This window comes from Nicotiana tomentosiformis, chromosome 10 (genome assembly GCF_000390325.3).
Source record: "Nicotiana tomentosiformis chromosome 10, ASM39032v3, whole genome shotgun sequence".
Classification (NCBI taxonomy): Eukaryota; Viridiplantae; Streptophyta; class Magnoliopsida; order Solanales; family Solanaceae; genus Nicotiana; species Nicotiana tomentosiformis.
This window is the reverse complement of record NC_090821.1, coordinates 70092568-70164656: the sequence shown is the minus strand read 5'-3', so window position 1 is coordinate 70164656 and position 72089 is coordinate 70092568. Positions and strand designations below refer to the sequence as shown.

The following is a 72089-nucleotide window of genomic DNA, read 5'->3' as shown; positions in this document are numbered from 1 at the left end:
TCGAGCAGGTGGTGGTGCTGTAAATGGGGGGTCTGCTGGACTGCCCCCTCACGAACTGACCTCTACCCCCAGACGGAGCACCTCTGAACTCTCCAGAGTTCCTGAACAGCTTATCTCTCATAATCTGCTCTCGGCTCCACTGACGCACACCCTCAATCCACCGGGCTATCTCCACAACTCGCTCATAAGAAGTATCCATCTCAACCTCTCGAACCATAGTGGCCTGAATACCAGTATGTAAATCGGCTACAAACCTCCGCACTCTCTCCGCCTCAGTAGGGAGTATCATAAGTGCATGGCGAGATAATTCAGAAAACCTCGCCTCATAATCAGTCACTGACATCTGACCCTGCTGGAGCTGCTCAAACTGAAACTGTAACTCTTCCCTCTGGGAGGGTGGAATATACCTGTCTAGGAAGATACGGGTAAACCTGTCCCAAGTCATGGGAGGAGAATCTGCTGGTCTGCCAAGAGCATAAGACTGCCACCATTTACGGGCTCTGCCCTCTAGCTGAAAAGTAGCAAAGTCTACCCCATGAAACTCCAATATCCTCATGTTGTGCAGTCTGTCCCTACAACGATCAATGAAATCCCGGGGATCCTCATGTCGCTCACCCCTAAAGACAGGAGGATGTAGTCTAGTGATGTTTGGCATATTTCGATATGTGTTGATGTTACTTTACCCATGTTTTAACCACTTCTTGATGTTATTTAATCTTTAAAACTCCCAACATGGTGTAATTATTGGTTTGATGACTAATTAAGTTATGTGTGACGATTTAAGGTGTTCGGAGTGCAAAATATGAAGAAAAGGTGGTTTAGCCAGAGGAAGAAGGGTTGGATGCGTCGCATCCAACCTAGGAAAACATCATCCTGCGTGCAACCTTAGCAGTGAAGTTGGGCCATAGCGTTCGCCATCGCGTGCGAAACTGGGAAGTAGAAGAGAAGGCTGGATGCGTCGCGTCTACCCTCACATGCAAAGTTAAGAAATGGAGGACGAGGTGGATGCGTCGCAGCCGCCTTAGCATCAACCCCTGAAGCCGATTTGGACTAGAGTTAGGAGAACTCTAGATTACAACTTTTGGACGCAATATATAAGCTTTAAAACGCCTCTTGTAGAGGGAGAGACGGGGGAAGAGAAGAAAAAAGGCTATAACCAAGTTCAAAGACCACGGAATTCGTCTGGAGTTTTATCCTTTCTTTCTTTTATTGATTTTTATGCAATCTTATGAAATTTGGGATGATTGCCTGAATATGAGTGGCTAAGAACCCTATTATTCTAGGGTCATGGGTATACATGAATGTTGATGTTTGAAGTTTAATTTGACGACGTTGGGTTTATCATATTGGGTTATTTATTTAATTCTGTTTCTAATTATTTTGCTGAGTAATTAACAGTGAAATACTATCTACGAATCTAGAGTTGAACTCGAAAGTGGGAACCCTAGATTGCATATAGAAGTAAATAGAGTAAGTTTTCAAAACCCGGGCATCGGGGAAAGGATTCGCGATTAGGATAGACATATACCTAATTGCCTTACTCGGTTAAAATACAGGAATTGTAAATGAGTTCTTGTTAAACTTAATTCCATAGACATATAGGTATTAAGTTAACTTGAGCATGCGAGTAAGAACTCGACAGATTCTTACGAGTGAAATTAACCCTGTGAATCAACAATTCAGATAAATCAATTAGCTATTTTAAAATACGAATGCAACATGAATGTTAGATGACCCGTGACCCTGGAATATTATATCCTATTGATTGTTGAACAAAACTATTTAAGTGTTGTGTTGAATTCTTAGCGATTCATTATTTGATCGTCCGTAGGTAGTAAGTTAGAAAATTATATATTTTGTTAGAAATATCTTGAATCAATAAGCTATTCGAGTTTGAATTAGTCAAAGTTAATCATAAGTCTTCGTGGGAACGATACTTTATTCACTACTTTATTACTTGACGACCACGTATACTTGCGTGAGTGTGTTTGGCCGTAACAAGTTTTTGGCGCCGTTGCCGGGGACTTAGAAATTAGCTACGTGACTAAGTTAAGCTTTTATTAGATATTTGTTTTCAAGTTTTAATTTTCAGTTTGCCTGGTTTGTGTCAACGCAGGGTCTTCTCTCGAATGCAGAGGAGTAGAAGTGCAAACAACCTCATTCCTCTTGATCCAGAAATCGAACGAACACTACATAGAGTGAGAAGGGAACACGAAGCTAGAACGAGAATAGAAAGAGAGTTGGACATCGCAGTCCAACCACAGCCAATAGATATGGCAGGCAATGAAGAGCGTCCGGTAATTGAAGCCGCAAGGCCCAATCTTGCGAATATGACTCAGGCTATTGTGAAGCCTGATATCACTGGGCATTTTGAACTCAAACAGTACATGGTACAGCTGATTCAGTCCACAGGACAATATGTGGGTCTATCTCATGAGGACCCGCAGAGGCATATTCAGAACTTCTTGGAAATCACGGACACTTATAATTATCCGAACGTCTCCAAGGACTATGTCAGGCTGACACTATTCCCTTTTTCACTGTTGGGGGAAGCTAAAGAATGGTTGCAAAAGGAGCCCGCGAACTCTATCCACACTTGGGATGATCTAGCAAGGAAATTCCTGATCAAGTTTTTCCCAACTAAGAAGACAAAGTCGCTGAGGAGCCAAATTCTTGGGTTCCAACAACGGGATGGCGAGACACTTCGTCAAGCTTGGGAAAGATACAAGAAGCTACTCAGAGACTGCCCGCATCATTGTCAAACTGATGAGGTATTGGGTCACACTTTTGTTGATGGGTTAGATGAAGCATCAAAGATGAATCTTGACTCAGCTTGTGGGGGTAGTTGCATGGCAAGACCGTATAGTGAAATACAACTCTTGCTAAATAATTTCACTGCTAATGACCATAATTGGCAAGGAGAGGGGGATTCACGAAGGGGAATTAAACAGAAGGCCGCCGGTTTGATTGAGCTTGATGACTTTTCCGCCATGAGAGCCGATATAGCAAAATTGGCAAATCAGATGAATAGAATGACAACACAACAAATGCAACATGTACAGCAGATGTCTATTTGTTGCGAACTATGCGGAGACAGTCATATGATTGACATGTGCCCCACGAATCCTGAATCTATATACTATGTGGGGCAACAAAACAGAGGTCCTATGAATCAACATGCGCAATATGGGAACACTTACAACCCAAACTGGAGGAATCATCCTAACTTCTCATGGGGCGGAAGTCAACAGAATCAGTATAGGCCTCAAGGGAATTTTACTCAACCTCAGAAGCCACCCCAACAAATGGAAGAAAGTACGAATGACTTGCTGAAAAAGTTGTTGCTAGACAATCAACAGCTCAGGACCGATTTCAGAAATCTTGAGAGGCAAATGGGGCAGTTAGCAGCAAACCAAAATACTAGACCTACAGGCTCACTTCCCAGTGATACAGAGAAGAACCCTCAAGTTAATGCAGTTACACTTAGAAACGGGAGGGAACTAGAGGAAGTGCCAAGGAAGATAAAAGAAAAACCTATACCTGGGGGGGAGTTGACACCTAAGGCAACACAAGAGTCAAAGGAAGATGATGCAAGTTCAGAGCGAATGGAGGTTACAAGACCACCACCACCTTTCCCCCAAAGATTGCAGAAAAGGAATGACGATCGCATGTTTAACAAATTTCTCTCTATGTTGAGTCAGGTTCAATTAAATATTCCATTAGTGGATGTACTTCGTGAAATTCCAAAGTACGCTAAGTACATAAAAGACATAGTGGCTCATAAGAGGAAATTGACTGAGTTCGAGACGGTTGCACTTACTGAGGAGTGCACATCAAGGGTCCAAAACAAGCTTCCCCAAAAGCTTAAGGATCCTGGCAGCTTCACCATTCCAGTACAAATCGGTAATATTGACGTGGGACGTGCTCTGTGTGATTTGGGTGCAAGCATAAATCTGATGCCTTTATCCTTGTTTAAGCAATTAGGTCTGGGAGCTCCGAGACCAACCACCGTGATGTTGCAATTAGCTGATAGGTCCATAGCCTACCCCGAAGGAGTGATTGAAGATGTGCTGCTGCAAATTGGAAAATTCATCTTCCCAGCTGACTTCATTATTCTAGACTTCGAGGCTGATGAACAAGTTCCAATCATATTGGGACGACCTCTCTTGGCTACTGGCGATGCAATAATTAAAGTGAGAGAAAGGGAAAATGATTATGAGAGTGGACAACGAGGAAGCAGTCTTCAATGTCTACAAAGCAATCCAACTTCCCCGCCACTATGAGGAGCTCTCTATGATATCTGTGGTGGAGGTGGATGAGAAACTTCTTGACACGAGTGTATATCTAGACGACTGTTTAGAAAAAGCAATCATGATGTTTGATAGCTTGGAGATGGATGATGAGGTTGAGGAGATGATGCATATCCTAGATACATCATGTGGTTACATGCAAGGAATAATCCCGTTTGAGCCCCTGAATAGGCCAAGTGGCCCCCCACCAAAGCCGTCAATTGAAAAAGCTCCAAATTTGGAACTTAAACCCCTACCCCCTCACCTTCAATATGCTTATTTGGGAAGTTCTGACACTTTACCTGTTATTATTTCTGCTCACTTGTCTAAATTACAGGAAGAAAAGCTATTAAGGGTGCTACGTGAGCACAAGCGAGCAATTGGGTGGACAATGTCTGACATTAAAGGCATTAGTCCAGCTTTCTGCATGCACAAAATCCTCATGGAGGACGGACACAAGCCAAGTGTAGAACACCAATGCCGACTAAATCCAATCATGAAAGAAGTGGTAAGAAAAGAAGTGATTAAGTGGCTTGATGCAGGTATTGTATTTCCAATCTCTGATAGTAAATGGGTAAGCCCCGTTCAATGTGTGCCGAAGAAAGGGGGATAACCGTAGTAGTTAATGAAAATAATGACTTAATTCCTACAAGAACTGTCACTGGATGGAGAATTTGCATAGATTACAGAAAACTGAACAATGCCACCCGGAAAGACCACTTTCCCCTTCCTTTTATTGACCAAATGCTTGATAGATTAGCTGGCCAGGAATACTACTGTTTCCTGGACGGTTATTCGGGGTATAATCAGATTGCTATAGCCCCAGAAGACCAAGAGAAAACTACATTTACATGTCCTTATGGCACGTATGCGTTCAAGAGAATGCCCTTCGGTCTTTGTAATGCACCTGCGACTTTTCAAAGGTGTATGATGGCTATTTTCACTGACATGGTTGAAAGATTTGTAGAAGTATTCATGGACGATTTTTCTGTGTTTGGATGTTCTTTTGATAGTTGTTTGATGAACCTTGATAAAGTGCTAGCTAGGTGTGAAGAGACGAACTTGGTGCTAAACTGGGAAAAGTGCCATTTCATGGTACGTGAAGGTATAGTTTTGGGGCACAAGGTTTCAAAAGATGGTCTACAGGTGGATAAAGCAAAGGTGGAGACGATTGAAAAATTGCCCCCGCCGACATCCATCAAAGGCATTCGCAGTTTCTTGGGTCATGCAGGTTTTTATCGTCGTTTCATTAAAGATTTTTCGAAAATTTCTTCCCCTTTGTGCAGGCTTCTAGAGAAAGATGTTACCTTCAAGTTTGATAATGCATGTCTGAAAGCATTTGAGGAGCTGAAGGGAAGATTGGTGACTGCACCAATTATCATTGGCCCCGATTGGGCACAACCATTTGAGTTGATGTGCGATGCAAGTGACATAGCAATTGGAGCGGTGTTGGGGCAAAGGAGGGATAAAATCTTTCACTCCATTTATTATGCAAGCAAAACTATGAATCCAGCTCAGATGAATTATACAGTGACTGAAAAGGAGTTGCTTGCAGTGGTGTGGGCGTTTGACAAGTTCAGATCCTATCTAGTGGGAACCAAAGTCATCGTCTACACAGATCATTCAGCTATCAGATACTTATTTGAAAAGAAAGACGCCAAGCCGAGGCTGATTCGTTGGGTCCTCCTCTTGCAAGAATTTGACTTAGAGATCCGAGATCGAAAAGGGACAGAAAATCAAGTGGCCGATCATTTGTCCAGATTAGAAAGTCGGGACCATGTAGCTGAAGGAGGGTCAATTAAAGAAACATTTCCGGATGAGCAAATATTAGCAGTCACCTCAGGTGAAGCCCCATGGTATGCAGATTATGTGAATTTTATCGCAAGTGGGGTGACGCCACTAGAATGGACAGCTGACAATAGAAGAAGATTCCTACATGATGTAAGGTTCTACGTGTGGGATGAGCCATTCCTATATAGGCAGTGTGCAGATCAGTTGGTGAGAAGGTGTGTTCCTGAGGAAGAGATGAAGGCTATACTACATGACTGCCATGCGTCACCATATGGAGGTCATCACGGCGGGGATAGAACCGCCCAAAAAGTGCTACAATCAGGTTTTTATTGGCCAAAATTGTTTAAGGATGCACATGCCTTCGTTAAAAATTGTGATAGATGCCAAAGAACTGGAACTATCACGAGGAAGCACGAGATGCCCTTGCAAAATATTCTGGCGGTAGAACTTTTTGATGTTTGGGGGATTGATTTTATGGGACCATTCCCATATTCTAACGGGCACAGATACATCTTGGTGGCGGTCGACTATGTTTCTAAGTGGGTAGAGGCCATTGCTCTTCCTACTAACGACGCAAAGGTTGTGGTAGGCTTTGTAAAGAAGCACATCTTCACACGTTTTGGGACTCCAAGAGTGTTGATAAGCGACGGGGGAACTCACTTTTGTAACAAACTGCTGAATAATATTCTTGCAAAATACGGAGTCAAGCACAAAGTTTCCACTGCCTATCATCCCCAAACGAGTGGTCAAGTAGAAGTTTCCAACAGAGAGGTCAAGCAGATTTTGGAAAAGACAGTAAGTATGAATAGAAAGGACTGGGCCGGGAAGCTGGATGACGCATTATGGGCATATCGCACTGCGTACAAGACCCCAATAGGCACTTCTCCGTACAGGTTGGTTTATGGGAAGGCCTGCCATCTGCCCGTCGAGCTTGAACACAAAGCATATTGGGCGATTAAAAAGCTAAATATGGAGATGGACTTGGCCGGTGAGAAGAGATTGCTACAACTCAACGAGCTTGATGAGTTTCGATTGCATGCGTATGAAAATGCCAAATTGTATAAAGAGAAGACCAAAAGATGGCATGATAAGCATATCCAACATCGTGAGTTTGAACCAGGTCAAGAAATTCTACTGTTTAATTCAAGGCTAAAGCTTTTTCCAGGAAAGCTTAAATCTCGATGGTCGGGTCCGTTTGAAGTGGTTAGTGTGAAACCTCATGGTGCGATAGAATTGTGTGATAAGGGGTCCAATACGACATTCTTGGTAAATGGCCAAAGAGTAAAACACTATTGGGGTGGTGACATTGCACGTCACAAGACCACAATGGATTTAGTGGAGGCATGAAGAACATGTTGCGTCGTGCCGCGACGTTAAATCAGGCGCTTCTTGGGAGGCCACCCAAGTTAGTTAGTTTATTTATTTATTTTTTTTTTTGTAGGACGTAGAAAGTAAAAAAAAAATAATAAAAAATAAAAATAAAAAAATAATAAATTAAAAAAAAAAAAAAAAAGTTCCCCAGATATGAGAAAACGAGGCGGATGCGTCGCATCCCCCTCAGCAAAAAAAAAATTTTTGACGGGCCAATTGCTCAAGGCAGTGAAGTCTGCCTATCGCGTCCGTGTCGCGTCCGAAATTTTTTTTGAAGGAAGACAAGGGGATGCGTCACGTCAAAGCTCGCACGCACAGGTAAGTACTATATATTTTAACACATCTTAAGATAACGAATTCGTTAAAAACTCTTCTTGCGACGCATCCACTCGTCTCTTTTTGCGACGCCTACGAACGCAGAATGGATTTCTTTAATCGAAATTGCAACGCATACAAACGCGACAGGTACGCATCATCCTCTTCGTTCTTCCGTTGGCTTCTCTCCTAATTCTTCTCTCTTCCCTCCCTCAATAGTAGCAACAAGTAGGTTTTGCAATTTCAAAATTTTTTAGGGCTGTCGTTTTTGGTCGTTGTAATGGTTGCGAGATGATAAACTATAATTCCCTTCATCTCGTCAAACTTTGGGAGGGTAGTTGCATTGCTCAACTGATAGAATGAACTAGGCACACTTGTTGCATACCACATGTTCGACGAATTGTCCCTGAGGAAAATTTAGGCGTCGGTGAAGTCTGAGTAACCGAGCAACATTGGTGTATGCTTGAGAATAAGTGTGGGGTCGAGTGAGGGGCTATGTGAAATTGAATTTTTGAAGAGAGTTATCACATACTTGCTGAAAGTCATGAGCTACAATTCCATGAAGTAGTGAATGGCATGACTTTACGAATAATTGGAAGGGCAAGCTGTTGCAATTGCTTTCAAGCTGAACTTCGCTGTTTCATCTGCTAATTGTTGAATTCTTTGCATTGCAGGTACTTAGATTCGTAAAATGACAGCAGTGAGTAAACCATCCAAGCAACAAGACAAAGATGGTAACAAGCAACCGCCCAAAAAGCCTACCGGAAGGGCAGCGGGCGGTCCAAATCCACAGAAAAAAAGGAAGCGGACGGAGAAGGAAATGGAACTGCTGCCTAGGCAGTTAAGTGATGATTCAGAGCAAGAGGAGGAGGAAACATTAGTCAGGAGGACAGTGAAGAAGGGTATTACACCAAGCAAAGGAATAGAGATAAGAGAGCCTGTGACATACCAAAGAAAAGCTTCGAAAATGAGTGATCCGACTGATAAAGGGAAGGAGAAGATTACTACAGAATCTGAATCCGATTCCGATTCGGACAATGACCACCTACATGTCAACATGAGTGATGAAGACGAGGGTGAACCCATAGATCGAGTTGATTGGGAGAAAAACTTTGTTAATGAGAAGGCATTCCGAGCCTATAAGAAGATACTGGTTTCAAAGAAGTATATTCCGGAAAAGCCGATAAACATCGGACCACTTAAGACAAAGTACTCAGAGTTTCTAAAGTCAATTCGAGAGGTGCAAAAATGGGGACCCATCTTGAAAGGTCACGGCAAAGCCAACCTCACCATTGTTAGAGAGCTCTACGCCAATTGGCGTCACGCCAGGGGAAACATTGTGCGAGTAAGAGGGGTAGATATTAATGTGTCAGCTGAAGCTCTGAATAACTTCTTAAGGGTGCCACACACACTTACAGATAGGTTTGACTCCATATGCAAAACACCAGATTATGCACACATTAAGTCTGTCCTATGCCCTACCAGGAAGGATGCAGAATGGAAGCATGGGAGTATGGAGTACCACTCTATAGCCAAGGAATTCATGAGTGCGTTAGCACGTGTGGCTCTAAATTTCATATGTAACCGCCTGATGCCATGCCAACATAAAACTGATGTCCCTCGTTACCGCGCACTCGTATTATATGCTTTATTAGAGGGGATACCACTCAACTTAGGAGCCATCATGCATGATCAAATGCAGCGAACCAGGATGAATTACAAGTGGAGGCTTGTTCTTTGCTAATACCCTAACGGCTTTTTTGACAGAGATGGGAGTACTATGGGACAAGGAGAATGACGACATTGAGGCTAAAGCTCCAGGACCATATGATGTCACTCATGTTCTAGAGCCGAACAAGGGAAGGTCTTCTAAGCTCACCATTCAACAATTATTTGAGCAAATGCAAGCAGATATGCAAGAGAACAGGGCTTGAGCTGATAGCGACTCGTGTCGAGTTGAGTGCCACCAGGGATGAGTTGAGACAGACTCGTGCGGATCTAAGCCGAGTTCAGACCGAGCAGGCCATGATGATGAAGGAGATATCATTACTCCTCAGAGCTCTGGTTCAATGTGCAGGTACAGACATCTCCCGGCTGATTGCATCATCCACTGCCGGACCATCCACTCCTGTTCCTCCCATAGTCACTGAGGCTCCACTCAACAGGCCTACTGAGGTCGCTGTAACACCTGCTACAGAATCAGCACCAGTTGTTGATGATAGGAATGCTATGGATGCAGATGCTCCTCCACAGACTGCGGATGAGCCCTCCACCTTGACTTGAGGGAGTTCTTCTCACCCTACTTTACCTTGTTTGTGTGCGTTGGGGACAACGCACAGTCCTAAGTGTGGGGTGGGGGGGTGATTCATGTTTTGATGTATGGATGAATGTACTAAAATATTCACTGGATTAATGGCATAAAATAGCAGTAAATTCATCTATATGGAGTAACTATCAGTTTATCATTATTAAAAAAAAAAAAATAAATATATATATATATATATATATATATATATATATATATATATATATATATAGTATCTTTGTAGATAGTAATAATCCCCTGTGGTTTTTCTTTGTGCCTCGGTTCTTTTTCATGGGATGTAGTTTGAACCGGGTAATTTTGTTTTCTTTTTAGAGTAGAGTAGGAATGTAGGGAATAAAAGGAGGAAGAATGATGAACCTAGGTGACCTTGACTTGGTTGATAATGGCATATTTAGGCTTTTACATATGTAATATCTTCCCTTCTCACTCTGAAATTATTGATGATGCCTTGTTAAAATGGATAGCATGTTTTGTGGCGCCTATTTCTCATTTTCTTGACTTGTGTTCACTTTGCGCTTAATGCTTAATATCTCGTTGCTCCGTGAATACTTGCATTGTTTGAGAGTCGGAATGTGACCGTCCTTAATGAGTCATGTGCCATGTGTGGTAAGGTTTTTGTGTAGTCCATGTAGTGTACTTGTGTCTAGAACTTGCCCGGTATGTGAGTTGAAGCGAAATTTGAGGTGATGCTCAGTTTGAAAAATGATTTTAGGCTTTCTTTGAATTTTTTTTTTTTTTGAGCTTAATTGCTTATCCCAAATAAAATTGATCCTTAGTTAACCCTTTTGAGCCTATTGACTTTTGTTTGGTACCCGCATTACAAGCCTACACCCTTTTTATTCTTAATTGACATTGTTTTGATCCTTTTACCTCTTAAAGCACTTTAATTGTTAGATGAGCGCTAAAAGAAGTAAGAAGGGACTAAGTGTGGGGTGACTTTTGAGTGGAACCAATGAAAGAAAAAAAAAAGGGTGCACTTATTTTGTAAAATAATATGCCACTAGCGAAAATTGAAAGAAAAAAAAAAAAAAGAGAAAAGAAAAATATAGATGAATAAATTGTTGTCTTGTTCTTGCTAGTGGGTATGAATTAAAGTAGTGCTTAAAGAAAGAGAAAATATTGTTTGGAGTGATATTATAGGTGAAATTGAAAGGGTGTTGAAGAATTCGCGCTTAAGTTATTTGATGATGTGTTAAAGTGCTTAGGAGGGTGAGTCACTATTCCTTAAATATATCCTACCCGTCCCTTAGCCCACATTACAACCATGAAAAAGTCCTAATTGATTTTAGATCGAGCGAGCTTACATTAGTAGAGATTTACATTAAGGGCAAGCCTATGGTACCAATTACATGCATGTGACTTCTTTTGTGAGAGTGAGCAATTTTCTTTGTGAGCATGAGATTCGAATGTGTGGATTGATTTTACTCTCTCTGCTTTTGTTGTGAGGGCACATGGTTTCACGAGGGATAGGTAACGTTATTAGACTTCTCTATGATGTTGGTTGTTCAAGCCATGAGTGCATTGTGACATTGAGTCGGTTTTTGAGGTTAGGATTGTTGTGAGCATGTTGTCTTTGTTCGAATATGTTTAAAGAAGGGCATAAGAAAAGGGAAGTGTGTTGATGCATAGTCTAGAGCCTAATTGTAGCAAATAACCATGGTCATAGATGTAGTGTGCTTTGAATGATAAGAGCTTAATTTTATTTTGTTTACTATAGTGATGGTTTGTTCGAGGACGAACAAAGGTTTAAGTGTGGGGTAGTGATGTTTGGCATATTTCGATATGTGTTGATGTTACTTTACCCATGTTTTAACCACTTCTTGATGTTATTTAATCTTTAAAACTCCCAACATGGTGTAATTATTGGTTTGATGACTAATTAAGTTATGTGTGACGATTTAAGGTGTTCGGAGTGCAAAATATGAAGAAAAGGTGGTTTAGCCAGAGGAAGAAGGGTTGGATGCGTCGCATCCAACCTAGGAAAACATCATCCTGCGTGCAACCTTAGCAGTGAAGTTGGGCCATAGCGTTCGCCATCGCGTGCGAAACTGGGAAGTAGAAGAGAAGGCTGGATGCGTCGCGTCTACCCTCACATGCAAAGTTAAGAAATGGAGGACGAGGTGGATGCGTCGCATCCGCCTTAGCATCAACCCCTGAAGCCGATTTGGACTAGAGTTAGGAGAACTCTAGATTACAACTTTTGGACGCAATATATAAGCTTTAAAACGCCTCTTGTAGAGGGGAGAGACGGGGGAAGAGAAGAAAAAAGGCTATAACCAAGTTCAAAGACCACGGAATTCGTCTGGAGTTTTATCCTTTCTTTCTTTTATTGATTTTTATGCAATCTTATGAAATTTGGGATGATTGCCTGAATATGAGTGGCTAAGAACCCTATTATTCTAGGGTCATGGGTATACATGAATGTTGATGTTTGAAGTTTAATTTGACGACGTTGGGTTTATCATATTGGGTTGTTTATTTAATTCTGTTTCTAATTATTTTGCTGAGTAATTAACAGTGAAATACTATCTACGAATCTAGAGTTGAACTCGAAAGTGGGAACCCTAGATTGCATATAGAAGTAAATAGAGTAAGTTTTCAAAACCCGGGCATCGGGGAAAGGATTCGCGATTAGGATAGACATATACCTAATTGCCTTACTCGGTTAAAATACAGGAATTGTAAATGAGTTCTTGTTAAACTTAATTCCATAGACATATAGGTATTAAGTTAACTTGAGCATGCGAGTAAGAACTCGACAGATTCTTACGAGTGAAATTAACCCTGTGAATCAACAATTCAGATAAATCAATTAGCTATTTTAAAATACGAATGCAACATGAATGTTAGATGACCCGTGACCCTGGAATATTATATCCTATTGATTGTTGAACAAAACTATTTAAGTGTTGTGTTGAATTCTTAGCGATTCATTATTTGATCGTCCGTAGGTAGTAAGTTAGAAAATTATATATTTTGTTAGAAATATCTTGAATCAATAAGCTATTCGAGTTTGAATTAGTCAAAGTTAATCATAAGTCTTCGTGGGAACGATACTTTATTCACTACTTTATTACTTGACGACCATGTATACTTGCGTGAGTGTGTTTGGCCGTAACATCTAGTCCATCTGTCCAATAGTTTCTGAGGATCGGCGGTTATAGCTGACCTGGGCTCAGGTGTAGCTGCTGCCACTGGCTGGGCTCCACCCACGGGTAGTGCACCCTGGATCTGATATATAGCAGTTGCATGTCCATGAGCCTGCGCGGTAAGGGTCTGTGCTTCCCCGCTCGCCTGAGATGTGGCTCGGTCTGTCGGAAATAAACGGACCTGAGTCATATTTTCCATGAACCGCAGCATACGACCCATGACATCCTGAAATCCCGGTGCATATGTGAAATCCACCGGAGCTGGCTCTGCAACAGGCACCTCACCCTGCTCCTCAATAATGGGATTCTTTGCTGGACCCACTGGCGGCATAACTAGAACAGTCATGGGACGTCCTCTCCCTCTACCACGGGCTGGAGCCCTCCCTCGGCCTCGGCCTCTAGCAACTGGGGGAGTAGCTCTTCCCTGGTCTGGAACTTCATTCGAGCACGTTCTCACCATCTGTGAGAGAATAAGAGAAGGATATTTAGTAATACATTAATTGCACGATGGAATATGAAGAAAGGTAATTTCCTAACACCCTATATACTCTTTAAGATAAGTACAGACGTCTCTGTACCGATCCGCAAGACTCTATTAGGCTTGCTCATAACTTTTGAGACCTAAGTGAACCTAGTGCTCTGATACCATGTTGTCACTACCCAATTTTACCTATAAGTTGTGATGGCGCCCAATACTACAGTTAGGCAAGCCAACCAATAAATTAAGCATACATTGATAAAATTTAAAATCAAGAAAATATAATAAAACCCAAACTCTACCAATGTGTGTGCCAAGACCTGATGTCACAAGTGTATGAGCATCTAGTAGATTATACAAAACCTCAAATGTTGTCCGAAATAAAAATAGACAGAATTAAAATACAAAGAGAGACATTAGTAGCTGCAGAATGGATCAGAGAAATAGCTCACCACTATATCCCTGGATAACGTGAGTGTAAGACGATAGGTCCTCCACTAGTACTTGCCTCAGTTCTTGCACAAAAAGTGCAGCAAGTGTAGTGTGAGTATGTAAACAACGTGTACCCAGTAAGTATAAAGCCTAATCTCGAAGTGGTAGAGACGAGATGGCCGACTTTGACACTCTCTATGGGGCAATAATAATAATTAAAATACAACTAGGACATATAAATCAACATGATTTACAGAATTTACAATAATTTATTTAATCAACGGAAATAATCAAGATTCTTCAAATGAAACAATTCTCAATATATTAATTAAATTCCTTAAATTCGAATAATTTCTAATTTATCAATTAAATATCATTTTTAGAAATAACAATTAATTATTTAACAAGCAAGAGTAATTATTCATTAAATTCCAAGGATTTTTTAATTTATCAATTAACTTCGCAAGCTGAAATAAGCTATTAAAGTATCGTGTAATTATTACTATTAAGCACGATTTCTGCCGAGAACGTACAGCCCAATCTAGAGTGTCGTGTACACTGCCGAGGGACGTGCGGCACGATCCATAGATCCATCTATCCTGCCGAGGCGTTCGGCCCGCTCCACAAGAAAGGAGGACATTTTCTTATGTACCTCCGGAAGGAGAGTATATTTATTATGAGATAAATTCGAGAGGAAGAATAATTTCTTTTAATAATTAATTAATTTAAACAGAAAATCAAACATATAAATTTTTTCATCCTTTAATATTTTGATCTAACAATTCACAATATATATATATAAATATATCAAATAATATTAATTAAATAATATATATATATATAAATATATCAAATAATATTAATTAAACAAGGAATATAATTTTCACAAGTAATTCATGCTTTGAGTCCTAAACTACCCAGACTTTAGCATTAATAGTAGCTACACACGGATTCTCATCACCTCGTGCGTACGTATCCCCCGCAATTATCAATAATTATTCAATTTAATCCTTATGGGGTAACTTTCCCCTCACAAGATTAGACAAGAGACTTACCTCGTCTCAAAGTCCACTTTTCAATTATCGCATCGCGTAAAATTCTCGATTCAAAGCCGAAAAATTCGAAACTATCTAAAAGTTATATAAAATAATCAATATATGTTCAATAATTTGAGATTCATCTATTAATTAAATTACTCTATCCAAAATGATAAAATTTCTAAAATTCACCCCGGGCCCACATGCCCTGATTCCGGAAATTTCCGGATGAAAACGTTATCCATAATCTCAAGAACTCAAATATATAATTTCTATCCAATTCCATAACCATTTTCGTGGTTAAAATCTCATTTTTATAAAAATCTAGGTTTTTCATCTAAACCTTTGATTTCTAAGATTTACTAGTTATAATCTACTTACAATCTATGTATTTAACTCAAGGGGTATAGAATTAACTTACCTTCAAGTTGTTAATTGAACTCCCTTTTCAAAAGCTCTGAAATCGCCCGAAAATGGAGGAAAAATGGGCAAAAATAGTGAATTCCTGTTCTTTTAAGCTTTCTGCCAAACAGGTCTTTCGCACCTGTGGAAGTTGGAACGCACCTGCGGAAAAATTCTCGTAGGTGCGAGTTTCACTTGCCTGGCCAATTTTCGCATTTGCGCACAAAGTTTCGCACCTGCCGTTCGCAGGTGCGCAAATCGTCCGCATCTGCAGTGGATTGCCCCTTCCCATTTTCGCTTCTGCGCTCAAAATCTCGCATATGCGAGTGCCGCGCCTGCGAGCTTATGTCACATCTGCGAATGTCGCACTTGCAACTGGCCAAGCGCAGGTGCGATTCTGACAGTAGTTGGGAGCTTCAGTTTTGGCTCCCAACTTCCAACTTGGTCCGAGCCTCGTCCGTTTGACACTCCGGGTCCCCTGGACCCCGCCCGAACATACCAATAGGTTTGAAATCATAAAACGAACTCGCTCGAACTCTCGGAACGTGTAAAACATCATCAAATCTAAGAATCATACCCTAAACCAAATTTATTCAAACTTAAAAATTTCAAATTCTTCAATTTACTTCCAATGCGCCGAAATATACTTAAACTATTCGAAATGACACGAAATTTTGCGTGCAAGACTTAAATCACTATACGGAACTATTCCCAAACTCGGAATTCCAAACGGACTTCAATTTCTCAAAAACCTACTCCAAACCAAATTTAAAGAAGTTTAAACCTTCAAATAGTTAATTTTTACTATTAAGCGTCAAAACGCTCCCGAGTTATCCAAAACCCGATTCGAACATACGCCCAAGTCTGAAATCATCATACGAACCTAGTGGAACCGTCAAATCCCGATTCCGGGATCGTTTTCTCAAAATGTTGACCGAAGTCAAACTTGGCCTTTTAAGGCTAACTTAAGGAACTAAGTGTTCCGATTTCAACCCACACACTTTCAAATCCCGAACCAACCATCCCCGAAAGTCATAAATTAATAAAAGCATTCTAGGGGAGTTTTATTTTAGAAAACGAATTTCTAAAAGTTAAAATGACCGGTTGGATTATTACAGAACTGAATTAGATTCATAGACGAATAGTTTTTCATTGACTAATCTTCTTTTCAAATATTCCTGGCTAATTTCAGATAGTATAAAAGAACATCCTTTGGTTGCTACTAATCTTCAAATACAAGTATTTATAAAAAGGCATCAGTGACAGTAATATTGCTAATTTTCAACTATAAACACGCTAGCTTGTTCTTTTTCCATTTAAAATTGAAAAGAAAAATAACAGATTTTTTTCCCTTTTCTTTTCAAAAAAGAAATTAGACAAAATAAGTGTGAAAACAAATGGCAATATCAACCTCAACAATCTCAATACTGTAGAGAATGATATGTCCTTTAGTTTTTCCTCATCCACACTCTAGAAGATTATGATTCTTAATGCATTAATTCAAGAATCAGAACTTTAATAACTAGAAAAAGATACCATAGTACTACAATAAGATGAAATATCCTTCGACATTAGAGCATTAATTTATTCCAAACCATTGGATAGTACTACTCCAATCTATTACTACTAATTTATTTTTTGTAACATTTTTTTAGGGTTTAATTTCATATATGCATGAACATTGTAAAAAGTATTTATATAATCATGTCACTTAATTACATGTAAAAATATAGCATCATTTGGTATCATGATAAAAATGGTAACTTGCCTGTTATAATATGTTCAACTACGTACACTAATAATCAATAAAGGCTGTGGTGGAGTGGTAACTAGTAAGTACTCAAAAAATAAAAGACAGCTCGGTGCATAAAATATTCCACATTCACACAGATCCGGAGAAGTGCCGCATCTCAAGAGATATAATGTAGGCAGCCTACCTTGACGCAAATATCAATAACTACTCCTCTAGGCTTAACTAACTAAAGGTTTTAGGTTCGAGTCTTGGATATTAAATCGCTTTTGTTAGGGAACAGTGTACTCCCTAATGTGATACTTTCCATCGTGAATCTTAATTTAGTTGGACCCCAGACATCGAGTAAAAAAACTACGTACATCAATAATGTAAAAAAACTTTTTACAGAGCCAATGTATATAACTTAAAGTCACTTTTTCTTCCCATGCAGCTGCTAGGCACCGAGTTAAAGATGTGGTTCTTAATACACGTGTTCAAGAATCTAATCCATACCTCCCACGTTCAAATTTATGGGTTAGGCATACCTGAAATATGCAAAGAGAAAGCATATACTTAATAAAATTCATGGTAGCAATGGATTATGCTACTAAAGAAGAATTAAATCTATCGTGGAAGTACTTGAAAAAAGCATATGCCATAAGTGAATCATCTAATCCATATCCAAGAATCGAGGGTAAAGAAAAGATGTATTGTTAATTCATTTAATTTATATTTAAAAAAAAATATACTACTAAATTAACGATGGATAAATTTTGTAGTTAAACAGTAAAATTTATCGCTAATTCTACTTAGCGACATATTAGCAATATATTATAAAAAATATTATGTTAGCTACGAGCAATATAGTAATATTAACAACGAATTTTGTTGCTAATTTTATTTTTTTTTATTAGTGAAATGTACTTTAAGTCAAGGGACATATAATTAGGGATATTCTTCATTGAGATATACATGTACCATTTGTTTTTCAAGGACATACATGAATGGCATGTAATCACAAATCCAAGAATCGTATGCTTATTGAATCGTATTTTTCTGTTGCTTTTTGAAGCTTAACTAATACATTATTGTGAATTTGTGATGTGATATGATCCATATTATGTTTGGCCAAGAAGCTAGCTTCTGAATGAAAGAATAGAATATAAATTGTCACGGTCACAGCTAGTCCAATGCCACATATTATAATTTGCCTTGACCTAACAAATTTACAAATTTGTCTCTTGAAATATACGTGTATATTATGTGATCTTGAACTTTGTCTTATATAGCGTTTTTACTCTTCTATTCCTTTTCGATGTGAAATTTTACCTAAGGTGTTGTATATATTCATTATGCATCGCTTTTTCAAAAGTTTATCAGCCTAAAAGTTTGTCAATTCTTCTGCTAGACCCGCCAACACCCGTACTCCCTCTTCTAATATGGGCGTCCTAGAAATATGGATTTTTTTTCAAAATTCATGTGCGTTGGTGCTCGAGAAGCAAGACTATTTAAAATGCTCAGTTAATTAAGCCCGGAAAGCCAACGTAAAACATTCAAAAAAGTTATTACTCTTATCGAGGGGCGGAGCTAACCTATTTGATACTGTTTCACCGAACTCATTGACTTTTGCTTAAATTTTATATTTGTATTATGAAATCCATTAAATATATATAAATACTTAATAAATTTTTATTCCAGAGCGACTTGCACCAACTATAATTGCACAACACCCCATTAAAGCCAAGAAAGCAAGTGGTATGATCCTTGTACTCTAAATCCCTTCAGATAAGTTGAGACAAATGGAGTTTTATTTTTTCTTTTATAATTTTAGTGCACTAAATTTAATTATACAGTAAACTTTATCAAGTGAGAAACGTAATTATTACGTGTGATATTGACAAGATAGAATACGTACCAAGTGTATATAGCCAAACTAAAAAAGAGTAGGGTAGCCTAAGAGGGCCTAACGAAAGACCAAATAAAGAAATGCAATCCGACTCAGGACCATGATTCTCATACTTTGCTCAGAAAAAGCCTAAGATAACGTATAGCCTCGTGCCTACCATTTTCTCCCTTTTTTACGTCTAATTAATTTCTTACTTTGCAAGTGATTTTTCACCAAACTAAATGTTCCTCCATTAGAAACCCTTCACTTCGAATAGTATATTTTATAGAACTGTTTGTGCTAAAGTCACAACATTTTGGTACCTCAACGTCAGCCTATTTTCCTAGAATGTCATACATCTAAGTTTTTTATAAGGGATGATCAATTGACGAGGTTCGAAATTTGACGAATAATGAGTTTGTCCCTTTATCTTTTCCACTTAAATGTTACAATAGTTTTTTGGTTGCAACATGATTTGAACACGCGTTATACTTTTACTACTACATCAAAGCTCTAGGAGCCGAATGTCGTGCCATCTTGTGGTTATCGTAATTAAATGTTGAAGTCATATGATATGCCGATATGAAAATTTTATAAGATCTTGATGAGAATTTCTAAGCAGAAATTAATTAGTAATCATCACTGAACTTAGGAAAGAAAAAGTGTATCCATGTGCTATAAATGGATATATTGCAAAAGGAAAGGCTGGCTATGATTTCACGTGTTCGATATATACATTCTATAGATTGGGATTGTAGTTAGGTCTTTGTTTTTCCTTCCTTCTTCTTCTTCTTCTCCCAATATATAAGAGGCCAACCTCTCCTAAGGAAGAAACGTTTAAAGAAAACTAAGTATAAAAGTTACAAATCGCATAGGATTCTTTCCTCTCAAATCGAATTACATATTTTTGAATATGTCATTACATTATATATATTGTTATTTTGTGACTTGAATTATTTTATTATATTTTTAGGAAACTCATAATCCCTATAGGTTTAGGAAAACCCATTGTCCTAATAGATTTGGGAAAGAAAAACCCATAGACCTTGTCAAATTGAAAAACCTTTCTCTTATAGGTTTGGGACTATTTGGGATCAATATATAGGGGTTGTAGTTGGGGATTCTATAGATTGTAGTGTGTTTTTCTTCTCATTCATAGTGGAAAACTCTCGCTGTTTCTGCCCCGAGGAATAGGCTTAGCCAAACCTCGTTAAATCCTTGTGTTAATTTTTCTTCTCTATTTGCTTTGTGTGTAATTGTTTGCTAGTTAACCCATGATCTTCCGCAACAATTGGTATCAGAGCAAGGTTCGGGTTTCTACATATAATCTAGGGTTAAGATGTCTTCATCATCTTCAACAAAGTATGAAGTAGAGACATTTGACGGAGGTTCTAGTTTCAGTCTATGAAAGATTAGGATGAAATCGTCCCTGATGTTACAAGGGTTATGGAAGGCAATTGATGAGGATTTTCTTGAAGGGATGACAGAGACAAAGAAGGTAGACCTGAAGGAGAGGGCTTTGAGTGCGATTTTCATGAGCGTTACAGATAGCGTTCTTCGAAAAATTGCTGAAGAAACTTCAGCAGCAACAACATGGAAGAAGCTGGAATATCTGTATTCTAAAAAATCGCTAACAAACTGTCTCTACTTGAAAAAGAGATAATACAATCTCCGTATGAACGAAAGTACACCTGTTAAAACTCACCTTGATGAGTTTAATTCAATTATAATGGACCTGAAGAACATGGATATCAAAATTGAGAGTGGGGATCAGGGCTTGATTGTGTTATGTTCTTTACCGCCGTCTTATGATACTTTTTGCCGATACACTGATATATGAGAAAGACAGCATTTCACTAGAAGATGTTAGTAATGTACCAAAATCTAAAGAGTTGAAAAAGAGCTTTCCAGACAGCAGAATTGAGTGCGAGGGTCTTGTGATTAGAGAAAGAACACAATAAAAGGACTTTAACAGAAAAAAGTCAACCGCCAGATCAAACTTTAGAGCAAGAAAGAAAAATTGTTATGAGTGCGGGGAGCAAGGTCACTACAAGAGAGATTGTACTAAGTTGAAAGAGAAAAGAGGGAAGCAGATAATAGATAATTCGGCAAATATTATTGACACTTTCAATAATTCTGATGATAGTGACTCTGTAGGGGAAGTATGTGCTGTGAGTTCTAGTTATGGGCAGAATTCTTGGGTTCTTGATTCTGGTGCTACTTTTCACATGTGTCCACACAAGAATTGGTTTGCAACTTACAAGCAAATGAGTGGGACTGTCTACATGGGAGATGATAACCATTACCAGTAGAGGGAATTGGCAACATCAAATTGAGAATGTTCAATGGAATTATCAGAAATATTGAGTGCTGGCATGTTCCTCGGATAAAGAGAGATTTGATTTCTCTTTCGACTTTGGATGGTCAAGGGTATAAATTTCACTCCGAAAATGGAATACTTAAAGTGTGTAAAGGCTCTATGGTACTTATGAAGAGTAAACTACATTCTAAATTGTATCATTTTCAAGCCAGTGTAGTTGAAGGGGAAGCTGCTGTAGCTTCTGGGAAAAGTGATCTAAATCAGTCTCAGTTATGACACTTGCGACTTGGTCATATGAGTGATAAGGGATTATCTTTGCTGAGTAAGAAGAATTTGCTGAATGGGGTACAAAAATCAAGTTTTGAATCTTTGTGAGCATTGTGTGTTTGGTAAACAGACAAGGGTAAAGTTCAGCAAGAAGGCCGAGCACAAGACCTGAGACAAGTTAGATTATATACATTTAGACTTGTAGGGTCCAAACAGAGTCCCCTCCAAGAGTGGTGTTAGGTATTTATGACTTTGATTGATGATTACTCAAGGATGGTATGGGTGTATTTTCTGAAAACAAAAGATGAGGCATTTCCGATATTTGTTAAATGGAAGACGGCGGTTGAGAAGCAGACGGAAAGAAAAGTTAAGCGTCTTCGAACTGACAATGGGTTGGAATTTTGCAATTCTGTCTTCGATAATTTCTGCAGCAGAGAGGGCATAGTGAGACACCGCACTTGTGTCGGAACACCACAATAAAATGGTATTGCAGAATGTATGAACAGAACGCTTTGTGATAGGGAACGGAGCATGCTTTCACACTCATGTGTTAGCAAGAATTTTTGGGCTGAAGCAATCAATACAACTTGTTATTTGGTCAACAGATCTTCATCCACAACTATTGAGTTCAAAACTCCTTTTGAGTATGGTCTGGTTCGCCTGCTGATTATTAAAATTTAAGGATATTTGGTTGTCCTGCTTATGCTCATGTGAGGGATGGAAAGCTTGAGTCGAGGGAAAAGAAGTGCATATTTCCAGGGTATACAACTGGAGTGAAAGGTTATAGGTTATGGTGCACAGATCAAAAGACTCCAGGGCTAATTATCAGTAGGGATGTAACATTCAATGAATTTGCCTCACTGGACAGTCAGAGGGAGAAGGCAATAGCAGAAACAGATCGTGGTATTAGTGACCGTATAGAGCTAGAAATTGAATCTCCACTAGCTCAGCCCAGTAGTTCTAAAGTAGAAGAAGTGGAGGAGGTGTAAAATATTGATCAAGATGATAATTTTGATGCACATGCACAACAACAACCATATAGTATTGCAACAGGCAGAGAGAAGAGAGTGATCAACCGACCACAAAGGTTTGCAAACATAGTTGATGGGAAACTTCTTAGATATACGAATCCTGTGGGATTTGCTTTGGCAGTTGCAAAGACCGTTAATGCGTTTGAATGTTATAGTTATCCAGAAGTTATTACAGGTACAGAACCAAATCGACGGATTAGTATTATGGCTGAAGAGATTGAATCTCTTGACAAGTTTAGACGTTGCCTAGACTTGGTTGATGTGTGCGGCAATGGATAGAGCCCTCGTGAGGGCTGAGGGCAAGGTAGAGAGACATTGTTCCTGTTAATGAAGAGAATTCAAGCCAAGGGGAAGATTTATTATTTTGTGGCTTGAATTATATTCTTGTATTTTTAGAAAACCCACAATCCCTATAGGTTTAGAAAAAATACATTGTCTTAATAAATTTGGGAAAGGAAAACCTATAATCCTTGTCAAATTGAGAAACCTTTCTGTTATAGGTTTGGGACCATTTGGGATCTATCTATAGGGGTTGTGTTTGGGGATTCTATAGATTGTAGTGTGCTTTTCTTCTCATTCATAGTGAAAAACTCTCTATGCTTCTGCCTCGAGTATTAGGCTTAGCCGAACCTCATTAAATCCTTATGTTGATTTTTCTTTTCTATTTGCTTTGTGTGTGATTGTGTGTTAGTTAACCCACGATCTTCCGCAACATATATGTATTTAGTTTTTTTATGTTCCTGCTCGTATCCGGATAGAGAATGGGCACGTCTGCCCCTTTCCTTATTCTACCGTACAAACAGGCCGGTCGTTCTAAGTTCCGGGTTGGGACAGGATATGACCAGATCCAATCGGATCTAATCGTACTTTGCAAACCCAAAAGGTTAATGGTTAGGCAGTAGCGTCGCTAAGGGTGATCAATTAAATACCCTTCATCATAAAATTATATTGTGTATATAAAAAATTATATTGTTTATATAGGTCAAAAAATTTATATATATATATATATATATATATATATATATATATATATATATATATATATATATATATATATATATATAACTTGAACATCCTTAGCATAATTCTTGATTTCGCCTTAAATGGAATTACTATTTATTCTAGACCTTCTATAAGTTTAAGTTTAAGTAAACACATAGTTTCGTGAATGAAATGATGTGTATTAACATTTGCATGAACATCACGTTTGGCCTAGAATACTTTTGCTTTTAAAAGTTTTATATCTTTGTAATAAATTAAGTTAGGTCATTTCCCCTTAAGCGTGACAATCCTCTACAAGCTAAGCTACCAGTATATATTCCACATTAGATAAGCAATAATTTCTTGGATAGAATATAATTAATTAAGCTGTATAATCCTTAATTACTTGGCAATGCAAATCTTAGCTACTTTTTTTCTTTTCATTTCTTTCAAATTGTACATGTATGAACATAAAGAACAACATGAAACATATTCCTTTTCAACCATGCAATAGTATATTCTACACATTATCTACGTATTCAAATAGTTATTCTATACTCAACAACAACAACAACAACTCAGTATAATCTCACTAGTGGGGTCTGAGGAGGGTAGTGTGTACGCAGACCTGGGGAGGGTAGTGTGTACGCAGACATTACCCATACCCTGGGGTAGAGAGGCTGTTTCCGATAGACCCTCGGCTCCCTCCCTCCAAGAACTCCCCACCTTACTTTTGGAGTGACTCGAACTCACAACCTCTTGGTTGGAAGTGAAGGGTACTCACTACTAGAGCAACTCACTCTCTAAGTTATACTCAGAAGAGGAATTAAATAACTGTCCCTAACTACTTGCAGCAACAACTTGACAAATAAGTGTCTTAATAATTGGTTCAATGTTGTATGCATACCAACCTCAAAATTTCCAAGACACAAATTTGACTCGGTTTGATCAATGTTGAAAACTACAACTCATCGTCGATGATATCAGTATATGTACTCTATCTGCAGATGCGAATCTAGTATATTGTATATCAATGTGTATGAAGTATCACTATATTTTTTTTTAAAAAGGTGTGAACTTAATATAAATATTTTATTTAATAACTTACTAAACGTAAAATTATTACTATTAATTAAAAATGAACCTTGTATTGAAAAAATGTACGAGAGTATACGTAAGATTTGCACGCAAATATTCACGTTGGCCTAAAGTTACTTTTGCTTTTTAATGGTTTTGAACTTTTGATATTTAGTACTCCTAATGAGTTTAGTTACAATCAAGTGTGACAATCCAGAAAGCTATCTGTATAACTGTATTCCATATTTGTAAGCAACGATTTTTGGAGAGAATGGAGCTTATCCTCCATAGCTAAGCCTTCCCTCTCTCACTTAGAAAAGATTTTTCAGTATTTTCTAATAATGATCGATGTGGCAGAGAGAAGAGTGCGATATATAGTTGTAAAAGATTTTTTTTCCTGTGAGCTTAGTATATAATGAAATTTTGAAACAAATTTGTGAAAAGACTGATAAATAAAATACGAAAAGAGGTACCTAGACGGCTAGACCGAACAGGAATTCGAATCTATCTCTTCGATAGGATTGAATGTTGTGAAGTCCACCACCCTTTTAGGCTATAGGAAATTTTAAGCAATTTTGTGATGAAATAAGGGATAATGCAAATCTCAGCCACTTCCTTTCTTCTTCTTTTTTTAAAGAAAAAAAATCAGATTTCACCAAGTGCTACATTAAGAAATCCACATAAAACCATATTCCTTTTCAATCATCCAATGAAATATGCTAATACGTATTCGAATAGTACTTATTCTGCGGTACTTGCTCCCTGATTTCAACATGACTGACTTATTTGGAGTCATGACATATTATCCAAAATGTGCAATTTTTGGCTGAAAATTTTCACTAATTTTAAAAATATGCAAAACGCAAATGGGAAAATGCGATTTACATGTGTTCTATATTAACTGAGATAACAGACGGTTTGAGAGATATGGTTAGTTTAACTGGCAATTTTATTATTATTACACTATGGTATATATAACCTGCTATAATAAATATTTAACACTCTCATGTGTGAATATATATATATATATAACTGATTTTATATAGGAAAAAGGTTAAATTTGCCCCTACACAGCTGACTTATATTACCATAATACATACCATCAGTTGACAAATGGACATAAATGAGTACACGTGTAATTAACCGTACGTACTACATCTGTCAATGTGTATGTGGGGTACTAATGTTTTTTCATTGGGTGAATGAAAACAAACAAAAGCAGCGTATCTATGAGTCAGCCCACCTGAGAGATGGAGCTTTCAATTTTCCACAATCGTAACATCATATAATATAATAGATGTTCCTATCCTGATAATTTCTGAAGTAAAATAATGAAAGAGAGACAGCAGCAACACGGCTACGGATCTCGAATTTCTTTTGTTCTAAGCTAGTGGCATGGGTATATTATATCATGCTGACAACTTGGTGGGAATTTCGTGGCATGTAATCCCACTACTTCTTCCTCCAATTAAAGTTGTAAAAGTAGATCGTGGGTTAATTAGCACACAATAACACATAAAATAAATAGAGAAGAAAAAAAATAACGTAAGGATTTAATGAGGTTCGGCCAAGTCTAGTCCTCGGGCAGAAACAGAGCGATGAAAAAATTGAGAGCCTACATATAAGGTGTAGAGATCTCTTAATGGTGTGAGATTTTTTTAGAAAAATCGTGCAGGCTTGGATCGAAGCTGACAATATCATACTTGTAACAGTATTTTTGGGCTAGATTAGCCCAACAACTGGTATCATAGCTCAGGTTCGGCGGGACGAATACTGTGAAAAAAAGCTAGTGGTTGCTATAAGTACACGATGATTTTCGAAAATTGATTTGTGGATTGTAATAATAGGCCTCACGGAACATAGATCGAGGGGGAGACCCGTGAAACATAGTGATGGGTCACGTGAACTTAGTTCGAGAGGAAGATTGTTGGATGTACGAACAACGTCCCACATTGGTAGCTGCAAAGATTGAAATCCTACATATAAAGTGTATGCATCTCTTAATCGTGTGATACTTTTTGGGGAAAACTGTGTGGGTTTAGCCCAAAGCAAACAATATCACACCATATAAGAGTATTTTTGAGCTGGTTCCAACAATAATGATAATCTTCGAATTACTTTGCGCGCAATTCAACTATTTTACAGTATGTAGGGGTGTACAAAGGAAACCGACAAACCGTACTAAACAGATAATCCGAGTCAAATCGAGAAAAAAATTCGACCATGGTTCGGTTTGATTTGGTTTAGTGTTGGAAACAAAAAACCAACCATAATTGGTTTGGTTTGATTTTAACTAAAAAGGTCAAACCGAAACCAAACCAACCCGACATTACATGTATATATAGAAGTTTTTAATATATTTAATACATAAAAATATTTATTGTAGCATAGTTTATAAATATTGCTTAAAATTTTTTATAGTTTTATCTTTTGACGTATTATTTCAAGTTTGGACTTATAATTTTTGAATGCTCCAATAAGTTTTATTGTCCATAAATGTTAGTAACTCAAATAAATCTCAAACCAAAAATAAATCAATACTAGAGTCCTTTTGAATTCGCTTTAAAAAGTGGGTTTTTAGCAGAAATAGCTTTTAAGCCAAAAAGCAAGAAGTAGGGGTTGCCTAGCTTATTACTTTTGGCTTGTTTTAAGCAGTTTTTAACTTATTTTAAGTACTTTTTAACTTGACGAATACTCGAAAAAGCTAAAAATAGCTAAAAAGCTAATTTGGCCCGCTTAAAAGCCAACCCAAACACCCTCCTAATGCTAACAAAAGACATTCAATTTAATTGTACTAGGAATGACAATTGTGTTGGATATCTATTTTTTTAGTTTTTCCATGGTTTAAATAAAATGCATAACTTATTTTTTTAGTGTTTAGTCATGTAAATAATAGTACTTATTATGTTCATTTGCAATATGGCTTATTAATAGTAATATTTATTTTATGTGATTTTATTAACTTTATTATTGAATATCTTAGTACAACGCCATGACTAATCTCATAGTTTATGCTATTTTCTTGAAGAATACCTTATTTAGTTCTATCTTACTATAATTACACAAATATTTGGAGCACAAATTCTATATTTTGTGTTATGAAGATTTTATGAAGAAGAAAAAACCCGAAAAAGCGAAAAATCGAGATTAAAAAACCCTACTTTTATTGGTTTGATTTGGTCTTTAGATTTAATAACCCGACATAATTGATTTGATTTGTTAATTGAAAAACTCTTACCAACCCCACCTATGTACACCCCTAATTGTTTGTTTGGTGATATCTTCTGCCACCAACATAAAATCGAATTATTCTGTCCAATAAGATTTAAGAAAATGAACAGAAATTAACCACTTAGCGTGTATTATCTCTGCTAGATAATCGTCCTATTACATCACAAAGAACTGTTTGTTTGTTTTTGGTAAATACTAATTACTAGTAATAGTAGAAGTTCCACTGTAAACAATAACTTGTTTCAATTATTTGATGCTCATCCATACTTTTATCCATCAAGATTTTATTCCCAAATAAATCACTTATATATCTACCAGTTAATTACCCTTTTTAAATTTGTGTATAGCGGCTGATTAATTATAACTCTCCTTACTAGCAATTAGCAAATCTTCATTAACAACTTCAACTTTATCATTATCATTTTCCATCAAATAAGTATTACTATATACTGCAGAGAAATATGTCTCAATCGTTCTAACTAAATTTATTTCGAACCATTTAACATTTTAGAAAAATAAGAAATATTTATTACTCTTTTTTTGTTTGCTTGTTGCAAAATCATCTTTACTATTCAATTAATGATGTGTTACTAAGTGAGACATTTAAAACAGGGATAAAAAGTACTCCATCCGGTCCATATTAGTTGTCTTGGTTGCTAAATATATCTGGTCCAAAATAATTGTCATTTAAGAAAATAAAGTTATAATTTATTACTTTTATCATTTTGTCTTTAACATTAACTGTCCTTGAAAGTAAAAATATATTGATTAATATAGAGAACATTATTTATTATGAGAGCTTAGTATATTGGATGATTAAGGAATAAATAATGGTGTTGTAGTAAAAAAAAAAAAAAGTCTTTTTTATTAATTGTTTCTTAAGAGACGTGAAGAAGAAAAACGGGACAACTAAAATGGACCGTCGAGAATAACTTAATTAAATAGTACACAAAAAATTTAAAGAACATATACTCTTACTTAAGAGGTAACACCAATTCATTACTCACAAGTTACAAATATCAACTCAAAACCGTGTCGATATGATTACAAGAGCTAGAAATCAACTATCCCAAATGACTAAAAAACCTTGGACTTGATACCAAATATTGCCGCACGTACCTTACATTTACGTACGCCAACCATTGATTCAAAACTTGACGGTCAAAACTATGGCTGTTCAACGGGATGGGCCATTCCATCCCGGCCAACTTAATTCTAAATGGGATGGGCTCATGATTAACGGTACACGAGATGGGACGGGTGTTGAAATTGGCAAAAGTACCACATCGGTGGATGACAATTTTGAATGGGAATTTCACCCTATAAAAGGAGGCCTAATGTTTAGGATTTAAAGACACCTCTCATTTGCCTTTTATCTTCTTAAGGCATTTGTATCTTCTCTCTTTAGTATTATTTCACTTGTAATTTTGGAGTGGAATAAAATATTATTTGTGTCCGAGGAAGTAGGCAAAATTGACCGAACCTCGTAAATTCTGGTGTTCTTTTATTGTTGTCTTATTGTCTTGTTTATTATTTAGTGGTTGTCATAATTTTTGGTATAGTAGTTGTGACTCATTCACACTATATACATTTGGCTTCCGCAACAACGGGCCTAACATTTCGTCTCGTTTATCACATTCCGTCTGTCCCGCTTGTTTTTTTAATTTTTTTTTTTAAATATAGTCGTTGGGCAACGGCCACAACTGTAAATATAACCGTTCCCAACGGCCATATTTGCCCCTCCCCCCCCCCCCCAAACATCCCCACCCCCAAACTTTTAATATAACCCCTAAGTTTATTAAATTACACTTTGGCTCTATTTTTTACTATAAATACCCCATCCTTCTTCATTTTTTCCCACAAAAAATCAACATTCTCTCTTAAATCTCTTACCTTCTATCTTTATTATTCTCTCAATTTTCTCACAATCAAGTGATCAACTAAGTTTTCACTTTCAAGTATTTGGGCAAATATTTGGAGCAACTTTCAAGCTTCAAATTAATTCGTCAACTTTCAAGAAACTTATAATTCTGTTTTTCAAGGTTTTCCTAAGACCACAGTTAGAAATGATGTTTTTAAATTTCAAACCGAATATTTTCAGTATATTCGTTGTGTATTTTTTCACTTAGATTGTAAAGTGTCTATCACATTTGATATAGATCGTAGTCTTGATGGTTGTGATTATTTAACTGTTACATGTCATTAGGTTGATCATCACTGGAACATGCAAAAACGTATTATTGGTTATAAATTTGTTGATTCAAAACATACTTGAGCATATATTACAACTATTGTTCTATAAATACTTGATTTTTATGGACTCATTGATAAAGTTTTAACTATCACCTTAGATAATGCTTCTGCTAACATAACCACAGCAACTAGCTTAAGAACTAGACTTTATCCAATTAATCTAGTAATTTTTCATGTTAGATGTGCATGCCATATTTTTAACTTGGTTGTAAAAGATGATATTAATTTATTTTCTGATACATGTAGTAAAGTACAACATGCTTGCGGCTATATTTTTCGTGCTAATAAAGCGAGTAGACTTCGTGAATTTGCTCAACAATCTGCTAGTGCTAACCTTCCATATAGAAAAGTTCCAAAAGATGTTTGTACGGGCTGGAATTCTACTTATGTAATACTTAAAGTTGCTTATGATTATCGGGTGCCTATACAAAAGGTATTTAATATGCATAACGGTATCCCCGCTGATCAAATTGTTGATTCTGATTGGGATGAGATCAAAGAGCTTACTAATTTTTTAGAAAAAAATTATTATGCTACAAAATTATTTTTTGGTATATATTATCCTACTGTTACACAAGTATTATGGTTAAGTCAAAAAACTAGCCGTTGCAAACTTTAAAAACTTAGTCATTGTCAAAAAATTAGTCGTTGCCAAACTTAATGCTTAAATAATTATTATTTTTTAAAACAAATGGCCCACTTAAGGCCCGCGAAATCATCCCGTTTAGTTCCATCCCGTCCCATCCCGTTTGTTAGCGGGATGGGATGGACCTACCGTTTCGTCCCGTTTATTCCGTCCCGTTACCGTTCCGACTAAATATCATCCCGGCCCGTTGGACAGCCATAGTCAAAACTGTGATGTAAAACGGTAACGGGCCAGCCATAGTCAAAACTGTGATGTAAAACGGTACTTTTTTGTTTACTAACTTTGACCGTTTGACGGGGCTCAACATTTAAGAGAATTAGTTGTCACAGAAATGGAGCTTTATAGCCGAGACACTTGATCTATAATTTGTTGTTGCATGTGAAAAAGCCGAAAGAACGATCAAAGATGCTCAAAAATACACGACACATATCCGACAAAGGAGTCAACACGTGGCAAACATTGGTTTAATTCAATTGTTTCTGGCTAAAAGTATAAATTCAATCGTTAATCTTATTAAACAATTTTAGGTTAAATGATAGTACTATATCTTAGTTGTAACATTCTATTACGTGCAATTTACGAATTACAACGCAAAACCCGTTTATGTGATTACAAGATGCTAGAAATTAACCATCCCAAATGACTAGAAAGTTCTTGCACTTGATAACAAATATTGTTGTACGTATAATACGTCACCCAGTCAAATGGTAGTATTTTGTTTACTTACTTTGACGGGTCTCAACATTTAAGAAAATTAATTGACACAGAAATGGAGCTTTATAGCCTAGACACTTGATCTGTAATTTGTTGCTGCATGTGAAAATGCCGAAAGAACGATCAAAGATGCCCAACGGAACGAGGATTCGACACAAATACGACAATATTATCGTATTGCTCGGACTAGCAGTAAAAGTTTCAGCATAACGATAACTTCTTTCAATCGATAATGCACAGACTTTTTGAAAATGTTAATTAGTCGGGTTGCATGTCAAATCCTTAAAAATTGATGCATTTTTACAGTATCCGACACAGATTCAATAATATTTTTGGAGAATCCGAACAACAAATATTTTAAATATTTGATGCTCATCTATACTTATAATATTTCATCAAGATTTTAGTCCCAAATAATATAATCACTTAATATATCTACCAATTCCCCTTTTTAAATTTCAGTAGTGGGCTGATTATGGTTACTCTCTATATATATATATATATATGCTTATTTAAGCTCGTTTTGGGTTATTTTTACTTAGGTTTTATCTTAATTAAATAGAAAGCTTGCGCTAGATCTGGAAATGTATATATATGTAGATAGGTGCATATGCTGAGTTTATACTACCTTTTGCAGATCCATCATCCATTAGACGTAAGTTGTCATTATAAATTGTCTATTGATAAGTTAAACTTTAAAAAGGGATTTTATTATCATTAAATAATTAAGATTTTATAATCACTTAGCTCCATTTGGATTATATTCCCCAAAACCATTACTCATTCTCAATCCAGTGATCCCTTAATTTTCTCATATCATTAGTCGGCTGGCTAATTAAGTTTATCATATGCTTGATAAAACTATCATTAGATTATACGTCCTTTATTTGATTAGTTATTGCCAGAAATGAACTTTCTTTTTTTCAAGATCAAAGACGTATATATGCCTAGTGCAGCTTTTAATTGTTCTAGATAAGATTATTACAGATCCATTTGACATAACTTAATGTAGCAGTAAATTATTGTTAGAACTCACGTGCACTTAATTACATTTACTCCATGCCTTTGCATATAATTTTATTACATTATGCCGTTATCATAAAGTAAAGTGAAATGGAGCTATTTTGTTTTATGTTGAAACTTTATGTCATAAGGTAAGGCACAAGCTCCATGAATATTTTTTTAAAAATTGCTAAGAAAAATTAGAAAAATTATGAAACTAGCACAAAGCAAAAACAAAGTGCTAATATTATTTTACATGTGTAGACATAATAATATATGGACATAACACTCATCAAATTCTAGTGTAAAATAAACATTTTACACAAGTTTTATATATACATTATAATTAAATTAAATGTTCTAGACTATGACTACCCCATGAGCAATGTATTTTTTTTAATACACCACACCATATACTGGATAAGAAATAATCTCTGTATAACTAATGTTTGCATTACTAACTTATGCATTACTAATCCATGCATTACAAATACATCTTATTCAACATTATTTTTATACACCCTACCAAACGACCCCTTAGAGCATGTGTCACAACAAGGCAAACAAATTGTATAAAGTAGACGATACATTTTTGTATTTTTACGAGAAGTTCGATGGAATTTCACAGCGTAGCAAGTCGCAAATACCAAACTTGACCATTTGAAATATTGATGCAAACATCCATTTAGAATTATACAGTACTGTACGGCCATCATTGAGAGCTCAAAATTTGGTTAAACATTTGGGAGAAACTAAGAGCCAAAAAAGAAGTCTCTTTTTATTACAGCCCCCCTACTGGGGGTCAGCAAGCGACCGTTGGGCACATGCGTCGCTTCTAGTTCAAATTCTGACTTAAAGATGTTCAATCATAATCCAGTACGGCACTGGCTTTTCAACCAAGCGCGGTATAAATGAGGTTTTTCAAGTATATAAGATAAAATAGTAGTCCTACCTATATTGGCAAATTTCACTTAGGAACTTCTTTTCCAATTAGATACCTAATTAATGTTCAAATTTACTTATCATGATCAACATTGGTAAGTAGTAATAAATTTTGATGAGCCATTATTCTTATCAAAAAAAAGATAGAGGTCAATAAAGAGGCTGTCAAAAAAGCACTTATTGGAAAAATGGCCTTTAAAGTCTTAAACATTGAATGCCAACCCCAACTTTTATACAACAAAACAAAATCTTTTTTGTTAGTGAAAGTGGGGAAGAGGGGTAACATTACTGAAAATATTAAAGTAACTATTTTTGTTATCTTCAATTTAGTGGATATCAGGCTGGTCTAATTAGAATTAAGCTATGTGTTTATGTAAATTATTGGGCCAATAAGCAACATTTTCAATGAAGAATTGTTGACTAATTAACAGAAACTTCATGATCTTAATCAAGTTTTCCTTCCTCATCGCATGATAAAAAGAGAAGGCCTTAGATTAGTAAATTAATAATTTAATGAGGAAAAATTGTTCCGATTTAATTTCCTCTTAATGACATAAGCACGTGCTTTTTGCTAGTGTAATTTCACTTGTTTTTAATTAAACGTCTAATTTCATTTCGTTAGGATTATTGAAAATGAAAACAAGACATGCACACAATAAACATAATTTAAGTATGAGGACCAATATATAATATTAGATCAGTTTTAAGAAAATACGTACACAAAATATCTAATTTGGCAGAAAGACCATGAGTTCATATGCACTACAACATGGGCCTAAATCCGCCCATGGATTTACACTGACGACACATCAACATTGAGATTTGTAATCTTGTAAATAAGGTAGGTTACTAGTTACATCATATAAAGGTGACCCGATAATGTAAAAATTCTTTACACCGACAGTGAATATTAGTTAATCTTCAACTATTTGATAGATTTTTTCATAACTTCTCTTTCAGTGAATATTAGCATCGTTCAGTTTCTATTAAAAGAAAAATTGCTTTCTATCGTGATATCTTTCATTCCCTAAACTCGAACTCAAGATCTTTTTTTAAGAGTGGAAGGATCCCATACATTTTCTCACATCCCATTGTGGTGGATTTCTTCATGACTAGTTATGTGTGAATTACGTGATGTACTTCTAACGTTATGAAAAGTTATAAAAAAACATAACGGAAATTACAAAAAGAAAAAGGAAAGAAAAATAAAGAAAGAAAGAAAGGAGAAAAAGGTGGTACATATTTGGTTTGTAGCTTAAAAATGGACTTAGGACCCACACTTTTTCTCTCATATGATCTCAAGGATTTTTATTTTTTTTTTAAAAATTTCCACCTTTTTCAAAGAAATTTCATAACAACATATTTTAGCCAAGAAGTCATATATACATAATATTACATCCAGCAACATTTTTGTTCATTTTTCTGGCGAATCTAAACACTTATATCAAATGTAATATCACAAGTGGAAAGAGCATAGGATAACCATTGGATATTATTTGAATTGTGCCTGTTCAGAATCTTGTACCAATAAAAAAATTCCCTTTTCCCTCTCCTTAAATATTTCAATCTTTCCCCTCATTCCAAACACACTTCACTAACTCATCACATTTGCATTTGCCATTTTCTTTGCACTTGTGCAAAATATTGTTGCAAAAAAAATGGTTAAGTTTTCTAAGCAATTTGAAGGGCAGTTAGTTCCTGAATGGAAAGAAGCTTTTGTTGATTATTGGCAACTCAAAAAAGACCTCAAGAAAATCCCTCTTCTCAACACTGACAATAATGCAACTAACAAAAACAAGAACAAAGATAGTTCTTTTTCCAGTACTCTCATTTCCTCTATTAGGAAATTGCCTTTGTTTGGACCTCAACGTCGCGAACATGGGGTCATTCAAGTACTCACCTTTTCTTTCCTTTTAGTACATTTGATTGGTTTTTCTATGTGTTTTCTTGATTTTAACGTGGAACATGTTGGATTTTGATCGTGATTAGGTTCATACGAAGATTGCACAGACGTTGAGTAAGGGCGATTTGTATGAGACTGAATTGTTGGAGCAATTTGCTGATACTGAGGCTGCTGCTGAGTTTTTTGCACTCTTGGATCTTCAACTTAACAAGGTGAACAAATTTTTTCGGACGAAAGAGAAAGAATTTGTAGAAAGAGGAGAGTCATTGAAGAAGCAAATGGAGATTCTCATTGAGTTAAAAGCTGCATTAAAACAACATCATGATATAGGAACTTCTTCAGGCCAAAACTCAAAAGAAGATGAGTCAATTTCAGGCACCATTTCTTGTGGTACAGAGCTTCCCCTGTTTTCATTCTGTTTTATGTTTTAGATGTCTCCATTTTAGCTTCTCTTTACTCTTTCATAATTTAGCTTCCCCTGTTTTCACTCTGTTTTATGTTTTATATATCTCCATTTTAGCTTCTGCTTACACTTTCATACTTTACACTTCCCCTGTTTTCACTCTGTTTTTATGTTTTAGATGTCTCTATTTTAGCTTATGTTTACACTTTCATACTTTAACACTTCCCCTGTTTTCACTCTGTTTTTATGTTTTAGATGTCTCCATTTTAGTCCTTTATTCTGTTTACATAATTCAGCTTCCCCTGTTTTAACTCTGTTTCAGGTTAATTCCCCTGTTTTAACTCTGTTTCTGTTTTTTTAGATGTATTCAGATTAGTCCTTTATTATGTTTGCATAATTTAGCTTTCCCTGTTTTAACTCTGTTTCATGTTTTTGATATGTATTCAGTCTAGTCCTTTATTATGTTTGCATTTTCATAATTGAACAGAAATTAAGGAGTAATGCTCATTTTCTTTCTCTTTTTATAGAATGTTTTATACTTTGCATTCATCTGATGATAATTTCCTATTTTTGAACTAAAACATTTATTTAATTGGCAATAGATGAAGAGTCGACAAAAGACAGAACAGAGCAAGAACAGGACATAGAGAATTCAATAGATGAAGTTAACAAAAATGATGGACAATTGACAGACTCTCCAAGATCAAGTGAACTAGGAAAATCAACTAGTATCAAGAGGGAAGACAGCAAATCAAAGAGTCAATCCGAACGAGTGATCAATTGCCAGGGAAAAAGCTTAAAGATCCACATTCCTCTAACGAATCCAACGCGAACATTCTCAGCTATATCCTATTTGCTTAGGGATGATATGATCAATCAATCCTCCAAGAAATGTGGTACAGACGGACGAAAACTGCACATCAATAGAACGAAGCTAAAACACGCGGAGAAGATGATTCGGGGAGCTTTTATTGAGCTTTACAAAGGATTAGGATACCTTAAAACTTATAGGTAAGTTGTGCAAAAACTAACTTCTTGTTTGATTGATGATTGTGTTTTTTCTGCCAAATAGAGATGACAAAACAATTTGCACTGTTGAAATCTTTACAGGAACTTGAACATGCTAGCTTTTGTAAAGATCTTGAAGAAATTTGACAAAGTAAGTAAATTTTTACTAGCCTAAGTTCATACTAGCAAATTTTTAACTTAATTTTTTATTATGGCCATGTTAACTTTTCATGTTTTTCTTTCTTTTTTCATAGGTTACAAACAAACAAGTTCTTCCAATCTATTTAAGAGTTGTGGAGAGCTCTTACTTCAACAGCTCAGACAAGGTAAAGTAAATAAAATCAGAAAGCTAATTATTTGTTCAACCTTTTCTTTGTAAAAGTTATCTTTTTGAACATGAAAATGTAGCAGCATGACATTGTTTGATTATTGGAAGATGATTGGATGTAGTAATGTGGGGCACTAAGTTAACAAATAGCTATCTTATCAAATATCATCATCAGATTATTCTTAGACAGTATTAAGTGGCCATATCCTGAAGAGAAAAAGAAGTGCTTTCCCACACAAGCAATGGGCTTAGATTTGCAAGATATGGTTGTCTAACACATTATATTTGTCACACAGGCTTTGAAGTTGGCTGATGATGTTGAAGAGATTTTTATCAAACACTTTGCTGAAGATGATAAAAAGAAGGCTATGAAATACCTAAAACCTGCTCAGAAAAAAGAGTCTCATGCAGTTACCTTTTTCATTGGTGAGTTTCAGAAAAAAGAGTATCATGCAGTTACCTTTTTTATTGGTGAGTTCCAAAAATAAGAGTATGATGCAGTTACCTTTTTCATTGGTGAGTTCCACGAAAATAATTGGAGTGGAACCTTGGCGTAACTGGTAAAGCTGCTGCCATGTGACCAGGAAGTCACGGGTTCGAGCCGTGGAAACAGCCTCTTGCAGAAGTGCAGGATCATGCTGCGTAGAATAGACTCTTGTGGTCCGGCCTTTTCCCGAAACCCGCGCATAGCGTGAGCTTAGTGTACCGGGATGCCCTTTTTAGTTCCATGAAAACAATTGGTTCATAATTGAAAGTACATAAAGAAAATAACCAAGATAATATACATAAGTGGATTCTTTCCAAGTTACCACTTCTTTTATAGGATAAGCCAGATAAAAACAAAGTGTGATCAACATAAAAAGGATCCTGTCCTGTAAGTAGGACTTGAATCAGCCATTAACCACCTGAAGAAAAAAAAAAGTGAATTTAAGGGTCCACCTTTTTCAGAAGTGGAGGACAAAGAAACCCCATTTTTAGCCATTATCTTGTTATTGACTAAAAATCTTGAAACTTTTAATGGAATCCTTTAGTGTTCAAAAGACAATAGTGCTTAGTTTTTCTAAGGTTTGTACATCTCCTGTTTGCCAAAATCAAGACAGTTTACTGATAGGAGTAGGGTCATGTATCTAAAGAAAACCCGGTGCACTAAACTCCCGCTATGCGCGGGTTCGGGGAAGGGCCGGACCATAAGGGTATATTTTACGCAGCCTTACCCTGCATTTCTGCAAGAAGCTATTTTCACTAGTTCGAACCCGTGACCTAAAAATCTTAAAAACCAACATAACATGAAACCTGTGGCACTGGTCTAATGTTGAAAGAACAATGAAAAAAGGAAACAAGATTTGATATTAGATATATCTTCACATTACCAAACTGAATACCGACTAAATTTGGTTCTTGATTGGTTTTCAAAACAGGTTTATTCACAGGATGTTTCTTAGCGCTTTTCGTCGGATATGTGATCATGGCTCATATTACAGGACTTTATAGACCTCAATCTGATACAATATACATGGAAACTGTTTATCCTGTTCTCAGGCAAGTGTTGGATTATGGTTTAAATAATTCAAATGTACTTTAACTGATAAACCTTTGGAATTTCTTTCAAACATCTAATGGAGATTTACACTAATGATTGTGCAGCATGTTCAGCTTAATGTTCTTGCACTTCTTTCTGTATGGTTGCAACATATTTATGTGGCGAAAAACTCGCGTAAACTATAGCTTCATCTTTGAGCTAGCCCAAACTAAGGAACTCAAGTACAGAGATGTGTTCCTGATATGTACTGCATCGATGAGTGCTGTCGTCGGGGTCCTTGTTCTTCATCTTACACTTGTAGCAAAAGGATACTCTTATAATCAAACTCAAGCAATCCCTGGCCTCTTATTATTGGTAATTTTCTCACTATTATTTAGTCAAAACAATCTGAATAAAAACTTCAATTTTTGGTACTTAAATGTTTGTAAAAGTAATCACAATTGTCAACAACAGGTCTTCATTATGCTGCTGGTGTGCCCATTCAACATCATTTACAAATCTAGCCGTTATCGCTTCATTTGTGTTATAAGGAACATCATATTGTCACCTCTGTATAAAGTTGTCATGTTAGACTTCTTTATGGCTGATCAACTTTGTAGCCAGGTTAGCAAAAAATCAGCAAATACTAAGTACTGTAGCATTTTTCAGTTCTATAGCAGATCAAACATTTGCTGATGTATATTTTTCGTTTACGAAACAGGTTCCAATGCTCAGAAACCTTGAATATGTAGCATGTTACTACATAACTGGAAGCTATAAAACTCAAGACTATGGTTATTGCATGAGAACAAAATATTATAGAGACCTTGCTTATGCAGTTTCTTTCTTACCATATTACTGGAGAGCAATGCAGGTTTGATACTTTACCTTTTCAACATTTTAACTTTGAACATTCATATGATTTACATAAGAAAGTGAATCAACTCTGATATTTGCAGTGTGCGCGAAGATGGTTCGACGAAGGACACAAAAGCCACCTAGTGAATCTTGGAAAATATGTGTCTGCAATGTTAGCTGCAGGAGCCAAAGTAGCATATGAAAAAGAAAAGAATATGGGATGGCTTTGCTTAGTTATAGTAATGTCAAGTGCTGCAACTATATATCAATTATACTGGGATTTTGTTAAAGATTGGGGCTTACTTCAGTGTCATTCCAAGAACCCTTGGTTAAGGAATGAATTGATGCTTCGTCGAAAATTTTATTACTATTTCTCCATGGTATTAACTCTAATCCTCCTATCCAAAAAAAAGATTAATTAAAGCAATAACAAAACATTACAGTCTAAATCAATGTTAAGGGTTGATCTAAGAAAATTTGGTATGTGCAGGGATTGAACCTTGTACTGAGGCTAGCATGGTTACAAACAGTTCTGCATTATAATTTTGGAAGTGTAGACTACAGAGTAACTGGGCTATTTTTAGCAGCCCTTGAAGTCATTAGGAGAGGACAGTGGAATTTTTACAGGTACTTTAATTTTCTCAAAGAAAGGGAGCCTTAGCGTAACCGGCAAAGTTGATGTGATGTGACCAGGAGTTCACGGGTTCGAGCCGTGGAAACAGCCTCTTGCAGAAATGCAAGGTAAGGTTGCGTACAATAGACCCTTATGGTCCGGCCCTTCCCCAGACCCCGTGCATAGCGGGAGCTTAGTGCACCGGACTGTCCTTCTATTTATTTTCTCAAAGATTAGTAGCGATAATAAATAATTACACTGTCAGTATATATAAGTGAAATCTCGTTTTGTTTAATGGACATTATTTTTAATGTAAACAGGTTGGAGAATGAGCATCTAAATAATGCAGGGAAATTTAGAGCAGTTAAAACAGTGCCACTTCCTTTTCATGAAGTAGATGAACAAGATTGAATTATTCCAATTTGCAACTTAGAGTTGATCAAGGGAATACAATATCAAGGGCCATGCAAAAATATTTAATGTGACCCTTATCTCATTGAACAAGTTGATAAATTGTCAAATTGTTCTCTATTCTCTCTTTTTTTTTTCTTTTTTTTTTTGGCTGGGCATATGTAATATGTTCTATTCTAGGAAATAATCCACACTTGTAAACTAAAAAAATTCTTCTAATGTGAATGAAAATGACGCCCTATTTCTTGCGTCAATCTCGAATTAATATCTTATCTCATTGCTTGATGCTTGTACTATTGGAATGAGAAGAATGCTAATATTATTATCAACATATTTCTTCTTTCTTTTTGTTTTTAGTAATTGCCACATGCAAACACAAATTTCAGATTTTTTTAGCAAGAAAATTGCACAACTAGTAAAAAAGTTATTGCATACTAAACAAAAAATAAATAAAAATACTAATATTTGTAATTTCATACCCAAGTCTTGAATTATTATTTTTAAATCTTCTTGCTCACAACAAGAAAAGAAAAAGAATAAAAAGTAATTAGTTCTTTTTCAATATTTAATTCACATGGAAATTCAAATATCTTTTAAATTTGTTATAAAGATGGTATTGAAAAAAAATTGTAGTATGAAAAATATTTCTTTTATCTCTAAATCCCTTTTCCCAATTCCTGAATATGTATCTGAAAAAAAAGAAAAAAAACTTGAAGAATTTAAAAAGAAGTACTTATAAGAAAACCCATTTGAAATCTTTCCCCAATAGTTATTTATTTTCAAGAACTCCTAAATCCCAGTTTCCACAAAACCTCAGTTCTCCCTGTGCAAACTCTCCATCTATGGCTACATCCATAACAGGAAACAGCAAAATCTTTAATAATTTAAATTCTTTTTGCTCTTTATCTGTTACCAGCATCAAAACCCATGTCCCTATTTCTTCTCTTTCCTTCAGACCTAATTCTTATGGCTACTGCATCAAATCCACAAGGTCAGCTTTTATGTCCCCATGTTTTTTTTTCTTTTTCAATTTCATTGTTTTTTGTTATCCCCATCTTGTATTGTGGCATAAAAATCTGAACTTTACTGGTTATTAAAGAAAATAAAATCTGAACTTTACTGTGTAGAATTTTGTTCTTACTATGTAGAATTGAGTAGTGTAATGAAAAGGGTTTTATAGTTTGGTATAAAAATCTGAAATTTACTGGTTATTCAAGAAAGAAAAGAAAAAACTGAATGTTACTATGTAAATTGAGTAGTGAAATGGAAGGGGTATTGTAGTTTGGTATAAAGATCTGAACTTTACTATATAGATTTTTTTTCTTTTCTTTTTTACTAAGTAAATTGAGTAGTGGAGTGAAAAGGGTCTTGTAGTTTGGTATAAAAATCAGAACTCTACTGGTTACTAAAGAAAAAGGGAAAAAATCTGAATTTTACTATGTAGAATTAATTGAGTAGTAGAATGAAACGGGCTTTGTAGTTTGGCATAAAAATAGAACTTTACTGGTTATCAGAAAAAATAAAAATAACAGTCTGACCTTTACTATGTAAAATTGAGTAGCGGAATGAAATGTGTCACGTGAAGTGGAATAGATACAAAGGATCCATATAGCGGAGTTCAACCAGTTTGATATTAAGGCATATTAGTTGATATTATTGTATTATGGAGAATGCAGTAAAGTTGAGTAGTGGAATTGAATGGGTCTAAGTAGAGGGAAGTGTATATAGAGGATATGTATTTGATGAAGATATAGAGGATATGTATTGCGCCAAACCCAACTAGTTTGTGATTGAGTGGTAGCTATGAGAATTGTGTTGGTTTATGCGCTATCTTTATGTTTTCTTTTTATATAACAGGCTGAGTTCTAATTATGGGAGGAGGAGAGCATCAGAATATGTGTTCCGGGTTCCAATGGTTTCTTGTGTTGTGGAAGATACTTCTGAAACACAACCAGAATCTGGGAATTCATCTGCTTCAAGTGATTCTTCAAAAGTACATTGTTGCCATTCTTTTCATGCTTTATTTTATTTTTTATTTTTTTTGACCGTGGTGTCCGGGCCAGCTTGCGCGCACCTCGACTAATTCCACGGGATACCTGTCACCTGCCACTAACAACAGGTACCAGGTAACTCTATCCACCAAGGCTTGGATAGATGGGAAGAAATCACGTAGTGTTTTATGAATTAGTTAGACACAGACACACTTTGGTAGGATGTAAAGTTGAGACATATTTGTCTCGTACCTTAACTGGTTAAAGCAATCCTTGGTTTACGAATTGCACTTCGTAAAAGAGGCTTTTGTTTATTCTCTGGTGGTTAGTTTTCTGTAGTGTGAAGTTTCCTTTCCTCTTTTTTACTAGATCTTTATGGGAAGATTTGGTTTTGATGCATGGTTGTCAGTTATCACCTAGACTAGACACCTCATATTTAGAAAAGAATAACTTAGCTTCAATTGGAAGATGTGACGTTTAGACCCCCTATTTAGTGAAGAATGACTAGATCTTCTAATTTGCAATTAAAAGAATTACTACTTGCTCTTTGGCCACTTAAGTATCATTTTTTTTCCTGGCAGGAAGCAGCTATTAACTTGAAACTACCAAGAAGAAGTCTCTTAGTGACGTTCACATGTAATGCTTGTGGTGTTCGATCACAAAGATTCATAAACAGATTAGCATATGAAAGAGGGACAGTGTTTATACAGGTACTTGGTTTGAGTGTGTGCGGTGCTGTTAAGCTTTTGATAATTGCAAAGCCAAGCTAATCTTTTTATGAGTAATAGCAAAACCAAAATAACTTCCCTTAATTGTGTATGTTCACCAAGATTTTTTAAGGCTAGAACTGTTAGATGGGTGATTTAACCGTTGAAGGTATTAATGGGTAATCGTCTTACTAGAACTTGTTTTGTACAATGCTGCATTTGTTCTTCATTGGAACTATCTTTCCTGAAACATTTGGCTAAAATATAAGCTTGCAAGTATTGATTGGCATATCAGAGCCAACTCAATTGTACGAGACACATGGGATCTTTCACACTACCTATTTCCGTGAATAAAATAACTTTTAGCTCATGCACATTTATCCATTGTGACTTTCCTTCAGTAGTATGTTGGATGCTAATGTTGACCTTATACTTATCATACATGATTCAGACTTAACAGCTACAATTCCAAGATTTAAGTATTTGACATCTTGTTTGCATCAGTACTTCTAACAATTGTCTCAAGTAAAATAACAACGCCTACAACTCACTGTAGTCCAAATGATAGGTGTAGTATTTTGTTGTTGTTTAAGTCTGTTAACCTCCCAGATTTTGGTGTTGGATGTTTCCTTCTTCTTTCATATTTCTAGGTAATGAAGAAAAGAGAAAAAAAAGAACGGGGACGGGGGAGGGGGAATGGTCAATACATTCTTTAGAGTGTACGAAGGACACCCCTTGTATTGTGCTTATTCAGTGAGAATATTCCATTACCAACTCAGTCATTTATTTTGGTTCTAGTATATTTAAGTCTGATAACTGGATCAGTGTTTCAGAACCAATCATGACGATCATTTGTCTACTTTGTGCTATTGCAGCTTAATTTAATCCCTTTAAACATCCTACTCCTTGAGTGTGAGTCATGAGGGAACTGAAAAACACCTTTTGTGTTCCCTTTTCTTGCAAGCAGAAAAGTAAAAGGCGCCTCTTGAGGATTAACCTACTAGGCCTATTGAGCACATTTCATGTTTTCCATCATCTAGGTATTCTCAGTGGCATCAATGTTTGTCTGTGTTACAAAAAATAGTGTTGTGTCAACCATTTGGCCCTTTGGTTTAGCATGAGTAATATTGCATATCGTCTGTATAGCTGTCTTATTTGCCTCCGTTCTTGTTCTCCTTTTTTATTATTAAAGAATCTTTAAATTGACTGGGTATCAACTGAAGATTCTCATTTCAGTGTTCAGGGTGCTCTCAGTATCATAAATTTGTTGACAACCTTGGACTTGTGGTTGAGTACAACTTCAAGGATGAAATTAATATGGATCCAGATGCTGATCGAGATTGACTGAGGCTTGTGGATTATATACCTATAGGCTCTAGCAAGAGAGTAATACTATTGATAGTGCCATATTGTAGGTGAGAGAAAGTCGATTACATTGATGTAAATGTCTGGATGAAAAGAATATCGATGAGATAAAACAATGACAATCATATTCCACATTATTTTTCCTCTAATCACATAATTAGTCCCATCTCGTTTCAAAATTTTCTTTCTGGCAATGAAACATATAGCTTTTCAAGTAACATCTGTGGGAAACTCAGATTATGATGGTCAAAAGAATAGTCATCGCCAAACCAGCATTCGTCCACATTCTAGATCTGCTTCCTTGCAGCAAAACCGTTGCTCCATTCTGCAGTCAAGTGAGAGAGAATAAGTGAATTTATCATATTAGAACTGTACATGTGTCTGTACTATGTTTTGTTAGAATAATTACGGTTACCAGACAGGAACATTAATGGAAACTTTACCAAATTCAGAGTAGGCGATGGCGCTGGTGTCACTTCCACAGATTCTTGGACTGTTGGTGGTGCTGGTGGGCTTGGCACAGTTGGTGCAGGTGCTGGCGCGTGATGGTGCTTGTGTTTGTGCCTCTTTCTCTTGTGCTTGCCATGAGCTGGTGCTGGTGACGGTGCTAATTCTGGTGCTGCCACTGGTGATACAATAGCCGGTGGAGGAGCTGGTGGTTGAGTGACTGGTGTCGGCGCTGGTGCTGGTGGGGCCTTGGGTGGAGATACTGGTGGTGGTGCCGGGGATATCTGAGGCGGGGGTAAAGCTGGCGGGACTGCTGGTGGAGAAGCAACTGGAGCGGGTGGTGGCATTACAGGTGGTTGTGATGGACTTGAGACGGGTGGAGTTGGTGGAGGTTGTGGTGGTGTGGTTGTTGGAGTGGAGACTGGGGCAACTTTAGGCGAAGGTACTGATATCGGAGGAGGTGCTGCCGAAGTTGCTGGTGGCTGTGATGGTGCAACAGGAGTCGTAGAAGGCGGAGGTGTTGTGGTTGGTGGAGGTGTCGAAGTTGGTGGTGATGCCACAACCGGTGTTGTGGTAGGTGGAGGTGTGGTTGTAGGTGTAGAAGGTGATGCTGCTGGTGCTTGTGCATTAGCCATTACTAGCCAAATGCAAAAGCAAGTGGAAAGGTAAACAAACTCAGAAGAAGCCATTTTGTGTAGTGAGTTGATTGTCAAGAGCTCTCTACTTATATGCAATAAAACAATATTATTTTACTTCTAGAAAGGAAAGAGTTTGGTAGACATGCTTTGAGGGGAAACATAGTTTGATGTGAATGCTACAGCAACTCTCATCATTTGTCAAGATTGGCACCAAAAATGTGCTTAATCTCTTGTATGTTTCTGCATCAGAAGATTTGCAGTCCATAGGAAAATATAGTATTGGTCATCTATTGCTATCAATTACCATCTCAAGCATAAAGGAGTATGTAGGTCATACTTTTTAGTTAGCCTATTATTTTCTATCATTAAATAGTTATAAATGATTCAGTCTATATAGCAAATAAACTTTAAGGAACCAAATTGTAGGTGACTTGTTGGTTCAGTTAGAACTTGTGTTGGGATCTCCTCATAGTTCATTTAAGTGAAAGTTACTTTATTATGAACATTTTGGTAGGAAGCGCTTTACCCTAGTACTACAGTCAAACTTCTCTATAACAGCCTCGTTTGTTTCGATATTTTTTTGGTTGTTATAGTGAAATATTGTTATATAGGACATATATTATAACATTATATAAAAATCGGTTCCGAGAAAAACTTGGCTTTTATAGTGAATGGTTGTTATAGAGAGGTCTGACTGTATCTAGAACGTGCCAGTATGCTTCGGATATCGGATGATTAAATGAAAGATATGTGCTTCAGACATCGGATCGGTTAAAAAAAAAAACTTTATTATGCATCATTGCAAAAGAAAAAGTACTAGTAATACTTTTCTCCCTTGTTTAGCAAGTTTTTCTTCCAAGAAAAGCAAAGTAGTATGATAATAGTCGAGTCCCTTTGTTACCAAATTTCATGATGATGGTCAATTTTATGTTCTTCTTTGGACAAACTGCATTTATTGTATGGAAATGATTTGTGGATGCTTATACTTAGCTATGCAGCAAAGGCAAGGTGGTTAGATATTTTAATACTAATATTTATTTACCAAAATTGTAATTAATAATTAATTATCTGAGATGCTAATACACATGGCAGATTGAATTATTAAATAAACAGATGCATTCACAATAAGGGATGCTTATGATACTAGAGTTGAGGTTAACAAATACCACCAACTTTTCTTGTTTTTACTGATATTCTTGATTTTGACACTTGAGCTATGTCTTGGTACCTAGTCTCAATCAAACATCTTGTAAAAACAAGTTGCTTTCTTTCTTTCATGTCATTCATATGTGGCAATTTCCAATTCTCTTAACTATTAAGCTAGCACTCTCATTAGTATTTACAAGCATGAACAAGTAAATAAAGTGTTGTTACAACCATTGGACTACAACTCTAATCCTGAAGGACAATAATTTGGCAATTAAGTCAGGGGTCTGGCCACATAGTACATTTTGATCCTGTCTAATTAGAAAGGTGTTAAAAGAACAGAAGTAGTTGGCTTAATCTTGAACTTTAATACAGTAAAAAGAGCAGGGAAAGAGAGTTTTATCGATCCAAATTTACAGCCAGATAAATCAGAAAAAAACATCACAAGCAGAACATGATATGAAACACGTCGTGAATCTTGCTGAGAAACTTTGGCTGATGGCTTGAAACGGGAAGACATGAAGGTGGTGTTGGAGGATCTGACTTCTTTTCCTTCTTTTTCCTTCTTAGTCGAAAGAATTGCTGCATTGCATCTGCACATTCTGATGCTAGCACACCGCGCCTGATTGTTATTTTTGGGTGAAAAGGATGAACTGGAGCAGGAGGTTTATCTGCTGGTTCCGAGCCATTTTCTCCATCCCCATCAGGGAAAAGCCTGAAACATTATGAATCACAAAGCTTTTAGCTCAAAAACCAAAAGAAGCTAGTGGAGCGAGCTGTATGTATGATTAATCGCATACATATCGAGCAAAGGTAGCACAAGATATGCACTCCAATTTGGGGTCACGTAGAAATATTCATGTAAACTGATTTGATGCTAAGAGAAGTAGCAAAAAGAGTAAGAAATAAATAAATGAACGGCAAAAACACAGGAGAGGAACCACAATTGGAAGAATACCTGAACATTACTTGCTCCGCTCTGTGTATTTGACTAGTGCAGAAAGCTACATTTAGGGGAACTTGAGGAATGCTTACACGCATCACTTTGGGAGAGAAAGAAAGAGATTGAGGATAATACATCAAGGAGACATGGACACACATGGAAGTCTTTTAGGACAAACATCTTTAAAATTATTCACTTGAACGATAAAGAAGAAAAACAACACAACTTCCAGATCCTTACTTATTCACTTTTCCTTCATGAACTAATGTAAGTATGTAACTACTACATATAAAGTAAGAAGAATTTTGGCGGTTAAGAACATGACTGACACTTTAAGGGGTTTTTGGTTTGAAGGATAGGGATGTTTAATCCTGGTATAAAATTCGAAATTACTTATATAGTGTTTGGTTCTCGATATAAAACTCAAATTTACTGATATGATCTCCATATAGCTAATTCAACAATTGGTTTCAGGTATTAAACTCCGCATAACATATACGACATTTAATACCGGTATGTGGAGTTTAACATCGTAAACCAATCATCATATTACTAATACTCGTATAGCTTGTTTTGTTTTTAAGTACCAATACTAGTATAACTTATACGAGAATCTATATATTATTTTATACGGGATAGAATGTGAAATAAGAATTGTAATACGTGGATAAGACAACTAAAGACAAAAGTGCCTTTAAAGCAGGCAATCTCTGCATAACAGCCACTGCAGCATTATTCACCACCGTATTAGAATCCACCCATAATAATTCATTCTCATTTACGGCATTAGCAATCCTTGTATTATAATCGATATATAACTAAACTGTAAACCAAACGACCCCTAAGAGGTTTAAAAATTAAGATTTCTTGAGGACCAATGAAACTTCAACTCCACATTTCGAATTTTATTCTTTAACTAGAGAAAATAAGAATAAATCATAACTATTGTAACGTTTCTGAAAAGCAGCAAAATAGCTAAATTATTCTAGATGCTACACCACGAAACAAGAAAACTATTACAGCATATATCAACATAGAAAACTGTGAATATTCATCATATTTAAGCTAACTATGGTACTGCCAGAAAGAAAGGCAAAAAAGTGCTGTTCAATTTGAGCCCTTGAGCTCATAAAATCCTCAGATTAAGAAATATGATTACCTTAAAGACTTGAAATTTTTGATAATTCAGAAAGTTAATGATTGAAACAAAAAGAGATTTATAGTAGGATAAAATCTTGATACGCATCCATTTTCTGAAAGATCCGTCTTTCTTATTTTGGTGGGTCTAATAAGATTTGTTTACTGCTGTGAGTGTCGGAGGAATAGGTTCCTATGGTGTATTGCCAGTTCCAAACAGGAATGAATTTCAAAGATTTTTATATTACACTAAGACCTACGTGTTTCATTTCTTACTTGTCCAAGACGACCAGAGTAGATGATAAATCACTAAGTGACAACTGTTTAAGCTATCGACTGAACAAAGTATGATGTTTCTTACCTAATCCAGCTGCCATCAGCCCCTAGGAGCTTATTTGGAGCTCCCCATACAACAGTATCAACTCTAGCTTGAAGTATTGCTCCAGCACACATGGGACACGGCTCAAGTGTTACATAAAGTGTGGTTCCCTGTAAAAAGAAAAGAATCGAAAGTTATACCAAAAGAAGGGAAAGAATATGCAACCGTTGCACCTTTTCTCCTTCTTTGATTTACTTAACTTACCAGAGGCATGTTAGTACTTAGGTGTGAATTAAATCATTTAATGTATCAGAACACACAAAAAAACTAAAGCACGCCAAAGAAGAAAAGTAAAGAGAGTGTTATGGTAACCTAAAGTTGAAATCTATTTTCATATTCAACTCATACTTTCCCCATGTACATCACATTTAACAAAGTATTACTGAATGTCTGCCTAATATAATTCTTTCCTTATTTGCCAATGCATTCATCTAAATTTAGTTTCGGTAAGAAGAGTATAAAAGTTTTGATAGTGCTGCTTCCATTTTCCAACCTATACAGTAGCCATAAAAATTAGGAGGCATCTTCACTTAATCTTTAAGAGAGTATAAAAGTGTAAACAACTACCGAAAGTCTCCATGTCCGAAGTGTGTTTGAAGCCTCACGTATGCACAGCATTTCTGCATGGGCTGTAGAGTCGCGCAGTTCTTCCACACTGAAACATGCATCTTTATGTGAAAACCAATATCTAAGGAGGACAAAAGAAGAAACAGGAAAAAGCATAAGCCACCATCACTTACAGGTTGCATCCACGAGCAACTATTTTTCCATCATGGACCAGCACAGCCCCAACAGGTACTTCCCAGTTGTCAGCAGCCTTTTTGGCTTCCACCAGTGCTTCCTTCATAAATATTTCATCGATTTTCCGCTGCTCGCTTTCAAGCTTGAATGCTTCTTCCCACTCATCAAACTTGTCTTTTACAAATTGATCGGACCTCAGAAACCTTCTCTGTCTCATTTCAGCATCTTTAACCATAGACCCTGATACTTCACTGAAGACAACGGCTGTCTCTGAAACTGCTTGCCCTTCGCTACTGCTAGAGGGAACAGCCTGTCCAGCTTCTGTTATTTCTTCTATAACGGGTGATCTCCGCACCTGAATTGAAGGAAGTGGAAGCCCTCCTTCTGGAACAATTGAGCCAGAGGTACCTTCGAAGTTTTTCCCAGGCGTGTCTTCAGCAGAAGGCAGTGTAATAGTTTTGGATGGTAAACTGCTCTCTAAAACAATTGGAGAAGCTGATGTTTCCACCCTTGTGCCCTTCATATGTTCCCTTGAGCTTGATGAGCTGGATGCTTCTTCATGACTATGAGAGCGAACCATTTCCTGCCGATGCCGGAAAGATGCAGATTCTTGGTTCAACCTTTCCTGCCGATGCCGGTCTATAGATGCAGATTCTTGGTTCAGCCTTCTCTTGCTTTTTGCATTCTCATTATTGTTATCCTCTGCTTCATGACCAGAAAACCATGTTTCACTACTTGTGGATTGATTAGGTGAGCTCCTTCCACCAGATTTAGATGTCGAAGAATGGCGATCAGAACGTGACATCCATCGCAATTGAACAACATCTCCAATAATATTCCACAAGGACCTACCACTTCTCTTGACAATAGCTTTTTGTTCTTTGTCTGCATCCTCTGACACTTCTATCTCAGGAGGCTCCCTGACAGAGGGCTCAGTAACATCCCACATTTCATCTGAAGGTCCCTTTGCACCTGAAACCAAAGAGGATTGCCTTGATTCATGCTCATTTGATTGAGAATCACCAGAACCATGATGGCCTAAAACTTGTTCACTATGCTGCTCTCCCTCGTAAATTAACTTTGTCTCAGAGGTCCTTTTCTCCTTCAGAATCTCGGAATTTGAAATCTCATGCCTGACCTTCTCTACAAATTCACCAACATACTGAGTCGAGGATTTCTGCAATCGATCAGCGGAACCAAGTGCATCTTCATGGGATGGGAAATTCAAAGGCAGACCAAGAACTTCATCCCTTCTGGCTTCACCATGTGTTTTGTGCTGAGGTTGTGAAGGCCCATCTGGGGTGTGTTCGTGTTGTACTGAAAACCCTCTTTTTATGCCTGAATCAGAAACTTCTTGAATTGAAATTCCACTCTTTGATTCCATAATTGATGAGCGCCCTGATAATACTTGGGAAGATGCTTTCACCTCCCGTTTGTTTGCCTCTGTTACTTCAACACGGCTAGTTTCATTATAATGAGTAGTTGACGCACTTGAAGCACCCAGTGAAATTTTTTTCTCATGTGATTCCATTATTGATTTTGTGTTTCTTGCGTCTCTTATTCTGGCTTGGAAGGAGTGCTCTTTGGATTCTACTGATGACTTGTTGAGGAGGCTTGTACTATCTTCCTGCTTTTTCATCCTTGTCTCTGGTTTCCTATGCAAGACGTGAGTTCTTGTTTCGTCTACTTTAATTAATTGTTCAGCTCCTTCCCTCAACTCCACTAACTCAGTGATCTGACTAGATTGGGATTGCTCGTTCGATACCTTCTTTCTGAGTTCAGTATCAGAGACTCTCTCAATGACTGACTCCCTCTTAATGTCATCTTTCTGGATATTAGACTCTTGATTGAGCCTATGTGATCTCCTCCTATATTCATCTTCCCTTATGATGCTCTCAACTTTCTTATTATATTCTTCTCTTGCTTGCTGAATCTGACTCAAAGCCTCATTGGAGGTTTCTACCGTTTCATGAATAGAATTTCTTGTTCCATAAGCAGTTCTAGATCTAAGGCCATGACTCTCAGATGTATCCACGAATTGCTTATACTTAAGATTTGTATTAGATTGTCCTGCCTGCCCATGTTGTCCGTTTGTCTGCCCCTCAAACTTTGTAAGAGAAGCTGATTCTTGTTTTGCATCGTCATATTTCTTGGAGGAACCAGAAACCTGTTCAGAACTAGTTCCATGAATCTGAGATATCCTCGAATGCATTTCCATTGATTCGTTTCTTGACGCAGTCTCCTCAACTGATATGTCAGTAAGCCTCTTCTCTGACTTTTTTCTCCAGTCACCAGCCGCACCATACAATCCCACTACGGAATCGTCCTTCCGTGAGACAACCCCCTGTTTAGCAGTGTATTTCTGATCTCTTCCGTCCACTCCATCATATCGAGCAACACCTTCACTCTTTAACTCTCCTCCATTCTTCCCTGACGGTTCTTCCTCAAAGCGCTCGTCCTCGATCTGCATTTCACTTTCACTATCAAGCTCAACTGTTGAAGAAGCAGAATAGTATGATGAGCAGCTAGAGCCATCTTTTCTCAGTCTCTGCCTGTGGTCCTCCCTTCTCGACAAACTTTCCCTCTCTTCTTCTCTTGTTCTTTCGTTGTGACTCGCCCTCAACAAGGAAGCTCTTTCTTCCTCCTTATGCCTTGTCCCTCGACTCTCTCTCTTTAACAATGTCTCCCTCTCTTCTTCTCTTGCTCGATCTATACGACTTTCCCTCAACAAGGAAGCTCTTTCTTCCTCCTTATGATTTGTGCCTCGACTCTCTCTCCTTAACGACGCCCTCTCATCTTCCCTTGCTCGATCTCTATGACACTCCCTCAACAAGGAAGCTCTTTCTTCCTCCTTACGGTTTGTCCCTCGACTCTCTCTCCTTAAAAATGATGCTCTCTCGTCTTCCCTCTTATTCTCTTCCCTTCTCTTCTCCTCCTTTCTCGATGGAATCACTTCAGATTCGTACTTAAACCTCGACTTACTCCCCACATTACCCGATTTATCCCCTTTCTTCTTAACAACAAAATTAGAACCACTCTCATTTTTTCTTTTCTCCACCTCGATTCTCTTAGATGACATTCCATTTCTCTCTCTCACACCAAACAACTCCTCATCCACATCCTCAGTCAACAAGCTGAGCATAACCTCAGCCTCATCGAACTCCGAAACGCCACTCCTTTCACTCATTTCCTCAAACACCAAGCACCTATATCTCCCCTTACCCCATTTCCCTCCTCTTCTACTCACACCATTTTCCTTAAAGGAGCAAACTTTATCATAATAACACTCCCTATCAACATCATAATCTTGAAATCTTGAATTATATCTATCAAAACTACCCCCCAAGATCAGTTTTTTACATTGAATTAAAGTTGATTGTCTTAGCCCATATAAAGAACTAGGGCAAATGGGCACTCTGTATATAGCATTTGTAGCACAACAAGAACAACATGATGATGATGATGATGATAAAGAGGAAGAATAAGCTAAAGGGTGTGTACTAAATCTATTAGTTGAGCAAAAAGAATGATCATAAGATGAAAATGAAGCTGACCCTTTATTACACTTTAGTGTAAGAGTTGAACTTACACAAGTGTTGGACATGGCTAGAAAAAAAAGATTGTTCAAAGAATTAATTACCTTTGATGAGAATTTGTTCTCAAGATTCTGTTAGGTTGGAGAAGGTGGTGGCTAGAACGAGGAGAGAGAGAGAGAGAGAGAGAGAGAGAGAGTCCAAGTGGAATAGTGTTGGATCAGATTGGAGAAGAGAGAGATGAGGAATTTTTGTTACCGGAAAAAATTGACTAAAATTGTAAACCAGCACATGGGTAGCGAACGAGTTACACTTAGAGTGAGTTGACTCGTAATATTCCTGGTTAGGTTGTGGCGAAGTGTTAAAAATACTTGACCAAAAATTCAAGCTGTAAAAATATAGAGTAATTATTTTTGGTAAGAAGTATTTATTTTTACCTTGATAATAAAACTATCTGACGTGAATATGAATTAATCAATGACCTAAAAGAAATAGACACTAAATGAAAACAAAAAAAATCCTAATCGAACCCGAGGCATCGGGTCATAATATTTTATCAGATGTTTAGTAAGAACCCGTTTGGATGAGCTACGTGATTTTTATGCATAAGTCATAACTTAGAAATTCTACCTTTTGACTTTTGATTATTTCTTTTGTCATTTTAGCTTAAAAATAAGTGATTAAAAGTACTTTTTTACTTTATTCAAATACTACAAAATGCCTTAAAAGTTATTTTTGACTTAAAAATACTTAAGATAAGTTAATCCAAATATGCTCTAAATAATCTTTCTTTTATTTATCTTGTAGCTGCAGGACCTTTTATACCATGATTAAAGATTTTCTTGAGGCAAATTGAAAATCTAACAAGAAAATATTAGATCGTTGGCAAAAAATTTGCAGGTTACACGTTAGATCACAATCTAATATATTGTGAGCAAACTAAAATTACATGAATAAATATTATACTCGTAGAGTTATCCGGAAAAAGTAATTTCTCAAGGGTTATATTTGCATAACTTTTTAAAATTGTGATAAAATCTAAATAATAATAACCTAAAGAGAGGACATGTGCAGAAATCAGCCGATACTATAAAAATTGGGTGGGCTAGCCACTTTTTGGGTCAGTTATTAGAGTTTCACACTTTGTAAATAAATTAGCAAAATAGCCACCGGTCCATTTAACTTAGACTAAATTGATTTTTTGTCCCCAACTAAAACAGGAAACAACTCCAGCAATCGCTGTTGGATTTTGAATATTTGACAAGTGAAAACCCAATTGAATATGCTGGAGTTCAAACCGCAGCAACGATTCATGGGTTCAAACTTTCAAACTTTTATAAGTTCAAATACTAATAGCATATTATACTTGAGTTTAAGAATCAACTACATTTGAAACTTCAACATCGTATGCTAGAGTGACTTCTCATCTTTGGAAAAAAACCAGTGATCTGAAATGCCAAAAGAAGAAGAGTGAAAAGAGCTTCATATAAAGAAAGAGTTAATTCTTTAGATGTCACCCAACTTATTCGGATATCCTAACGTTTTTTTATGGGATTTTTTCCTTCCTATACAATAATTGAAACTTATTTATTAAAATTGTCCTAATTTTGTATATTACCCGCCCTAAATAAGGATTACTTACAAATTATATACAATTCATTATTAGTGCCTTAAATTAGGGGATTTAGTTGGGGCTTTTGCATCTATACCCGGTTTTGGGGTCACAATTGAACCTATACTCACTTTACAAAAATGTTTGCAAGCGTACTCACTTTACGATCAACTTCAGACTTATCGAGTCTGAAGTGAAAAAATTGCACTTCAAATACACTTAAGGCCAAATAGGTCCTGGTTTCATGCACTTAAAGCTAATAAGTCTAAAGTGAAAAATAGCACTTCAGATGCACTTAAGGCCAATAAGTCTGAAGTGAAAAATTGCACTTCAGATGCACTTAAGGCCAAAAAGTCTGAAGTGCAACAAACGTTTTCATTCACTTAAGGCCAATAAGTCTGGAGTGAAAATTTGCACTTCAGATGCACTTAAGGCCAAATAGGTTTCATGCACTTAAGGCCAATAAGTCAGAAGCACTTAAGGGCAAAAGGTATGAAGTGTAACAAACGTTTTGCTACACTTGAAGCCAATAAGTCTGAAGTGAAAAATTGCACTTCAGATGCACTTAAGGCCAAAAGGTCTGAAGTGCAACAAACGTTTTACTATAGTTAAGGCCAATAAATCTGAAGCGAAAAATTGCACTTCGGATGCATTTAAGGCCAAAAGGTCTAAAGTGCAACAAACGTTTTTATGCACTTAAGGCCAAATAGGCCTGAAGTGCAAATTGCCCAGAAACAGAAATTTGTTATTCGAATTATAACAATCCAATATACGATTTAATACCTAAATCTACTTCAAATGAGCTCAAATTTGAAACATAACCTCCAAATATCATCAGGAACAAACCCCAATTATCGATTTGTCAAAACAACAATAAATCTAATGAACCCATTTTGCAATTAAGAAAAAGAAGAAGAAGAAGAAACCCTAAGCAATAGCAAAAAATAAAGCGTCATAACAGCTCACCATTGTAAAACATCATAAACTACATTAAAATATGTTCACAACCATCATATAAAATCATTGTCACCCGAAGAAGAAGAAGAAGGAGAAGAAGAAAACGAAAGAGGAGAATGAGGAGGAGAAAGAGGTCTGAAGTTGTTTAAAAATTGGGTACAAGTTAAAACTTTTTTAAAAAATGGGTATAGGTTAAATGGGGGCGACCAAATAGGGTGCCCCGTGCAATCTTTACGATTTAGTTACACCCTTTTTTTTTCTCTCCATTCCTCTTTTAATAAAATTCATTCCAGGTGTATTACCTATTTTAAGCCTTAAAAAAAGGAATTCCAGTGGCTGATTGGCCAACCTTAGGTCCGACTAATTATCAAATTTTATCAGCCAACAACTTCTAACGAGTTTAAAATAATCTCTAGCGTGATGGCGAGCCACTTCAAATATGATTTTGAATTTCATTGCCTTAGGCTGGGTACGAGTTTCTCCCCTAATATTTTTGAAAGAGTAAAAGACACGAAGATAAAGGATCCAGAGGATTGCAGTTGATAAGCTAGCCAAATTGTGCAAAAGTTGGATACGATAGGAGCACACGCTGATTGTTGACTATTGACAGCCATTAAAAAGCTTTGAAGCTTTGAAATTGAATTTGGGTTTTCAAAAATCATTATTTGTTTGGATTGGGTGTTGTTACAAATAATTGAAAATATTGTTTGGAGTTTATATCTTAATTTTGAGGGAGTTTGGTAAAGATTATACTTAATTTTGGCTGAATTTTAGATTGAAACTCGAAGAAGAAGAAGAAGAAGAAGAAGAAGAAGAAGAAGAAGAAGAAGAAGAAGAGGAAGAAGAAGAAGACATGACATACCATGTACTTACGAAATTGTAGAAAAGTTGTAACATAATTGTATGTAAATTGTATTCTGTTGTAGTTATATATTTTTTTATTTGAATGTTGTATGAAAGTTGAAACATAGTTGTATAATGTATGAATCGTTGTATAAAATTTATATTTAAGTTATCGATACTATCTTTTTACATAAAGTTGTTGATATATATCAAATTTTATCCAAAACTTTTACGAGGTTAGTAACGATCGTGCGGGGCTAGTAAAGTATTATGCTTCACTTGATTGGTTAACTTACCCAATACACTAATCTATCACAAATTAACGAAACCTATTTAAATCAGCACTAAAATGGATACATCGTACTTACAATTAATATTATACAATATGACGGTACAACAACATACAAATTTAAAAATAAATTTCGTATAAATTTGCATATCTACAACAACATACATAATAAAAATAAATTTCATACAACTAATTATATATTATACAACTTATTTACAATTTATCTACAACTTTCATACATTATTTTCAGTTAAATATATCTACAACTTAAAATACAAATTTCATACAAATTTTATACAATATGTATTTTGTATATATTTTGTATATGATTTGTATATATTTTGTCTTATGTGTGCTTCTTCCTCTCTAAAATTCCAATCATAACTTTTCCTCTTAATACAAATTTAATACATAGCAACAACTTTATGTAAAAAGATAGTATTGATAACTTAAATACAATTTTTATACTACGATTCATACATTATACAACTATTTTTTAACTTTCATACAAGATTCAAATATATATATATATATATATATATATATATATATATATATATATATATATATATATATATATATATATATAACAGAATACAATTTACAAACAATTATACTATAATTTTTCTACAATTTCGTAAGTAGATGGTATGTCATGTGTTCTTCTACTTCTTCGAGTTTAAATCTGAAATTCAGCCAAAATCAAGTCTAATCTTCACCAAAACACCCTCAAAATTGAGATATAAACTCCAAACAGTATTCCCAGTTGTTTGCAACAATACCCAATCTAAACAAATAGTTTTTGAAAACTCAAATTCGATTTCAAAGCTTCAAAGTTTTTTAATAGTTGTCAATGGTGGAGAGTCAAACACCTTCAAAATTTATTGATTGGCAATTTCAATTTGAACACCAATTGTGCAACATGAAAAGAAATTACTAAGTTAAAACGATTGAAATCCATTGATGAATTCCATTAAAACTCTATACAACAAGAAAGTATAAAAAAAAAGAGAACATCAAATGAAGAAAAATTGGAGAAAAAAAACAGAGAAGGAGAGTAGAGAGACGAAGAGAGAGAGTAGGCAAGTATAAACGGATAAGGAAATAATTGATATTCCTTATTTAATTCCTAATATAAAGGGATACTCATTTAAAACTTATTTGTATATAATTGGTAAATTGTATTGACCATGTAATTAAATTGAAACTTGAGTAGGGAGGGTAATAAGTTTTCAAATAGTGTATAGGAAGGTAAAAATTCCTTTTTTTTATTATCAGAAGTTAAAGCCATGTGAATATTAGGTAGAAATCACACTTGTAGCCATTTTAAACGGCTGTTATTTAGAAATTAGTCAATACTTTTTTTTTTCCTTTTTTTTGGGCAAATTATACTACTAGGCATGCCTAGTAGTTATTTTATTAATAATAAAAGAGAAAACAAGTAACCACAATGAAAAAGTACAAGTAAGGGTGCTAGCTACAATACTGTTGCCTCTATGCCTTGCTATATACTCACTCCTCTGCGCCTCCATTGCCTTAAGATGGCAGCCTCATGTAGAGGATCATGGTGTAGCTGCCGCCAGATGTCTCACGAGGGCATATAATCTCATAGCCGTTTGGATCTTCCCAAAGGCATAGGAATATAGCACACACAAGTCAATGCGTTTTGAATTTCAGTTTTGCAGTTTAATTTTTCGGGACACAAATGTCCTGAATTTTCCTGAAATTAAGATTTTTAGTTCAATATTTCAGGACAAAATAAGTATGGATAATCTTTAAATAACAGCTCTAAAAATAGTTGTTTGTGCACTTTGCGCCTAAAGAAATGGGCTGACCTCGAGCCCATCAAAATGTGTTAGCCCAAAGTTATGGGCTTACCTTGAAATAAAGATATTATTGTAGCTCCAAGATCAACAAACAAGAAAAACAAGTCAATATGAGACACTAATAATAAATTATATATAAATTATAAGCAAATCTTATTTAAGATGGGTAATTTTTAAAATTAGGACAATTTTAGTAATAAGGTTTCATATAGTGTATAGGAAAGAAAAAATCTCATTTTTTAGTGTCAAAAGTTAAAGCCATGTGAACATTAGCATAAAGAAATGGGCTGACCTTGAGCCCATCAAAATGTTTTAGCCCAAAATTATGGGCTTACCATGAAACCATAAAGATATTAGCTCCAAGATCAACCAAACAAGAAAAGTTCTGTATTTCTCCCTCTTATTTTCTTGACCTCTCTTTTTCTATTCTTGGTTTATATTTGTTAACATTCGTCGATGATTCCGTACTTTGCATTTCAGTTCACATTAAACTGTTAAATTGACAAAATAATTGTCTAAAAGGACTTGTTGAAGAGTAATAGTGAAGGGTGTTAGATTAAAAGCTCATCAAAAGATGATAGTAACAGTAAAAAGGAACAATGAAATCTAATCCTAAGAGTTTAAATTTTATGCATTAATGGTCGAAAAAATATTTATATAATTAGATCACTTATGAAATAATTATTAAAAAACAAAATTAACAAAATATTAATTTGTAACTTAATAAAAATGGCAATTGACCTATTAAAATATGTTAAATTGCACTAATAGTGTAAAAAATATTTTCAATGCATGCACATATGGCTTCAATTCATTTTAAGATACACTCATATAACCCTAGCCAAGAAATAACAATAAATGAGACAACAAAGTTGACAAAATATATAGAACCAGTCAACAACGCATCAGAAGGAAATTCCTAAGCTTATAAAGAGGCAGTCCCACTAAAATTATCCCCCTAAATAATTACATATTGTTGTTTTTCCTTCTTAGCTAATCTGACAAATATATGGATCTTTTCATCTGAATTCTGAGCAACAATATTTCTGTCCTTAGCTTAATAAAATTTTACAATAAAGCTAGACTTTAAGAAAATGTGAATTTCCAATAGACATTCTCGTCGAGATGATTTCATAATAAGGAAAAATAAAAACATTGCTAACAAAGAAACAACGTGTGCACCACGTACGTACAAAAATGTTCTTTAGCTTTTGGAACTTCAATGCAATGCCACAAGTTCTCTTACTTTTGGGTATTGACACTTTTTAGAACACAAAATGTTTCGATTATATTTCATTAACTTTTACTTATTTAAGGGCACCCGAATCTTTAAATAAAGATAGGAATCTGTGTTTTAAAGCATACTTATCATATGCTTTTGACGTAATATTTCACAATACGCAGTGGCGGATGTAGCACTCCGGGTGACAGGTTAAATTGAATTCATAACTTTTGATGCGTAGTATAAATTAATGTGTAAAAAATCACTAAAATTACAATAAATAGTAGATTGAACCCATAGTTATAAAAATATAATGGGTTTAGTTCTAAGGACCTTAAATGTTGAACTCATAGAATTTAAATTATGGATCCGCCTCTGACAATAAAATGTTCCTACCAGTGGCGGAGCCACCTTATTGGGAGGGGTGTCAAATGACATACCTTCGCGGAAAAAAATACACTTTTAGCTAGGTAAAAAAATAAATTATATGTAAATATATTATGTATTGACTTCCCTTAATTTTTTGGTATGTTTACTTTTATATATTTTGACACCTCTTAATGAAAATTCTGGCTCCGCCGCTGATTCCACCACCGTATATAAACGCTTGTTTGAATAGTGGACCTCAAGTTTAGGCCCTTCATATATGTTAGTATAACTTTAGCTTGAGTAAATTATGGTTCTTAGGTTTTACACAAAAGTGCACGACTATATATACGTTAGAGCTCAAATATCTTATTTTTAATAAACTTTTTCTTTTGAAATGTTGGTTAATGAATGCAACTTCATAGTAATTTTGCATGTGAACTAGACCGAGTCACACGCGGAGTGATGAAAGGGCAAAACTTAGAAGTAAGGCAAAGAATCATTCAAATAAAATCCAGAAAATTTGTAGTAACTGAGAGTGAAAGGAATAAAATAGAGAATGTTTTGTCATTATCAAGTCAATTTACATAAAAGTCTATACTTTTTTTTTCTCTGTTTTCATTCGGTATTCGTTATCCTAATCTAGATTCGCATCGTGAAGATTATACTTGACAATGTATTATTGCACAAGCCAACTAAAAAAAGAAAAAGATATCAAAACCCGAAAGACATAAATTAAAAAAATGGATTTTATTTTTGATTTTATATTTGATAGAATATGAAGTTTCCGATTTCTACGTGATAAAAGGTTTCAAGTTTAGCATAAGGTACGAATTTGACAGATTATAAAGGTCATATTTAGCATAACTAATCTTCCATTTTATATTTTTCTTTATTATATGGTAATTGTTAAGAGATAATTAAGAACTCAAATTACATATTTGATTGAAATTGTTAACAAAAAGCAACGGATTTTGATTAAGCAATCGTGTTTTTCATGCTTATGATAGTGGGAAAAAGACTAGAGCAGAATATAAAAATCAAGTTTGGAGAGCCACTAGAATTATTACATATATATGCAAAGAAAAAGTCATAACTTGTGGCGTAACGCAACAACAACTAGTACACCAAAGTACTACTCCTCCATGTGTGAACTCTAATTATGTAGTACTATTTCTTACGAGTTTCTAAGTTCTACTACTTGACTTTGAATTACCAAAACACACACACACACACACTAGTAGGAAAAAGGGACAAAATTGTCTTATATTATCCAAAATCGAACAATTCTATGTTAGACTTTCGATTTAATATTATCACCTTCATTGTCACAAATCTTTTTGTATTTGTTCTTAACACCTAATAGAGCTTCAATCTGATGATAATTTTGAGACAATCAAAAGTTGAGAGAGCAAATTTGGACCTTTTCTTTCTCTTAAAGGATTTGGATTTTGAATAATGGAGTCCACCCGTTTCACTCTAGAGCTCAATTAATGGTAAGAAGAAATACGAATCTATTTGCTAAAGACTATATAACTGGACCAAAAGTGTAACGAAATTCAAAATTGAGCAATTTCGGATAATATAGGGGCAAATTAGACAACCAACTTACACGTTTATATTAAAATCAAACTCTAGTTATAGACAGATTGAGACTGTTGGGGATGAGGATGGGATATAAAAGAATCTAATGCATCTGAACAACTCATAGAAAGAAAAAAAAAATGTTGTCTTTTTTTTTTTGGCCTAAATTATAAAAGAGTGCAAAAACTTAGAACAAAAAAGTAAATTGTTTGATGATAACTGAGTGTCTGAATCTTAAAAGATATTTAAGCAAAATTCCAGCCTAAGGGAGGCAAGGCAAGTGCTTGAATCATGAGTATCCAAATGTTTACGTTATATTTTGGATCACTGCAATATAATAATGTCTTTTTATATTTTCTTAATTCTTTTCGCATTCTATATGTATTGCTCAATAATGATATCAGTAAGTAAAATATTTTATTCCTCAATCTTATGCATCCACTCTAATATTTAATTATATAGTACAACAATTAGCCATTGTTACCTGGCCGTAGTTTTTTACGACATTGTCCATAATTCAAACAACTAGATTTAAGTCAGTGAATTTTATATTCACCACCCTTTATATTCAATATATTACAACTATATTTGGTGATGAGAAGTGGAACTTATAAAAAATTAAACTAGCCTGCTTATTGGAATTTGCACACCCATGACATATGCTAAATTGGATTAAGTTTGCTTTTCTCATCACCTACACATATATTAAAAAATAACATTATCCATTTTATGTTCTATGATGAAATTTGACTAAATATGAATTTTAAGAAAGAAAGAATTTTTTTAACATACATGAAAAGTACACCTAAAACTGAAATGGAAAAGGTATTCTTTTATGGAATATCCTATTAGGTGGGCCTCGTTTATTAGTTGTCACTTGCAATTTGCAAATGCTTAGTATATTCGGCTAAGATATTACAGTTAATATATTCTTATTAGGACTAAAATGAGTAAATCTTTTTTATCATTGTATTGAAAAAGACTAATAACTCCTTTTTGTTTTCACCTTTTTGAGGTTAGTATCCATTTTTTTAGATATCATCTAATGAGTAAATCTTTTTTATCATTGTATTGAGAAAGATTAATAACTCCTTTTTGTTTTCACCTTTCTGAGGTTAGTACCCTTTTTTTTAGATATTATCTCGTTGCACTCTAAGATAGGAGTGATTCATATCTGGACAATACCACGTCAAAAGGGATGTTTACGGCAGAAAAGTATTAGAGGGAGAAGATTTTAAACCTAGAACTTTGTATTTTATTTTTTATATATAATCACTTGATATTTGAAGTTCATTGCCCGAATAAATTTGATTCACATTACTCAGAGCATATTAAATAGGGAGCGATCCTGAGTAGAAGTTTAAAGTGCAAGAAGGAGGTGAATTGTAATTTTTTTTCTTGTACAAGTCGACTAAATTGCTTTCTAGTCAACTAGACTTTTAATGTGAGATGTAAACTAAATACAAAAAAATAAATTGTAGAAAGTAAATGACACATGACGTTTTATACTGGTTCGGATTCAGAATGAATCCTACGTCCAGTCCCTTTGGATTGCAAGGGCGTTCTCTTTCAAGTATGAAGTTTTTTGGTACAGATTGGTTGGTGTTGTTATACACCAACAACTTCGTCACTAGATTTGTTCTTTCCTCTCTTCTTGATACAATACCTCACCAGTGATTTTTCTCTCTTTCTTCTCTCCCTAGTTACACAGTAAATCTAGAGTAGATTACAATGCTTGTTTGGAGCAGAACAAAAAGATTGATAGTGGTTCAATCAAAGTATGTCCTTCCTTTGCATCTTCTGTTGTGTGTATGTATATATATATATATATATATATATATATATATATATATATATATATATATATATATATATATATATATATATATATATAAGAATTTGGCTTCATTCTTCACGGCGTGACAATTTCATAGATGGAGGGCAACTCAAGGGAGTTGATCCCCAGAATCAATCAAGATGATTTTCTTCCAAGAATAAAATGAAACTTCCTTTACTGAATTGTTGCTTCCGTGATTTCCTTTTCTTCGCGAGCCGTTGTGATTGAATATTGTTTGTGATGCGTGATTGAATATTCTCGTAGATTTTCTATACTGATTAATCGATGCCTTCCGTAAATATCTGAATCAAATATTATTTTTCATGAAGCTCGTAATCACAACATATTTACTTCTTGATTCTTGCTTCTAGATCTTGACTTGCACGTTTGAGTCCTTGATTCTTGCTTTCATATCTTTTCTAGAATCTTTCCAATTCTTGGGACTTTCTTCTTTGGGATTGATTTTCTACAATTAGAATTAAGTTATTTTCTATTATTAAAATATATATATATAACAATCTCCCATTTTTTGATGATGACAAAAAACTCAATTCATTTCATTTCCCTGTTTATAGACTCCACTTGCTGTCAGAGATTTTTGTGTCTTTAGTCGACTCCCCCTCAACTTGTTATCAGGTACTTTGAGTTGACTCCCCCTCATTCAGTTGCCCAATAGTTGACTCTTGTTCAGTCTGTCGAGTGAACCTTACGTGCAAGTTATTGGTACCCTATTCTCCCCCTTTGGCATCAATCAAAAAGAAGGCTAGGCAAGTTTAACTAATAGCAGATAAGATTGGCAGATAGTAAGTTTAATTATAGTCATGCACAAAGTATCCAAAAACATGCAAGCAAAATAAAATATCCAGAAAAACCAAAAGAAATTGTCTAAGCAGCCAACACAGATCATCGATGAAGGAAATAGGTAAGGGCGTTGCAGATAACTTATTTGAGGCGATCTAAGCTTACGTTCATTGTGACTGAGATTCCATCAACACGATTATGAACTTCCTTGAAAGCTTTCATTGCCTTTTGTACGATTTTCAGAACCATGACTCTCATCTTGGACACGTCAGATCCTATTTCCTTTGCAACTTCGTAAATATCTCCAATTGAGGTATGAGTGGCCAGGAGTAGCTCTTTGATGGTAGTCAGCTTGTCATCAAGTGCAGCTATTTTTGCAAGCAACTCCAGATTTTTGAGAGTAGCCTGAGAAGTATCAACCTTTATCTTGGAACCGGAGGGAATCACTTTGTCTTCAATTTCCTGCTTCTTTATCCAAGTACCGTCCACAACAACATATCCCATGCTAACAAACGTCTTATCATAATAACACTTGGAAACATATATATAGGGATAGTATGAGAGGGGGATAGGCCTCAAAGATGTGAGTAATGACCATCCTGCAAGGTAAACTCAAGGGATCATCAGCATATTCAATCATGAAATTTATTAACCAGGAGGACAATTTCATTTTGTGCTTGGTGAGAAGACAATAGGCCAAAAATGTGTCCCTTTGAGATAATGTGGTGTAGGAACCTATAATGGGAAGAATGGTAGTGGCAACAATGTGGGAAAGAATACGGGTTTCAAAATTGATGTCACTAGGCCCTAATTGATTTGCAGAGGATCAGACAGGGAATCAGCAAGGCATTGTTTGGCTTGTTCAAATGACACTTCAAAATTATCAAGCCAGGAGTTTTTTAAAAAGAGCAGAGTAACCAGAACCTTTACACTTAAAAAAAGAATCAAAAGTAGAGCAGTCAAGAATGATACGTTGACCTAGCACGAGTGATTCAATTTTATAATATTTTTGGGAATGAAGATTTGCATAGAACATACGAACAAGATCTTCATAGACTTTTGGAGGGGTTAGGGCAAAGAAATTTTCCCATCCTTGAAAAGTGAAGAAATCTTTTACCTTGCAGTTTAGGGCTTCCATATCTTCTAGGTTGATAATTCTTCCATGATCAATTGATTTTCCCTTAAAAGTGATGAACTTGTCTCTATTGGGTCAATCACAATAGTTCAATTCTGACTCATGCGCACTGTCTAGGTCTATCTTACTTTCTTTGGGGTGAAAGCTTTTACTCCTTCTTCCATGGGGCGCTTTCCTAGGGATTGTTTTATTCGAGCATCATTAGAGAGGTTTTCTTGAGAAGATGAGAAATCCTCAGAGTGGTCAGAGCCGATAGTGACTGGTTATGATGGTTAATAGGGGTTTTTTCCTTAGGACCATGTGCTTTTATGAGTGAAAGTAAAGGGATATTTCGAAGCTTTAGCCATTAGAGAGTTTGAGCGGAGATTGCACAGAGAGGTCTCGGAGAAGAGTCGTACTTACAGAGATGGAGAGAGAAGTAAAGAGGCGAGAATGAGTCGACGTGATTGATGGGGCAGAGAAAGGCAACACGTACGACTCATTGATTTAGTTTCCATCTCGATAAACTAAAAAAGGTGGGAAAAAAATGCTAAAAATGGAGTCGCTTAATTAATGCAAGCAGTAATAATGAGATATACGGTACACAAGATTTTTTACCAAAATAAATAAAACACGCAATCTTTGAAAGTACCAAAATTCCAATGCCTTATTTTGAAAAAGTAATAATGCCAAGTAAATCCCTAAGGTTTTGAAATCTTTCCTCTAGAAGTGGCTTAGTGGAAATATCAGCTAATTAATTTTAAGTACTAACAAATGACAATTCAATGTCACCCTTAAGAACATGATCTCTAATAAAATGATGCCTGATATCTATATGCTTTGCCCTAGAATGATGCACTCGATTTTTTGATAGACAGATGGCACTAGAATTAACACAGAAAATTTTAACAAGCTTAAAAGAAAGATCATAATCACTTAGTTGATGAGTCATCCAAAGTGGTCGAGCACATCATTATCCGATGGAAATATAATCAGCCTCAGTTGTAGATAATACAGTTGATCCCTGTTGCTTACTGTTCCAGGAAATAAGCAATTTTTCAAGTAGTTGACAAGTTCCACTTGTGCTTTTCTTGTCATCTTTATCTCCTGCAAGATCTGCGTCTGAAAAACCTTCAAGCTTAAATTTGTTAAGACGTGGATACCATAAACCATGAGATGTAGTTCCAATAAGATATCTAATAATTCGTTTCACATCTGTTAAATGTGACTACTTGGGAGCTGCTTGGAACCTGGTACCTCTGCACACACTAAACATTATGTCAGGGTGACTTACAGTTAAATAAAGTAGATATCCAATTATTCCACGATATTTTGATTCATTCTATGATTTTCCTTCCTCCTCTTTGTCAAAAGATGTAGCTGAACTCATGGGAGTTCCAAGTGCCTTTGCATTTCTCATTCCGAATTTTTGTATCAGCTCCTTCGTGTACTTTGTCTGACATATAAAGATTCCTTCATTTGATTGATGAATTTTAAGCCCAAGGAAGAAAGTAAATTCTCTCATCATGCTCATTTTGAACTCACTTTGCATAAGATGTGAGAATTCCTTGCATAGAATAGGGTTAGCACTTCCAAATATAATATCATCTACATAAATTTGAATAATGAGATTTTTTGAAGATGACATTTTGATAAAGAGGGTAGTATCAATCTTACCTCTTGATAATCTATGACTGACCAAAAATGGGCTTAGTCTTTTATACCAAGCTCGAGGTGCTTGCTTTAGCCCATAGAGAGCCTTAGTCAACTTAAACACATGATAAGGAAATTGTGAGTTTTCAAATTCATGAGGTTGTTTAACATAGACCTCCTCGTAAATAAAGCCATTTAAAAGCGCACTTTTAACATTCATTTGAAATAATTTAAAACATTTAAAAGAAGCATATGCTAGCAAAATACGAATTGATACTAACCGTGTTACTGGAGCAAAGGTTTCATCATAGTCGACTAGCCCTATTGAGAGTAGCCCTGAGCGTCTAGCCTTGTTTTGTTCTGGATAACTTTACCTTCTTCATTCAGTTTGTTTCCGAATACCCATTTTGTTCCTATAATTGTTGTGTTTGCTGGTTTGTGCACCGATGTCCAAACTTGATTTTTTGTAAAACTGATCAAGTTATTATTGCATAAATTGTACCCAACTTGAGTCTTTCAAAGCTTCATCAACTTTCTTTGGCTCTATTTGGGATTTGAGTGCAATGTTAGCCTTTTTCTTTAGAGCTCCTATTGTTTTCATTCAATCAGTTAGATTTCCATTGATACACTTTTGAGGATATTCATGTTCGCTTCTCCCATTCATTTGGTACTACTTCAGTACGTTGAGTAGTCGACTCAGTCTGAGATTTATCATGCTCACTGATGTCTTCATTAGTCAACTGTGGGATTTCATTTACACTGTCAGCAAATTCTTTTGAATTCATCTGTTCACTGATCTTTGGTTGATTTAGTCTAATCTCTTCATCACCTGCAAGATCTCCTTTCTCGGCCATAGAGTTATGATCATAAAAAATAACATGAACTAATGCTTATACACATAAAGTACGCTTATTATAGATTCTAAAAGAGCTACCATTATTAGAGTAACCGATAAGTATACCTTCATCACTTCTTGGATCAAACTTACCAAAATTATCCTTACCATTATTGTAGACAAAGCATTTGCTTCCAAAAGGATGAGAGTATCCAATGTTGGGTCTCTTACCCTTCCATAATTCATATGGAGTCTTCTTTAAAATAGGTCGAATTAAGCACCTATTAAGAATGTGACATGTTGTGCTGACTGCTTCTGCCTAGAAGTGATTTGGTAGGGAATGCTCTAGTATCATGGTTCTGACCATATCTTGCAAAGTTCTATTTTTACATTCAACCATTCCATTCTATTGTGGTGACCTTGGTGCTGAGAAGTTATGAGTGTATCATTGGTCATTGCAGAATTCCTCAAATGCTCTCCTTTCAAATTCTCCTCCATGATCACTTTGAATAGTTGAGATAAGATACCCCTTTTCTTTTTCTATCTTTTTACAGAAAATATCAAAGTTCTTTAGAGCTTTATCTTTGTGAGACAAAAATATTACCCATGTAAAATGTGAGTAGTCATCCACAATAACAAAAGCATATATTTTTCCTCCTAAACTAGCAGTTCTAGTAGGTCCAAACAAGTCCATATGCAGTAGTTGAAGAGGCTTGCTAGTGGAAACTATATCGTTGGGTTTGAAAGAGTTTCTAGTTTGTTTACCAAGCTGACATGCATCACATACTTGGTTTCTAGAATAGTTTAGATTAGGAACACCAATAACCAAATCATATTTGGAGGGTTTTTATATCAAATGCATGCTGACATGACCAAACCTTTTGTGCCAAAGCCAGGGATCATCACTGATGGATGCAAGACAGATATGACTTTTCAAATTATCAATGCAATATAAAATATAGACATTTCCATACCTCTTTCCCGGAAGAATGATTTTACTTGATTCATCTTCAATTGTACCACCAGTTTTCTTGAATTTCACTTTATATCCAGAATCACATAGTTGGTTGATGCGTAGCAGATTGTAATTTAGTCCGTCTACAAGATAAACTTCAATGATATCACATTTGTTGTTAAACGGAACTGTTCTGGTACTGACAATTTTTCCTTTTGAGTCATCACCAAACTTAGAGTTTCCTCCATTGATTTTGGTAACTTCTTTGAAGAGATTTTTGTCGCCTGTCATATGACTGGAACACGCATTGTCGAGATACCATTTTTCCTTTCGACTTTTCCTGTGGTGTTCCTGCAAAGAAAGATTATTACCTTTTTTTAGGTACCCAAGCTTGCTTGGATCCTTATTGGTTAGTTTTACCAAGATTATGGTTGTTTTTGGGTTTTCAAATCCATCCTAAGACATTAGATTTACGAAATATATAGAAGGAATATTTGTGTCCAGCCCTGTTACAGTAATGACACACAGGGGTTGATCTAGTCTTTGGTCTACCACTAGTGTTAGTACTTGTGGACTCCGTTCTGACAGGTCCTTTTTCAGTTGACTTGTATGTTGTTTGGTTAGATTTGACAGAACTGTGACCGGTGGATTTGTGCATGCTATTAAGTTACATTTGCAATTCCTGAACCTCATCTTGAAGAACATCTCTTTCAATTTCACATGCCTCAAGTTTGAGTTCCCATTCCTTCTTTTCCCTATTGAGTCTCTTTAATCCATTTAGCATTTTTAGACTTTTTTAGGGTAAGATCAAGAATATCATGCAATTCGTTATATCTATCACAGTTATAAGGTCTTACCTCACTTGATTTACCTCGTGCCATGAAGTGATTTTCAGTATCTTCATTATAGTCGTCGTCTAATACATCTTCATCAGTCCAGCATCCAGAGTATTTGTTCATATCATTTTCTAAAATCGTCATGAATCATAGATTTGCTATTTCTTCATGTTCTGAACTATCTTCATTGCTCCAGTTTTCGAAAGATTTGTTTTTGTTGAACTCTCTGTAGAGTTTTCTTTTAAGATCAGGGCATTCAGTTTGAACATGGCCATACCTTCAACATTCAAAATATTTTCTATCATTTTTGTCTTGTTCATTGTATTGTCTGGTTCTCCTGGATGCCATCCTACCTTTTTTCTATTTCAGAAAAAACCTCATCAATCCATTCACATTTCTCGAAATCATAGAAATTTGTTCTTCAAGATCTACTGCATCATCATCAATATCATTCTCAGTTCCTTCAGTTGTAGCTTTGAAGGGAATTGTTTTCTTTTCTCTTCCTGACGTATATTTTTGAGATGTGTTTTCTCAAATGCTATAAGATCTCCTCGTAGCTCATCGTATGACAATTTGTCTAAGTCTTGAGATTCAAGCGCAACTACTTTTATCTTTTATGTTGTAGACAAACTCCTTAAGAATTTTCAAACTTGATCACTTCCTAAGTAGGGTTTACTAAAGGCTTTCAGATCGCCAATGATTTTACTAAACCGTTGTGATGACCCGATAGATCATTTACTGTTTTAACCTTAAATTCTGTGTTTCGAAACCTTGATTAGATCCGTTTAGCCTTAATCGATTTGCGTACGCAGTCCGTGTCTTTTTTTGAAAGGTTTTTATGTGAAAATTTAATAAAAATGTGAAATCGTGCCTTAAAAGTCATTTGAGTTGACTTCGGTCAACGTTTTGAGAAAACGGACCCAAATTAGTTTGATGGTTTCATTAGGTCTGTATCGTGATTTGAGACTTGGGCGTATGCCCGAAATTGAATTCGGAAGTCCCTAGCTCGAATTATCGCAATTTATTGAAAACTAGACGCTTAAAGGTTTAAAGAATTAATAAGTTTTGACCATAGTTTGACTTTGTTGCTACGTGGTTCGGATTTTTGTTTCGGAACTTGGTATAGGTTCATTACTGTATTTATGAATTGTCTGCAAAATTTGGTTCAAAACGGAGTTGATTTGACGTGATTCGGACGTCCGGTTGAAAAATTAAAAGTTCTTAAGTTTCATTAAAAATTTCATTCATTTTGGTGTATGATTCATAGTTGTAGGTATTTTTTTTGGTATTTTGATCATGTGAGCGAGTTCGTATGATATTTTTGGACTTATGTGCATGTTTGGTTTGGAGCCCCGAGGGCTCGGGTGAGTTTCAGATAGGCTACGAAGTGATTTTTGCGAACCCCAGGTCACAATTGCGACATGTGCAACTGATAAAAGAGGGGGAAACTGGATTTTAGCTTATTCTTCCTAATTCTCAACCTTAAAAACCTTAGAGGCGATTTTCCCAAGAGGTTTTCTTCCTAAATTCATTGGTAAGTGACTCTAACCTACTTTATTTCAATTACCCATTATATTTCATAAGATATTAACCTTAAATCTATGATTTCCATGGTAGA

General features: G+C 35.7%; 4 protein-coding genes across 5 annotated transcripts; 2 read left to right on the top strand and 2 right to left on the bottom strand.

The window, feature by feature from the left end:
* The first annotated feature begins 35077 nt into the window (after positions 1-35077).
* On the top strand, positions 35078-40984 carry LOC104107359 (phosphate transporter PHO1 homolog 1). 2 transcript variants are annotated; one of them, XM_009616143.4, is made up of 13 exons: positions 35078-35563; positions 35661-35964; positions 36580-36988; positions 37088-37136; positions 37240-37311; positions 37610-37784; positions 38732-38852; positions 38958-39207; positions 39307-39456; positions 39554-39706; positions 39792-40070; positions 40181-40317; positions 40624-40984. In XM_009616143.4, exons 1-13 carry the CDS (start codon positions 35330-35332, stop codon positions 40712-40714), a joined length of 2424 nt encoding a protein of 807 aa, XP_009614438.1. In that variant the 5' UTR covers positions 35078-35329; the 3' UTR covers positions 40715-40984. The 2 variants fall into 2 exon arrangements, with proteins under 2 accessions (XP_009614438.1, XP_009614439.1); XM_009616144.4 differs by having other exon boundaries at positions 35082-35563; positions 37610-37739.
* A 494-nt stretch (positions 40985-41478) lies between these two features.
* LOC104107361 (mitochondrial protein import protein ZIM17) lies at positions 41479-45841 on the top strand. The gene is made up of 4 exons (XM_009616146.4): positions 41479-41705; positions 42572-42707; positions 43287-43415; positions 44649-45841. The coding sequence occupies exons 1-4, from the start codon at positions 41557-41559 to the stop codon at positions 44754-44756; spliced, it is 522 nt and encodes a 173-aa protein (XP_009614441.1). The 5' UTR covers positions 41479-41556; the 3' UTR covers positions 44757-45841.
* On the bottom strand, positions 44829-46106 carry LOC104107360 (lysine-rich arabinogalactan protein 19). The gene is made up of 2 exons (XM_009616145.4): positions 45221-46106; positions 44829-45102 (listed from the first exon to the last, which is right to left on the bottom strand). The coding sequence occupies exons 1-2, from the start codon at positions 45911-45913 to the stop codon at positions 45010-45012; spliced, it is 786 nt and encodes a 261-aa protein (XP_009614440.1). The 5' UTR covers positions 45914-46106; the 3' UTR covers positions 44829-45009.
* A 1149-nt stretch (positions 46107-47255) lies between these two features.
* On the bottom strand, positions 47256-53977 carry LOC104107362 (tRNA(adenine(34)) deaminase, chloroplastic). Its single transcript, XM_009616147.4, has 4 exons — positions 50208-53977; positions 50035-50122; positions 49450-49577; positions 47256-47723 (listed from the first exon to the last, which is right to left on the bottom strand). Exons 1-4 carry the CDS (start codon positions 53810-53812, stop codon positions 47450-47452), a joined length of 4095 nt encoding a protein of 1364 aa, XP_009614442.1. The 5' UTR covers positions 53813-53977; the 3' UTR covers positions 47256-47449.
* Positions 53978-72089: the final 18112 nt, after the last annotated feature.

Coding starts and splice junctions, on each gene's coding strand:
- LOC104107359 (XM_009616143.4), top strand. CDS start 35,330: ATGGTTAAGTTTTCTAAGCAATTTGAAGGGCAGTTAGTTCCTGAATGG. Junction 36,989..37,087: donor GGATACCTTAAAACTTATAG/GTAAGTTGTGCA, acceptor AAATCTTTACAG/GAACTTGAACATGCTAGCTT. Junction 38,853..38,957: donor ACTGTTTATCCTGTTCTCAG/GCAAGTGTTGGA, acceptor ATGATTGTGCAG/CATGTTCAGCTTAATGTTCT.
- LOC104107361 (XM_009616146.4), top strand. CDS start 41,557: ATGGCTACATCCATAACAGGAAACAGCAAAATCTTTAATAATTTAAAT. Junction 42,708..43,286: donor CTTCAAGTGATTCTTCAAAA/GTACATTGTTGC, acceptor TTTTCCTGGCAG/GAAGCAGCTATTAACTTGAA. Junction 43,416..44,648: donor GAGGGACAGTGTTTATACAG/GTACTTGGTTTG, acceptor TTCTCATTTCAG/TGTTCAGGGTGCTCTCAGTA.
- LOC104107360 (XM_009616145.4), bottom strand. CDS start 45,913: ATGGCTTCTTCTGAGTTTGTTTACCTTTCCACTTGCTTTTGCATTTGG. Junction 45,103..45,220: donor CATCGCCTACTCTGAATTTG/GTAAAGTTTCCA, acceptor ACTTGACTGCAG/AATGGAGCAACGGTTTTGCT.
- LOC104107362 (XM_009616147.4), bottom strand. CDS start 53,812: ATGTCCAACACTTGTGTAAGTTCAACTCTTACACTAAAGTGTAATAAA. Junction 49,578..50,034: donor TTCGGACATGGAGACTTTCG/GTAGTTGTTTAC, acceptor TTCTTTTTACAG/GGAACCACACTTTATGTAAC. Junction 47,724..49,449: donor GCTGATGGCAGCTGGATTAG/GTAAGAAACATC, acceptor ATAATGTTTCAG/GCTTTTCCCTGATGGGGATG.